The sequence below is a fragment of the Manacus vitellinus genome, unplaced genomic scaffold (genome assembly GCF_001715985.3).
Source record: "Manacus vitellinus isolate BGI_N305 unplaced genomic scaffold, ASM171598v3 scaffold_11_pilon, whole genome shotgun sequence".
Lineage (NCBI taxonomy): Eukaryota > Metazoa > Chordata > Aves > Passeriformes > Pipridae > Manacus > Manacus vitellinus.
The window spans coordinates 14,471,474-14,543,562 of record NW_021938895.1 but is presented as its reverse complement, the minus strand read 5'-3'; positions in this window follow the sequence as shown (position 1 = coordinate 14,543,562).

Here is a 72,089-nt window from a genome sequence, read left to right as displayed (position 1 = left end):
ACATGTAAGCTAGTGGACAGCATGTAGCAGACATTATTCTCTGCCCCTAAGATTAAGCATTGTGGTGAGGCTTACACTTACATGGTTAAAATCTTTTCCTTCCCAGAATAGGGTGAATTAATCTATTCCATCTCTTGTGAATGGTTCTCTAATGAGCCCTTTCCCCTGCTGTTTCACAAGCTATTCCTTAGTGCCGGGCATGTCATGTGCCACAGCTATATGAGGAAGCCTGCTAACAATTGAACAGTATGGATGATGGCAAAATAAGGCTCAAATCTATGACTTAGCACTGTTCACTACACTACAGATGTCCTAGAGATTTTCAACATCCAACTCTTTTGAATTAGAGAGACAGAGCTGCTGGTAGAGCTCTGCCAGGAAGGGGCCCTGCTAACCCCTGTGCTGTGCATTATCCCATCACCCTGCCCAGTAAGGGGCTTCCAGCTGATCTGGGCAGCTGACACAGCAATGCAGTTTGCAGGGCTAAAAAACCTGCAAGATTGCTGTGTTATGCTGGCTGTGCAATTGAATGGGGTTTTACCACTTCTGAGCAGAGTCTTAGCAACAATGTATTGTCTCCTCCAGCCCGAGCACTAAACTCTACCATTGGAAAGTCTCTGTACCTTGAATAAAAAATGTGGTGAATGACAGAATGCACAACAATTGAAAAAGAATTAAGATATTGACACTGATACAGTGTAACTTTAATAGAGGAATTATTTCTGTAAAGTGATTAACTTCTAATTAGAATATCTGAACATATTTAAAAAGAATCAAACTTGAATTTCTGTGTATTTTTTTTTTAATAACTAAAAGAACAGTCACATAGGGAAGAAAATCAACAGACGGAACCTAAGCCATAGCATCAAAAAGATAACTAAATCTGTTGCTCCGTTCAGTACATCCCTTTGAGTGTTCAAGATGTTGATTCAGGTATTAAACACATTGAGTATTTAAAATCCCCCTAACATAAGTGAAGCGTAATTTATAGTTTGAAAATCTTTTATTTCTATGCCATTTCACATAAATGTACATGTCTCCTACATACCCTAGATCAATGTAGTGGGTTTCTGTGGCTAGGTTTTGGTCGTGGGCGGGGAAGGCTACAGGGTTGGCTTCTGTTAGAAGCTGCTAGAAGCTTCCCTTGTCCCATGGAGCCAATACCAGTTGCCTCCAGGACGGACTTCTTACCTCTGGCCAAGGCCAAGCAAAGCAGGAGTAATAGCAATGCCTCTGTGATAACATATTTAAGAACAGAAGGTTGTGGCACAGAAAGAATTCCAACCAGGGAAGAGCACAGTGAGAACATGGGAACAACAAGGTAGACACCAAGGTCAGTGCAGAAGGAGGGGCAGGAGGTGCTCCAGGCACCGGAGCTGAGGCTCCTGCAGCCCGTGGTGCAGACCATGGTGGAGCAGCTGTGCCCCTGCAGCCCATGGAGGACCATCGGGGTGCAGAGACCCACCTGCAGCCCATGGAGGAGCCCTTGCTGGAGCAGGTGGATGCCTGAAGGAGGCTGTGAACCCATAGGAGGCCCAAGATGGAGCAGGGTCCTGCTGGAGGCCTGCAGCCCATGGAGAGGGAAGCCCACACTGGAGCAGGTTTTTCCTGGGTAGGACTTGTGGCCCCTGTGGGGGACTCACGCTGGTACAGCTCATTGGTGAAGGACTGCACCCCATGGAGAAGTGACCCATGGGACAGCAGTTTGGGAAGAACTGTTGCCCTTGGGATGGGCTCACACTGGTGAGAGGTCTGTGAAGGACTGTCTCCCATGGGAGGGACCCCATCGGAGCAGGGTAAGGACTCCTTTCTCTGAGCAGCAGCAGAAACAACTGACCATAAAAGCCATTCCCCGTCCGCCTGCACCACTGAGGGGGCAGGAGGGAGAACATGGAAGGAAGGAGGGATGGAGGAAAGGTGTTTTTAAGATTGTTTTATTTCTCAGTCTTTGGCTCCTATCCTGGTAGTAATAAATTTAAATAATATCCCCACTTTGAGTCTGTTTTGCCCGTGAAGGTAATCAGTAGCTGACGTCTCCCAGCTCTTATCTCAGCTCATGAATCCTTAGCTGTTTTTTTTTCTCTCCTCTGTTCAGTTGCAGAGGGAGAGTGAGAGTGGCTTTAGTGGGCATCTGACCAGGGTCAATCCACTACGGTCTTGCATCCTCACCAGTATTTCTTCCAGATATTTCATTTATATTTGATTATTATGCATAAAAATGTAGCAATTTCTTGTTGAGTCTGCCTTCTGAGTTCTCCTCACTCTTCTATAGATTTACTTTTCTTTTTACTTTAAAGAAGATCTATTTCTGTGCAGTTCAGATGTTATTCTGAACTGTTCCCTTTGTGTTTTAAAGATGTGTTTTCGAGATGTTTTAAAGATGTTTTAAAGACTGACACTGACTCAGTCCTATTTATTATCTTTTAGCAGAAAATTAATTAGAAACAATGAAGAAAAGCTTCTAGTTTTCTGCAGTGAAATAAAGGTGTCCCTTTACCACTAAAGGAAAAAATGCTGGTACAAGCTGGGAAATAGGAAAGCCTGTGTCCACACTGTCAAATTCTTTGTTGGTCCAAAGCAGGTTACCTGCACTGAGACTATCTTTGGAGAATGGTCCCTGGCTGGGAATAGTCCCTGGCCCACACTATCAAACTGTGTCCAAGAACTCTTTGGGTGTGCACGTCAACCTGGGCCAAAAATCTGGCAGCAGCAGTTTAACTGTAAAGAAAATCAAATTACAGTGACTGGGATGGCTCTTCAGTACTGTTTAATTTGGATGTAACCAAAAGTTACCATTCCTTTCCACATGCTCATGCAATCACAGTAAACAGGGTGTCAGTAGTTTTATCATGTTAGAAAGTGGTTAAAGTTCTGACAAGTGCTCTTTTGTCTTCTTATGCAAGAGAAAAGGTGTGCCATCTTACATGCACACAGGTAATCATGTGGACTGACGTGTCCGTAGTGGGATTCTTTTTCCATCACATCTCTGTGCTCTGGTGAATCTCTTTCACGTTTGCAACACAGTGATCTAAAACGTCATTCTTCTTGACAATACATACTGTGATTTTTAATGCCTTTTTAAAATGCCTTTTTAATGCCTTTTTAAAAACTGTATCTATTTTCTGATATGTGTAGGACCTATATTTCATAAAGGTCTGAGTTTTCATTTCCTTCATGCTCTCTGAAGCTTTATTTCAAGAACATTGAATTTTTATAATATTCTTTCTGAAATACCTGTACTTTACCAGATTCTTTTGTTTCTGAAACACTCAGCTGAAATTGCATTTCTTTGTTTTATTTTCTTCAATTCATATTGGCAACCTCTAATCTTTCAGCCTTTTGTAGATTTAATAAGTCTGTAATGGGTAATTAATGAAAGAGAAGTGCTGCTGTACCATAAGTTTATCTAGAAAAGTTTAGGGAGAAATGCTACTATGCTACCTAGACTGAAAATCCTTTTACCTTGATTTTGTTGAACAATTTTCTTCTGTATAACGTGCAAAATATTTAGGTAGGTACACCTCTTGGACAGTACTAATCACTGTAGTTCTTCTTGCTGGCTCTCCAAATGTGCAATAGAATTCACTAGTCCTCACACAAGCAGCATCCTAACATGATTAGAGACTCTAAATCATTTTAGCATGCTGCTACACCCAGTATTGCTGTGCTCTGCCATACTAAGAGGGTTCTGATTTGATGACATTAGGAGACAGAAAATTCATTACCTCTCTTGACGTTTTGTTCCATTCCTTAACCACCTTCATTTCTAAAAGATGTATGTTTCTAATTTAAATTAATCTGCTCTGACTTTCAGTCACTACCATTTTTTCTTTGCTTAAGTATTTCAATATCTGAAATTCTTCTTGTACTTCAATGCTACAATCACGTCTCCTTTCACTTTCTTTTGTTGTTGTTGTTGTTGTTTGTTTTTTAATAATGCACGGTATTAATAATTATTAATTTAATAATTCTGGTTTTGTGAGACATATTCTTAAACCTCAAATAATTTTGAAGCCATTTAAAAAACATTTCTAAATCTTTTATGCATGAGAACTTGAAAACTTTAGAGATGTATTTGGACATAAAATGACTTATTTTGTTATCCTTTTTCTTGTTTATAACTTGATTAAATCTCTTGTATAGGAAATATGCCTATTTTGGAGATAGTACAGTACTCACCATCAAAAGTCAATGTCAGTTTATGAGAAGAAAGATCTATTTTACATACCAGATTTAGTCATACTTCTGTGGCTAGGACTAGATGGTTTCTAGACTAGAGCATTGAAGAAGGTTGCATGTAAAACTGCTTATTTGCTATCAAGAATATCTATTGTACTATCTGTAGAATTGGAAGTGGTCTGTATGACTGGAAAATAAGAAATGTAGCATGTATATGTGTATACATTTAATAAAACAAAAAAAATTATTTACTAGCTACAGATTGTTAATATAACCTTAGTAATACAGAACATTTTGGAACAGTTACAGAAGTGAAGAAGAGCTTGAGATGAGGAAGCAAATAAAAATGAGGTAAGATACAACATAGTTTTAACAAATGCAGAATGAGTGAGGCTAATGTCACACTTTACTAAGAGAAGATAACTGATTTTCCAGACAAGTGAGCTGCAACAGATCTCATCTATCTAGAGTACAATGCAGCCTTTGAATATAGTGCTCATGAAAGGTTATTAGTTCAACAGCAGTTCAATGTGTGTAAAGATCTCGATAAAAAAAAGACTGTGCTGGATGAAGTCGAAAGGGGAACTGTTGGGTTGAAAGGAAGTCATTACACAGAAATCTCTCAAAGATCCATCTTCAGAGCATTTTGTTTAATATTGTCATAAATAAAATGAGCAGAAGTAGACACATGCTAGAAAAATTACTAAGGTCACAAAGTAACCTTAACAAAGAAGCAGGAAGAGAATATAACTTGTTAGGGAAATTGAATGACCATGAGAACTGAGTAGTATTACTATAAGAGAGTATTAATAGACAGAGAATGTAGTCATGAGTTAGAGACTGAAAGTTGCCAAGGTAATGGCTCTTTATCTGTACAAGACAGAGAATAAAAAATGTGGACATATGTGAACATGAAAAGAGCAAATGCTACCTGAGCACATTTTGAGCAAAGTATTTCTAGTGAAGGTGGAGAGTTACATTTCTCATAAGACCTCTGAGCCTTGGTGTTCAGGACTGAGAAAGATATATTTATAAAATTAGGAACAGGTGGAAAGAAAGATTGTCAAATGCCAGGAAGATATTCTTTGAGGAGAGGCTGGAAAGGAGGCTTTCTTGCTTAGTCTTACAAAATGGAGATTGAAAAAGGTGTGATTAATCACCAGTGGGGGGAAGAGAAAAGATGTATTTGAGTTAAATTAGTGTTGGCACAAGGACATAAATTAATTTAAATGGGAAATTAGGAGAAACCTGGGGTTTTCATGAACTGTGAATGGTGTAAAAATTTGGAACAACCTTCTAGAAGAAAGAAGGCAAAATCTTGATCTGTTTCAGTGTAACTGTAGCAATTTATAAAAAAGACTATGTTGTAGGTTGTCTTCGTGAACAGACGAGTAGAGTTGATAATTCAGGTGATATCTTGAGCATGGTGTCATGATCACCACCTTCCATTTTGGTGCTTATTGACCTCATTTTCAGAAGAGCATAACATCCCACAGGCTTTGCAGTGTGTTCTCTGAAAATGTTGCAGCTCTCATAATGACTCCAGTGGTCTTAATAAAATTAAGCTCAAAGTTAGTGGCTCAGGCTCACACAGGAGGCATGCTGCAGAGCTGGGTTTTAAATGTAAACTTTCAGAGTCCTAGATACATGTCTTAAGTATACAACTATCCTTTTGCTTACATCTTTGCTTTACATTTCAGTCATAATTTATCTATCATACAACTTTTCTGGCAATAATCTAAGTAGAAGATCAAGAGAGCTTGTTTTTTGTCTGCTGTTGTGCTTTAATGAAATTTGCAGTACAGAAATTACACAAAATTCATACCTGGTTATTGAAACACAAGTGGATATTTGTTTACAGTATGTTCAGGAATTGTCTGTTGTTGCAATGGGTGTTTGATTTTCAATGCTTTTAATGGAGATAAACTCGCATCCCATTTGTGTGAACCTATATTCTGCTTGAAGAATAATTGGTTATCTCAGGAGTATGAAAATGACTTGAGATTTCTTAAGTATGTTGAAACTTCACAATACCTTCAAGAAGGGTGACTTCATTACTTTCAAACTTCTTGTCTCCTTGGCTCTTAGGACATTTGGAGAAATGTCCTTGCACATTATTATTATTAGTAGTACTCAATAGTTTTTCCATGATATATGCATCTATTGTCTTTTTTATTTTGTTGAAAAGTAGAGAATATTTCTAGTAGGAGCAGTACTGCTTCAGCAAGCAGGTTTGAGGGAAAACTCCGCTTTTTTGTGGAAATTTCTTTTGGAGAAATGTTTTTCCACTTTGCGCCATGCAAATCTATTCTGGTGTAAAGCAGGGAGATGAAAAATTAACATGTTTCTGAAAATCTTTTACAGTAGTGTACTGATTACCTAGAAGGCTTGTAGAGTGAAATCTGACACCTCAAGCAATGATAGAATTAATTAATGTACTCATAAAGAGCATTAGGAGCATAATTTCTATCCTTTTAAATATTTCACAAATTTTTTGTGCAAGCAGGCAGTCCTAAAAATTAATTTGTAAGAATTTTCATTAATTTAGGGGACTGATATGTTTTAAAAAGCATATTGGATTCTTGTAGCCAAATGATAAAAACGGCTGTCTCTCAAAAAGAAATGGTGTAAAATTGATTTGTTTTTCTTAAAGGGTGGAGAGCAAAAATATTTAAGGTCCAATTGGTTTGAAAGATGAAAGTGAAAAAATGGCTGTAGATTATTGATTTGAATCTAGAAAGAAATTAAATGCCTACTCCTTATGTTGACTTTGATTTGCAAATTGTAAACTATTATAAAATGATATTAAAGGATTTTAATTTATTTTTGAGGTAATTTTGAATAACTGCTTCTCAGTTGCCCTTTAATATTTTTTAAATTTTATTTATTACTTTTGTGCGTTTGACTTTTCTAGACTACAAAGATTCATTCAAAATGATGAGGGAAAATCCCTCTAAGTTGCATTTAGTTACTAATTTAATATGGTTTTTTTATGCATTAAAGTCCAGTGGCTTGAGAGTACCCAAAGTGTAACTTTCCCTGGTGGACAAGTCTTCAAGATAGATATGTAGGGTAGATTAGACTTCTCATGCAATTTAGATTTCATAGACTTCTGCAAAAGGCTGACAGATGTACAGCACATTTTTAATGTGATAGCTGAAGGTCAGGAAGGATGCCTCGAAGACCTTAAATTTTTTTATGAACATAACTGATGCCAAAAATTTGCATGTGAGAAGAACATGCTTCTGAAATTTACTTTATAATCTCAAATTTATAAATTAATAAATTTTTGCATTTACCAATCAATACATTACCAAAGCTTCTCAGGTGTATTATATTTAAATAAAACTGAAAATTCAATTTTTACTTGAATATGTCTTTAAGTTTTTTAAGACATTACCATGTATAGGAAACAATGTCTTTGATCTCTCAAGGAAAAGAACAAAAAAATTTTTAAGCATATATTTTCCATAGCTATTTTCACTCTGAGAAATAGTGAACAAATTTCATTTATAGTTTTCACATAAACACAAAAAATTGTCCAGGTCTATGATTTGTATTAATTTATATTCAATCATATGCATCTAAATGCTCACATTCTGAGCCCTATAAAATTCTGACTTCTTTTGAAGCACATTGATATTGAAAAGAAGCACAGGTGTCTACTAATGCACTGTCTATTAAAATTTTACAATTTATTCTTGTAAATGAATACAGTGCATTTTATTTGCATACATATTGCCCACACAGAAACCATTTATATCTCATAACACTATATTGTTAGTTGAAATGAAATTTTCTTGCAAATCTGGCAGAATTTATCTTCTCAGAGACATCTAGAATTATCTTCAAATGCTTCCATTACAGGGAAATTCCTGTCTTTCTGTAAGGCTCAAAGGATGAAACTTCAAGGCCTCATATGCAAGTCTCTGAGCCCCACAAAATCAGTTTACTCCTGATGAAGAGCAAGCCAGAAGGTGGGCTGCTGTATGCAAGTGAGTTGTGTCTGTACTCTTTTCAGACACATGTTCCTGGGACAGCATCCATTAGCTCCCATTGTAAGCCCTTCTTAAAGCAGCTAAGAATTTGTAAGATTTATGCCCTCATTGCTAGCAAAAATATATAATGAAAAACACAACAGATTCAAACCATTTCTCATAAGGCTGCAGTCCAGTCTTATGTTGTAGCCTGAAATGTCACTTGGCATTAACAAAATAAACACAATTAAAACCTGACAGATGTTTATCTGTGCTGGAAAGGAAAACAAGGCCAGGATCTGTTTTCTGGCCATGAGTCTGATGGGCACAGCTTACCTTGTGTCTATACAGCTAAATCCTACTCCCATTCCTCCTTTCCAAACCAGTAGCCCCCTAAATCAGCAGCTGTGGGAATAGTCACTGGCCTATGTGGCCCTAAACTTGCTCTTAAACTCTGTGTGGCTGCTGACTGGGCCACACCAATGCCATTTGGCCTGTACCAAAATCATGCCCAGGAGTGGCTCTAACAATTTAGCAAAGACAACTGTGAGCCTTGTTCACAGTTGAGTCCTGACTATGTTTATTTTGCTTTTAAAGACAACTGGGGTAAGGACAGAGAAGGGTAGCTTATCCTGGAAGCACCTGGGGTTTCCTCTTTCACCTGTGAGCTGTGTGTCAGGTCAGACCCTCATCCTTGATCTTCACCTATGCTACAGTGCCCCTAGACCACGTCTGTGCCCACAGTCCTTGCCGGTGTAGATGTCTGTGCCTGTACCCGTGGACCTGACCGGTCCTGGCCATGAGTTGACTCATTGACTGGACCTTGGACTTTCCTCATCACCATGAACTTATTTGGAGATCACTGGGCTCTTGGTTGACTGGGGTGACCATCGCTGACCTGCTCTGCTCACCTCATTTTGGGGCTGTGGAACGGGACCTGATGAGTGTTGCAGGCTTTCAAATGCAGGAGACCACATCTGTAAAAGGGAAAACTGTAGTCATATTCCCACTGATGTCACCACTTGCAAAGTAGTTGCTGGAGCCATTGGAACTCTACAGACCATCCCAATTTTTGTGCTACAAGTGTAATACTGCAACATGTCAGAAGCACATTTCAAATCACAGCTTAGGTCATTTGTGTGCAATTGTGCACAAGTAGTCAAAAAAGAAGTATTTCCTAAGCCTGAATCTTATAATTTCGTCTGCTAATGACAATATATAATAATAAATATATAATATATAATAAAGGTATAATATAAATATAATAATAATAATATATAATTAAAAATATTTGTATTGTTACATTATAACACTTAGACCTATGTGACCTAAAAACATTAATTGAAACTCTGATCTCGTGTATATATATATATATACATATATACATATATATATGCCCATTTGCCAGCCCCCCACAGTTTACAAGCTTGTAATTTCTGCATCCATTTAGAGCATGTACATGCTCTTCAGTGTAACATCCTCTAACTTTTACTCTATCCCCTATTTTACCCCAGGGAAAATAATGCTGTACATCTCCATCTCTACAAACTGAGAATACCATTTCTCTTTCCTCACAAAATATAGGAACAACCATCCTACCTTTGTGGTGGTATTCTCAGGAAGTGCTTTCTTATCTTCAGCTCTGAATCATAGCTTGAACACTTTCATCAGTTGTATAAGAAAGTAATAATGGCTGTAATGGATCATCTTTCTCATTACAGGGCAAGATAAGAATCCTTCAGATAAGGAGTGGTCAATTTATAGGGTTTCTTAAAGACAAACCCCATAATTATAAACTATTCTCGAATATGTACAGATAGTCACTTCAGTGAACAGGTTGCAGGAATGATGCTGAAGTGTTATAACTTTTAACGTACTTGTAGCAAACATGTAAACATAGTACTGTCATATGGGACATGGACTTTCAGCCCAGCCTGCTATCTTAAGAGCATTTTGGCAGCACCTAATTACTTACTACAATAATATCTCTTTTAAATTAATGTTTTAAGTTTAGGGATAAACCATGAAATTCTGCTTGAATATAATAAATTTTTGTACATGTATACTTGAAAAGGAAAACTTATGTTTGTCATATGCCTTGCTGTGCTTAAATTTAGTTCGTTAGCACCAAGTTTCCACAAAAAACAAAACAAAACAAACCAACAACAAAAAACCACAACATCCAAATACACATCGTTTGTAGTCTTAAGACATCGTTTTTCCAAGTGTATTATTTGAAAATCAGTACAAGTACGTATTTCATACAATTGTGTTTTCAGGAAAAATATAAAGAGAGGGGACAGAAAGAAAGCTTTACTGTGACTCCATCCAGTAACTCTTTAGGCAATCAATGGCAAAAGTCAGAGATTGTTTTATTGGCCTTTAAAGTCAATTGAGTAACGAAACTGCTGTAAAAGTATCCAGAGTTGAGAAGTCAAATATTTATTAACACTGAAGGAAAGACTGAGCTGATTACTTGGCTTTCAATAGGATTTTAGATTCTTCTTTCAAATAAAATACGATCAATATAATCTGTCAGAGCAGTCCTCAGTTTATTAGATTCTTCTGCTTAGGAGGTCTTTTCAGAGTTTAATTTGTCCTATTGGTTTGTGTTGCAATACTAAGGGTAGAATCTTTTAGAACTATATTTAAGGAGTGATTACTACTCTTCTTCCACCTCAAATAGTAATCCCTAGTGAAATAAATAGGTGGTATTACGTTATTTTCATATCGGACTCCCATAGTTCAATTCTGGACTTCTAAAAATGATTATTAGTCTTGACCAAACTCTATTTATAACACTGAAATTAATGTACGCTTGGTGATACAACACCGAGAGGGAAGGCTAAGGTAGGAAACTTTAAACTCTGTTTATAGGGGGTTTTTTCGTATTTTTTTTTCCTGCAGGTTCATGGAGACTTTTAGGATGACATTAAACATAATTGCATTAACACCGCAACTACACTTTCTAATAAAGTATTGCAATTATGTAAATATATGTGCTCTAATTATGTGATTAGACCAACAGTAATTATGTATATGCATTGCCAATTATAAGTTAAAATTACATTAAAACCGATGTCACTCAATGCAAAGAACACAAAGAAATTTAGAGATGTGGAAATGTAAAATATGGAAATGCATGTCAAAGGTTATTGCAAGCCACTTTCTCATATAAATGAACGCTGCTCCACCTTATCCACATCTTTCTTATGTTTCCCAACCGTTGCAGTACCTAGGACTACTTTTGTTGTACTCTTTTTTCACCCGTTCAAAGATACTGACAGGGAAGTAATGCAAGGTGAGACAATACAACCATGTTTCTCCTAAGAACTCTCTGTTAGTTACAAATTCTTCTTTAAAGAAAACCAAAACCCCTTATGGGTTGTTTTGCAATATGGTTTAAAAGTATGTTGTTGGCAATTAATGGGCTAGAAGTGCTCTCAAGGCTAAAGCTGCCTTAGGTATTGAGGGCTGGGAAATTCAGATCTTGCTGGCTAGCACTGAGAGTAGAAAATTGCAGGGATTGACTTGTTGCCATCAACATTGAACATGGCCTAAACACATTTTTTCACCTGTTCACAGAGTTGATTTGTTTTTTATTGACAAATTTCTGTGATACCAAATATTTTCAAGCAAAATACATAGGAGTTTGACTGTTTCCTGTGACATGCCTGTTTTAAGTACCATGAACTTATGAACTCTGATTGTAAAGCTATATATGCCTTGCCAGCTTGTCTGCTGAAAGCATGAGAGGACTCTTGATTTATATAGATACTCACTTTATTTAACTAAATGAGATAGTGTTATTTATTTTTTGATCTATAACAACACAAAAATCTTTGAAGTAATATATCTTGCTTTTCAAGGAGTCATGACATGTAGACAGAGGTGGCTTAAGCGGTTCATTCAGATTTAGAAGCTGTAATTTATCAAATGCAACATACATAGAGAAATTAGCTTGGTGCAGCTAATGCAGTGAACTGAATGTTATCCTCTCCCATTCAGACTCCTTTTAACTAAGGGCATATACAGCTGCAGATTTACAATATTTGGGAGCATCAGCAATTTTTTCATCTTTAGTTTGTCACTTTTAGATGAAAAGAGAAACTAGCACATACACAGAGGATTTTCCCATTTAAGACACTGCAGTAGGCACGGCAGAGGGGAAAAGTTTATTTTCTTCATAAACCTAATCCTACTTTACAGAACTGTAATGCCAGGTTGAGGGTGAAGAAATACTAGCCACATGTAAAAGCCTTTTTCACAGTTTATTAAGCCTTATAATAAAGCATTATTTTTATTTTCTGTAAGAAATCAATTGTATCAAATGCAATTCGTTATGCTTTGTTCTGCATAACCTTTGTGTAACACATCTGTTCATAGAAGATTATTTTCGTGTGAAAGTGATGCGTATATAACCAAATTTATTGTTTTAGATCTTCTTTCATTCTGGATGGGATTCAGAAGGCTGCAGAGGAGAATTAGCATAAATTTGGTAGAACAGTGATTATTCTGGGCAGAGGGGATATTCCACAGATAGAAGAATATGCCTTGTTGATTATCCGTGGTGCAGAAAGAAGTAATGGCAATGTGGTGTGGAAAGAAGTTTGGTATTACCTAAGGTTTACATAACCAGCTTTTTAGTGGATGAAATTCTGGTTAAAGCTATTTGACTGCATATGATGATATGAAGAAGCCCATTTTTGGTCATGCAGAGAAACACTGAGTTTAGAGGTATCAGAATGGTGCAAAACAAATGAATATGGTCCAGATAGACACTGAAATGTTAGGCTGAAAAAGACCAGCTTAGGGCGAAGTAACAGATGTTTTAAAATGTACTAATAGTCAGAGTGAAGTAAAAAAAAAAAAAGAGTTTCTTTAAAAATATCTTGAAAAGCTTGTGAAAATTTCACAAATAATGACATATTTTATTCATTCTCAGGAAACCCTTGTAGAACCAACAATAGTTTGCTATGTTAAATGGAAGTATTGATTATAAGAATATTCAAACTGCATTTATAAAAGTTTTCTAGCTGCATTTATATAATTTTAAATTTGTCATTGTATAAGAATGCTTGCTAAGTCTGTTTATATATAAGGAGAGCCTAGATATACTTTATGGATTTGTATGAAGTAGAATTTTGATATATGAAAGCTACAGCTTCTATTAGAAGAAAGCATCATCTTATTTGTATGGTGCTTGAGGGGTCAGAAACATGAGGCTACATTTCATGTGCCTTTTAACTAGGCTGCTTACCAGCCAACATTATTGTTTGATAAATTACCTATATCCATCATTATCAAGCTCTGCCTTAAATTTGGAGGTCAGTGGCCTTTTGCATCATGATTCACAAGACCTGACATTCCCTCATTGCTTGAGGAAATTTCCCTTCTATTATGTTGCTGACCCAATCCATGCTTCCATTTTTGCTTGCAGTTCTGCCTCACACTATTGTTTTTACTGATCGATCTCCATCTCTCCTTGGTATGTCCCTGAAATATTTCAACTTGCTCTCCTTGGTGTTTTGGGAGCAGTAAATGGTTCTTTCTGCACTGCTGCAGTATATGCTCATTTGTCTTCTCTGCTGCTCTGATGTCTTCAATGTATATCAGCCACACAGAATCTCAAAGGACTCTGATAACTTCACGTTTGCTGCCTGGAGGATCCAGCTTTCACAGTTATACCTAGCAATAGATCAAGTTGTCAGTGATTACACCAGCTTGACCTTTATGAACAGGTCTCCAACCTGCCCTTTTCTCTCAGAATACCTTTTAATTTAACATCTGCTGAATATGGCACAGCCAATCTTATCCAGATGTCACTTTGTTCAGATGTTGCTATCTTTATGCATAATGAAGACTAGGTGGTTCCTATATTTTTCCACTTCTCTCATACTTCTTTTTAATTTAAATTACCTAATGTCTTCCTTTCTTATCCTTTATGTCTGTGCTTCAGTGAAAGAGTCAGATTTGTATTTTTTAATGTGGATCATCTCATTTCTATGGTAGTACTCTAGAATTATTGTAAATTCAACTTGAATTTTAAATAGAGTAAAATTTTGGACCTAGATTAAAAAGTCTTCTATGACAACCTTTTTTTTACCCAAGTATACTTCTGAAGTCTCTAGTTTAGAGAGATCAGAAGATTAAACTCATTCTTCCCCATTTGGGAATTTCCAATTTTTTGTAAATTACTTATATTTTCTTTCAGAAACAGTTTTTTTTTTTCCATAAAAATTAATGAAATAATTTCAAAACATTATTTCAGTAAAGTCTATTGGTTAATGGATCACACTTTTCCAGAAGAATGATAAAAAAGAAGGCTCCATAGTGATATATGGCAGGAACTTGTTTATGTCATATCTCTATCCATGACTTGGAGGAACTGATGGAGTGCTTGTTCATCCAGTTTGGGGATGATCTCAACTAGCAGTGGGACAACTGATGTACTGAAGTCTGCCTGCCATTCAGAGAGAAGTGGAGAGACTGGAGGAATGGGCTGATAGGAACCTCACACAATTCAATAAGGACAAGGGCCAAGTTGTACATGTTGGAAAGAAGAGACCTTGGCAATGATACAGGTGGAGCCTGCCTGCACAAGGCACAGCTCTGTTGAAGAAGAACTGGGGGTCCTGGTGGGCAGTGAACTGAACCTGAGGCAGCACTGAGATCTGGCAACAGAGAAGCCAAAAGTGCCCTGCACTGCTTTAGCAGGAACACAACCAGGAGATCAGGACCAAGTGATTAGCTCCCTCTGCTCAGCACTTTTTAAACCATATCTAGAGAACCACATGCAATATTGGATACACACTTCAATAAAGTCCTTGAAAAACTGGAGTGAGTTCAGCGAAGGGCTACTGAGATGGTCAGGGGGTCTGCAGCACTTTCCTCTGAGAAGAGGCTGAGGTAGCTGGGCTTAGGCAGAAGGGAGCAGAGAGGGCTTTGGGGGAGCCTGGCAGCACCCTCAGTGCCTGGGGGGATGTGACTGAGCAGATGGAGGCAGGCTGTTCACACAGCAGTACCTGGCAGGAGACGAGTCATCAGGCCTAAGATGAAACAAGAGAGGTTCAGGCTGGAGAAAAGGAGAAACTTTTTCACCATGAGGACAGCCAAACAGAGGGCATGTTGCCCACAGAGGTTGTGCTGTTTCCATCCTTGGAGATTTTCCAAGACAAACTTGGATAAAGCTCTGAGCAATCACATCTGATCACAGAGCTAACTTTGGTTTGAGTATGAGGCTGGGCTAGAGACCTTCTTAGATCCCTTCCAGACAGAATTACTCTGCAATTCAGTGATGTCTATAATTTGAAGCCACTGTCAAAGATTCACTTGCTAATACTGCAGCAGAGTATCAAAAGGAAACAATTGAAAAGACTAAAAACTATATGAGCAGAGCTCTGAGGCACCCATTATCTGTCTGGAAATGTTAACACTGTGTATCAGCACATAGAGCTGCAATTTGTAGATCACTTCTTAAGGTATGTAAGGTATTACTCATGATCTCTCTATCTCTTCAGTTTTGGCATCTATCCCCTAAGGGATACTGTCCTCTGAGAGTGCTTTTTCTATTAACAGACGCTTTTGATAACCCTTTTCTTTACCTGAAGTGTAAGATTTAAAGATTGCAATCACACATCCACAGAGCACAATTTTGAATTATTTGAAAAGAATTGGCATGGAGGTTTTTTCCATTTTTGTACTTTCTCAGAAATATTTGCTTGTGTTCCTTATTTCTTGAAACTTACTGTCTCCTGTAGTATTCTTTTCCACTCTTTTCTTGTGTTAACCTGCATTCCACATCCTGACTGCTTGAAGAAGATAGTCACAGCCCCTTTATCTGTCTAGACTCAAGGAGCCAAGCTCTTTTAGCCCATCTTTAATGACAGACAATACATTCTGTGTTTATCTCAAAAGCCCTTTTTCTATAACTTTTATTTGTACAAATGGTTCTTCAACATTAATGATCAAATGTGTACAACAACACTTACTAGACCACTTTTTATCCACTCATTGTACACTAGTAATAGTGTTGGTAAGACTAAAAATACGTCTCCTGATGCAGCATAGCAAAAACTGTCTTTTTTAATGGGTGCTTTCAGCAATTAATTTATGCACTCAGGTCTGCTTTCCTTTCTTCCTTTGCATCTGACTGAATTCCCTACTTAACACAGAAGTTTTATCTCTGTTCCCTAATGCACAACAGTGCATTTCTCATGTTTTTATTATATTAGTTCTCAGCATCAGTTTTATCTCAGAATGATATTTAACTGTCTTCTCTAGTTGCATTGTAGGTTACCAATGCATTTCATAAATACATTTTCCTTTTTCTGCAAAGATAAATACTGATAAAAATAAGTATACTAAGTCCTTTAAGACTTTACCTGACAACTGTTTCATTTCAGTTCTTATAAATAGTTTTCCTCTATCCTACTCTTCACTCACTACATTTCTTTCACAGAATTTGTGTTCAATTCAATTTGTTTCTTGCACTTCCATGTTTATCTAATGATTTTAAGTCCCATATGATGTTTTAGGAAAATCCAAACAGGTGAGATCTACCTTTTTGACATCTAAATTTGTACAAAGGTCAATTATATTCTGAAAGAAAGATATGCATCTGCTCAAAGATACTTTGCTGCTTTTTTTGGAAGTTAGCTCTTTTGGATTGTTAATATTGATTAACTTCATGTGTGAACTATAGAATGCCTGACTTTAGTAGCTGAACTAGACAGTGTATAAATGTGCAAGGGCACATGCACTAACGCTGGACAACCATCAAGTAAAAATTTTCAATGGGCTTTTTAGACTTTTGTTTTGATCAATTTAACATCTGTTTTACCTTGGCTGTAGTAGACTCTTGGAAAATGTGGGTTAGCAAGTACTAGCTTCAGTATTTGTTAGCTTAATTTTCTGATCTTGAAAAGTCACAAGAGCTAGTTTGTTCTTGGCCTTTTATTGCTGAGCATGTCAGAAAACAGTAAAAAAGCAATACAATATCAGGGAAAATTGTAATACCTGTACATTTTGGACAAAAATATTCTTTTCTGTATTTCACCTAGGCACGAAGGTACTAGGCTTGAAGGTGGTGCAGGTGGAAATGTTGAAGTATTTTTTGCTAGGACCTGGATTTTTCCCAAGTACTCCTGGAGGCACAAATCTTGTCGGTCCCATGCTGACTTAGAAACAGGATTCAGAGCCTAGTCTGATTTTGGTCAAAGCAACATTATCTTCTGGCGATGGATGTAATTTCTCAAATGCAAAAATGTTCACTGTTTAAGGTAGGTTTTAATGTGGGAAAGCTTTTTCCAGGCCTCATAAGCTAAATTAATCTATTAAAGGATTTTGCAAATTCTCCATGAAATGAGTAATAAAAGACCTACAGAATTAAAAGATTTGCAGAGAATCAGATCTATCATAGAGGAAATTAAGGAGTTAACAGATGCCACATTCCTTCTGAGAGCAACTGTGCAAACTTAGTGTTTGCACTCAGTGTCTGCTCAACACTTAACTCATCATTCATCTCTCTGACTCACTTTTTTCCAGCTATTTACTTTGATACAGCAATAATGGAGCCCTTTGTGGTATTGATGTGCACTCACCCATACATGCCAAATTAACAGAGGATCTTTCTTCTTAGGAGTGAGGTTCAATTAGCCCACTTAGAATCTTGGAATGAGTGTCCTTCCTGACCTTCAGGCCAAGTTGTTTCTAGAAAATGATTTAACTAGATTGGACATTAGACAGAGATGGTAGAGTCTTGTTTACTGTCCAGCTGGTAGCCTAAGCCTATGATAATTAAAAAAAAAAAAAAAAAAAAGTGGTACTAATTGGTGACTCAGAGCCCATTGTACCATCAATTATATACTATACTTGAAGCCTTTTTTCTTTTTTTCCAAAGGCAATTTAGCCCCAATTTTCTCTAATACTATCAAAACAAAGTGTTTCATCCAACATAAATGAATTTATGAATAGAACATATTACTGTGAAAATTCAGCTGGTTTTGTATTATTTGTTTCTTCATTAATTATATTTATTATTATATTTATATTGTTATACTATTATATTTCCAATATATTATTATTTATATTTATTATTTTCAGGATAAAAAAGGAAAAAACAAAAAGAGAAATTTTGATAGATGTATTCTGACTGTTCAAATTAAAAAAATATAAGCAAAATCAATCTTAATGTTTTAAACTTGAAATAATTTTTTTCAAGAATGTGCTCTGATGACTGCTCAAATTCCTATTTATGAAACTTAACAACAATATTTATGTTATTTTAACACATTTATCTACAGTTGTTAAAAAAAAGCAGCTTAGAAGTAAAAACAACAGAATATACTTTGTTAAACTGCAGATATTGTGCACAGAATCAATTAATGAACTAGGATTTGGTTTGTGTTTCCATGTGTATATTTTGAATGTTAACCAAGGAAAAGACGTTCTCTTTAGCCCAATTATTTTTAGAAAGATTAATTAAAACCCATTCAGTCAGTTGAAAAGGAAGTTAGCACAGGAAAATAACTTTTGATTTTGCCTTTAGTCTACATCATGTGGTACAGTATGACAACACAGAATAGAAGACAGTATTGATATAAGTGTTTGTACGTTGCACTTTTCTGGCTCAAAACCATAGTTCATAGTGTTCATAGTGGGAGGTTCCATTGCTGTGTTTGACTTGCAATCTGTAATATGATAATTATATGAAAAGACTGAGTTAACAAGCAAAAATAAGATGATACACAGATCTCTGTGTCTATACATCTTCCCACAGTCATCGGTTGTTTTACCACAGTTTGGCATTTACTATCAAAGCAAAAATATCTGAAATCTTCCATCTAGCAGTCAACAGCGCATCAAAGAAGAGATTTTCACTGAACCCACTGGCAATTTTTAAATTTGTGATTGTACATTTCATGTATGCACTTGACCAGTCTCAATGAAAAATTGTCTCCTGACATTGAATGAGTCTCCTGTTCCATTTGCAGAAAACAGTGGTGGTAATAGTCATTATACTGTCTTAGACACGGAGTATGGACACCAAAGAGACCTGTCTCTCCTGACTGATGACAGGTGAAGCCAAATGGATTTCTTAGTTTAATTTCCTCAAATTAGGTGAGGTGGAATTCACATTTCAAGGCTGAGTCTGCCATTTCACTATTCTCTGGGCATTGAACTGTGGTCGTCCAAAGTGACATAAAAGATTTTAGACTTAACAATGAGATTAATATAGTTTGTGTTTGAATGTGGAAATTGATGTGTAGCACTGTATAGACATCAGGTTACATAAGGAAAAATTAAAATAAAATATGAAGATGCATGAAATTGAAAAACATACATAACTACTGTGGATTAATTAATTAAAGAATAAATCCAAATGTTTTCAGTAGCTTCCTAATAAGTATGTGCTTAAACCCTACCAAGACCCACAACCTTGTCTTTCTACTACCCCTATTTACAAGAGTAATATTGTAGAGGTTAATGTAAGGATTTCCAGTGTTCGGAACTGGATTCTGCTCAAACAAAATTGCACATAGAAATGTTGCTGCCCTTCAGAAACAAGTGTAGGAAGGAATCTCATCTAATTGTTTCCTTTGCCCACAGAGTTGCTGCCTAGTTAATACAGTCAGTCCTAGGAATGGGAGATGTCGCATCATCTATGTTTATGACTGCTTGGACTTGCTCAGGGAGAAAATTCTGATTTTTGCCACATGATGTGGGGCTTCTGGCTTCCCAGAGAAGAAGCAGAGAGCAGAACTTGCTGTAGGAAGCATTTAACAGTAGTACAGAAGGTATAATTTCAAGTTTTATTGAGCTAGGCTATTCTGCTTGCAAAACAGCTTTGTCTTTGACCCAAGGAAAGACCAACTCTGTATAAACCAGGCTTTGCTCTTAATGATTGAGACAATATGCACAGGCATTCTATTCCAGAACTTCACCATCCTCACTTGAAGAATTTTTCTTACACCAGGGTTCATCTTGCATCTCACATGTTCATTTAAGTATACACAAAGGAGACATCTGCATGTGAGCAGCTGTTATACTCTGAAAATCTAATCAATAGAGTCAAAGTGTCAAGTTTTGGCTAAAATGAACAGCAGTCTAAGTTCCACTGTATGTGATGATAGCCTAGCTACCTAGCTGACTTGTGGATGCCAGTGTTCTCACTGAAATATAAGTATGTGAAGCTGATTATTGTCCCTTCATATTTCGTGAAAGTCCACATTTCTAAAATTTCGGAACCACATGTTCTATCTAGAGTAAATACAGGGAACTTTATTTCTGATATTTCTCACATATTTGTAACTACTGCATTTTTTAGTTTACTTTTTTTGTGACCTAAATAATCTCCTCATATGTTCTAAGGTTCTAATTGTTCCCATTACTCTCTTCTGGGTTCTTTCCAACATCTTCTCACCTTTCTTGAAGTGCGTTGACTGAACCAGATAAATTATTTCATCTGAAGCTTAACTGTGGAAAGAGTCTTAAGTGAATGTCAGTTTTCTTTTTCAACCTAGTATGACAAATCAAAAACTTTGAAATTAGTTCCATGAACACTTTATTCTCCATTAAGTAAAATTACTTTAGTAGAAGTATCTTACTGCTGAAGTGCATTTCAATATACCTTATAATTTCATTACTTACCTTTAATAGTGCTGATTCAAGTTGTAAGTACTTGAGTGCAACCAGAAATTTGGGCTAGATATTGAAAGGTATTGAACAGGAGAAAAGCATACAGGAGAAAAACAAGCTTATTTTCTGGCCATGTTGATATAGAAAGCATATGCTCTTCCTCCTATGGTTTGAGCTGAATATCTTGATCAGAGGAAGAACTTATAATTCAGCTAAATAAAACACATAATCTGAAGATCCATGTGAAAGTGAAGACATACTCCCAGAATTAATTGTTTCCTATTATCTGAGGCAGCCCTCTGCAGAGTCAGGACGATGTGAACTTCACTGGCACCTAATGAGTAAGCACTATAGTGAGAAATATCAGGGCATATGAATCTAAACGGTGTGTAATGGCTTTGTATCTCTTGCTGACTCAAATATTTTCCTTTAATATTATAGAGTTCTTAGGTATTTTAGTAGTCAAGGGAAAAATCAACCAAGAAAGAGTTGGCCTGCTCTCATGCTGGCAAAGTCTTCTGTCCGAAAATTATGACTACTACAAAATCTGTTTTCAGCAGCTGATATACCATGCCTTGGATGTGTTGACCATGCTCTTCTCAGTGTATCTCTAGCCAAATCTTTCAGGCTGTAACACTGACATCTATCTACCTGGAAATACCCATTTGGTCTCCCATTTTGGTTCTACTTGGTGCCTTATGTTGTCTTTGCAAGAGCTGAGAAAGAAATAAAGAGTCAAACAGAGGCTATTTGCAAAGTTAACATTAGAATGAGAAATACATAATAGACAAAATTCAGGCTGGCAGAAATGCTCTGTCTATATATCAGCTTTATATGTCATACATAGCAAGTGTTTTTTTCTTGGATGACATTGTACATCCTGTGAGATACAGAGACATAATGTTTACTTTGAAAAGTGAATACCTTTATTGTAGAGGAAGTTTCATAAAACCTTTGAAAGTCTTTCATGGTTATAATGGAATTGAGAATGTATTTAGTGTAACCAACGACAAGCAATTTAGCAATTAAAATGCAGCTTCAACAAATGGAATGATACAATGCTAACAAGATTAGAAAGCCTGAGCTATTTTTTATATGCAGAAACATGTGGAAAATAATTTTCTAATCCACAAAATGCTCGAAGGCTGTATTTATAGAAAAATGAGGAATGATGTGTGAGTATTTGCAAATATATATCTAATCTCTTACAGCCCAGACTCCACAGTCTTGCTAGCACACTTTTGATCCTGAATATGAAGAGGTTTTCTTCATATTCTTTATTGGAAAGATATATGCATATGTATAATTGTCTATATGTACATAGCAGATATAAAACAACTTATCTACATCCCATTTTCAATATTGTGGTCAACATGCATTTGATTAGTATGTTTTGGGCTTTCACTCTTTGTGGTTTAAATGCCATATTCATTAGCAAGAGAATAATCAGCATAGAACTGTTTTTCTCTAGACTTGCACAGAGATTTTAGGTGTTAAAGGGGTTTTACTGAATTCTTCTGAGAAATAGTGGCAGAAGAAGTGGATGTTGAAAGGTTGTATTTACAAAGTGGATAGTTTTGACCCATCATACAAGTGTCAGTGTCAACAGAGCTCACAATGGGGAAAATCATGCATGTTGTTTCTGTGGGAATTGCAGTAGGAAGGAAGAAAGCAGGTGGTCTAAAAGGAAGAAAATAAGGAAAGTGGATGGAATTTTTAGAGGTCCGTCTGGTACTATTGCTTGTGATATTTAAGCCACTGAACAACAACCATCTTATTTTTTCCCCCATCCCATCAGAGGCTCATAGTAACCTGGTCTAGTGGAAGGTTCCCTGTCCATAGCAGGTGGCTCGGAGCTTGTTGATGTTTAAGATTCCTTCCAATCCTAACCATTCTATGGTTCTGTGATTATACTCCTATAGCACCATGCCTAGAGATCTTCCCCAGGGAAGAAAACATAGTAAGAAAACTTAATAATGTGTATTGATGATAGCTTGTTGACGTAAAACTAGATTCCTGTCAAATATTTCTGCTACATGTACATTAGCATTAAATTTCTCCTAAATAGAAAATGAAAAACATTCTCTTCTCTTTTAATAGGTTAGAGTACTGAAACTTGCTTATGCTTAGGACATATTTATTGTATTTGAACTCTTGTGAATAGTTCTTTTTTGTAGTGTGCTTTAATTATTTCAAACCATTAAGAGCTGTGCTTGCTCATTTCTAGTTTCCCATGGGTAAAAGAAAATCCATAGTTGCGTTGAAATGCACTTAAATTTAGTATTTTTGCTGAAATTCATAAATCAGATATAAGTCAGTGTAAAGGTTGTTAATTATGAAGATTGATAGTGTAGTTGCTGGTAGTCTTCACACAGTTATATACCACTCCTAGGAAAGTGAAAGGAGGAGCTGTACAAGTATCTGAAAACAGAAATGAGTATTAAAGGACTCAATATTGTAATGTAAATAAGGATAGGTAATTTACCAAAGATTTATTTCTGATCTTCCTGATTTTAGGAACCAGTTCAAAAACTCCCAGTTTACTATCATGGTTTTATAAATAAGTATATAGCTGCTTCTCTATCACACTTTGTCATTTAAGTTTTGTTGCATAGTAGTAACCTCTTCTGTTTGCAGGTGTTTCTGGATACAACTAGACTTCATAGCATATCAGATTTTCACTCAGATCCTAATTCATGGTTCTGCATATCAGATATGAAATTGGGATTCACCATGGTTTCTTTCTAATGTTTAATTTCTATGGAAATCAGTGCATGGAGTAATGAAGGGTGTGTGAGTGTGTATTTTAGATTTTCTCCTATTACAAATTGGGATGAAGCCAACATGCATACTGGGATTCAGGAGCAGAGTCTCAGTTTTTACTAGTTTAAATGTAACTCTTCTCACATGTGCAGATTCTGTTACTGCTGTCTTTTGTAGTTTTATGATTAAAACCCACCCCTTTCTCATCAGTATTAGATTAGTTTTTAAACTCTCCCACCCCCATCTAGAGATGTTTTATTATTTGTACAAGGCAAAAGTTTTTCAGCCCTTATGACTGAAGACCTTAGTTATTAAGCAGCATCTGTTTTAGCAGCATCAGTGTAGTTCCAGCATAAATTTATTTTCTTCACTATCACTGGGCAACATTTTGCATATTTATTGAATTATGTGCAAAATAAAACTAAGCATGCTTAAAAAAGATCATAAAACCAACCAGAAACAAAGATTTCTAATAATGAAATGGATTGCATTCAATGAATTAGAAAATTAAAAGGGTCTTATGCTCCAAAAACCACCAGAAGCATGTTATGGCTCTAATCCAACAAATATTTGTGCACATATGTAACTTTTCTCATGTGAATAGGATTAATAACATAACTAATTAGGATTTGTAATTCAGGAATCTCTGGGAAAGAACTCTTAAGAGACAAGGCAGACATAGCTGACAGTAATGTTTTCTGGAAGATCATGGTCTTTTTCTCCTTTATATTTATCTTCACCTAACCAGAGAGGCTATGGAGATTATATTTTGCTTAAAATTTTACTGAAAGACTGTCTTGCTCAATAAAACAACTTTTTTCTTCCTCATCCTTTCCATTTTCAGATCTGACTTTTCTGTTTTCGTCACAGAGAACATTTATTTTAATATCTGTGCAAAATACTTGCATAATTTAATTATATGTACATTTTTCATTATATTTGATAACTCCACAAAATGGAATTTTGTGTTCTTATTTAAAGTATTGCAGAGAAAAAGATATTAGAAATTATGGTGTCAGAGTTCAAAGCTTATATTTACATTTTAAAATTTTAATTCAAGTTAAACCTGAATACTCTATTGAAAGATATACTTTTGCAAACAGAAAGTATTATGTTCAATATAAGAATTGCTGGATAAAATTTGATCTTTGTGCCATATAAAAGAGTCAGACCAGATGATCGAATGGTCCATTAAATTTTAAGAATTTACATTTATTTATTTATTCATCAAATATCTGTATTTTTATTCTAGTTGGTCAAGGCTGATAAGCAGAGTCACAGCAATTGGTGTTCCTATTTTGATAAAGAATCACAGTCCAATCTGAAAGGAATATTTTTGACTGTTTCTGTGAAGGGTACCATGGAGTGAACAGGATGGTGCATTTTCAATCATCTTTATGTCATTCAATTAGTTGAAAATGATGATTTGTTTTGAAGGTCTCACAGCCTGTTTCAGGCACTTCAGCTCAGAGATCACAGCTGAAAATTTCTCTTAAAGGATTCAGGTAATGTATGAAATTTATCCATAATGAATAATTGCAGTAATGGAGTTATACTAATTAGCAGCAAATTGTATATATGACCACTAAAAATATGTAGAGATTTATTCTTGTCAAGAATATAGCTTTTTTTTGTCGTGTACACATGAAGAATGCTTTCTAAGAAAATTTAGGGTGCTCTGCATGAAATATAGGGCTATGAATAATCAGAATACAATCTCAGAAAAAAAATCAAAATACAAGTCATGTTTCTAAAATCAGACCCTTAAAATGGAAACCTGACATACCAACCAGCTAATAGAAATCACAGACTGTGTCACTGCACATCCGACTGCCACGATGTATGTGTAATTTTTGCTTGCATTGTATGAATAACTTCATTGTCTTTAGACTTTTCCTAACATGCCAGCTTCCTGAAAAGCCAAGCAAAGAGGACTTTCTTCAAGGTATGTATAGTTTAACTGGAATCAGTTGCTGACAAAGCATCATAGAACACAAATGGCTGATGCTAATGACTTCACTTTTGCAGGAGAGATCATTTGAGAATATAAACTGATATGATTTCTGCCTATCAAGAATTGTTATGAATACGATAGTCTGCAAACTTGTATTTATATGGAGGAAGCTGTCTGTATTCAGAAAACATAGTGGGTACACACTGAAATGAGGGATGGGAAGAGAAAAGCTGTCTTTCACCCCAGCTAAGAAAGGGAAGTATTAGATTTTTTGCTTAATAATCACCTGTTTTCTGTGTTTGATCCTTAGCCTGTGTGAAGTTATTTAGTCCTGTTGACTTAAATGGAGTTATGCCAACCTAATCTAGTTGACAATCTGGCCTCCCTGTGTGCTTTTCTGGGTAGGTAAGGTAGTTGGTGTGACACCTACTTCACTCTGAGGGTTTAAACGGGTCAATGCATGTGTTGGGTTACTGTAACATATATATGTATTAAAATAATCTCTCTCGATATATGTTGCATCGTTGTTTGGGCTCTTTCAAAGTTTGGTTTTGAATAAAAAACCCATTGTACTCAAAACTAATTTTGAAATATAACATGAAAATCTTGATTTCAGGTTCCTGATATTTATTATAACAGTCTGTGTTCATATAAGTTCAACCATCTATGAAGACAATAAAAAAGGGACAATAATTTTGTGTAATAATCTTGGGTTTATGTACTATTAGTGATTCATCATATTTAGTGTCAAGTCATCTAACAGAAGATTGAAGATGCAACATATCTAATTTAAGGAAATGTCTAGTTGGAAATACCGTACTGTGTTACTGAACATTATTTTCATCTGACTGGTTAAGGTGCAGCTTGATAATTTGTCAGTGACACTTTAATTTCTGTATCAGTATACTTTAGAATAATTTTTAACCAGTATAACACATTTATTCTGCATTTAATGGGATCATTAGTATTTTTCAGCAGATATAATTTTAAATTACGTACAATCACAGGAGGACCAAATCACAACACATCTTGTCTTTCTTCATATGTGAGAATTTCAGTAGAAATACTCACTGTGATGTTTAGATATTTTATAATAACAAATTACAACATTGGTTCCCAGACATTTAACATCAATAACAATTTTTTAAATTTTATGGTTTGCATTATGATACTATTTTTAATGTAAATAATTTGATTTTTGCTTGCATTAGGATGTGAGATGATTTAGAGAAGCACACAGAAGTGTCTAGTATCACATTATTATCCATTTATCACCTAAAGAGCAGCATCTTTCCTATTTTTTTTAATAATGATATGGCAGCAGTTAATTTAAATAAAGGATGGTTCATGAAATCCTAGATAATTTATGTAAAACCGGTATGTATCAATGGGCATTTAATTAATTTTAAGGAGGATGCTGGAATGCAGGTTTTCTGTATGGAGTTCATTATTCTTCTTGTATGTTTACTATAAGATATAATTTTTAATTATGCAATAATTAGGAATTCTTAAGAATTATTCCTTACACAATTATCATGAAAAAACCCCACATAAGGAAATTAAGTTGTGAATCTGTTAGTAGTCTATACTGTATTATCTGCTAATAACCCTCCTCTGATACAACATAGACTAATTTTTTTCTTTGCAATATGTGTGCACACACACACACACACATATAATTCATACACACATGCAGAATTGTGCAATATAAAATTCACGTTATAGGAGTCTGATTGGAGAAAATGGTTGAAATTACAAAATAAAAAAACAGATATAAGATTTCTTTATCTGATATGCTGTGGAGAGAAAATGGAATCATAAAATTTTAAGCAACTGCAATCAAGGTCTTCTGATTAGATATATCAAATCTGAAGTCATGCATATATTCTGTTACCTCACCACTGATTTACAAAAGCATCTTTCAATAGGGAGTACAATATACTCAAAATTGTATCATTTCACTATTTTAAATTGCTTCAAAAGAACTGAGAAGAAAAGTCTAGAAAATACATCCTGGTAATAAAAAGATACCTCAGTTTCACAATTTTTTGAACAAAATGCTAATACATTTTTTTGCAGAATAGCTTTCCTAAATGTTGTGTCACATAGTAGCATATGTACTTAAAATACCAAATTATGTTTTTTGCATTTTATCATTTGTAATTTTTTCCCCCTTCGTTTTGCATAAGGAACTGATTTTCAAACAGAACTATGGAACATTGAGGTCTCATTTAATTTTGAGCAAAGCAATCAATCATAAAATGGTGTCTTGTTTTCTATGAAACAATGAGTTCATGTAAAATTAAATAGTGGTAATAATGACTTGAAAATACATTGCTGGTTGATAAAGGCCAAATTCTGGGGCCCCAACATAAGAAGGGTGTGGATCTGTTGGAAAGAGCCCAGAGGAGGCCACAAAGATGATCAGAGGGCTGGAGCAGCTCTCCTGTGAAGGCAACTGAGAGAGCTGGGATTGTTCGTCCTAGAGAAGACAAGGCTCTGGGGAGACCTTTAAGCTCCCAAAGGGCCTACAAGAGAGATGCAGAGGGACTATTTGCCAGGGCACGTAGTGAGAGGACAAGGGAGAATGGCTTCAAACTGAGAATAGGTTTAGATTAGATATTAGGAAGAAATTCTTCACCATGAGGGTAGTGGGACACTGGAACAGATTGCCCAGAGAAGCTGTGGATGCCCCATCCCTGGCAGTGTTCAAAGCCAGGTTGGATGGGTCCTTGAGCAATCTGGTCTAGTGGAAAGTGTCCCTGCCTATGCCATGGGAGTTGGAACTTGATGATCTTTTAGGTCCCTTCTAACCCAACCCATTCTATGATTCTGTGAAATTCACTTTGTGTATTGTGAAACCAGAAGTAGATTTAAAGATTTCAGAAAACTTTATTTGTATTTATGAAAATATATGCGCAAGTATTTTTCTGAGACTGCTGAAAACCTTGGGAGACTGACGAGGAACTGAATGATGGTAGGATTTGGTGAATTCTCTGAAAAGCTTATTTTACCATGCAGACACTTGGAAGAGGGAGCAGGTTTAACAGAGGAAAATAAGTATGAAGATTTCTGTGGCAGGAGAAGGTACCAAATAAGACAACTAGCATGTTCTGTTGTTAAAAAAAAACAAAACAAAACAGTTCTGCAGAAATGTCATATTGAGATCAATGTGATCAGTATAATGTCAGCATTTTTGTATACTTAGCACATTATAAATAATTGCATATGGTAATCTTTGCTTCTCTTTGTACCTCAGTGCTGTAGTAGTGCCACTGCAATATCTCCCAAGTCAGACTTTCAACAGCAACAAAAAAATGCTTCCAAGAATGATGAATTTGGCCCTAGTCCAGCTGATTCTGTGGCTAGTGCTCAAATAGTCTCTTGGCTTTTATGGCAACATAATCAAGTTAAGAAAATCTGGACAAGATATTTGGAGTCAATCAAGTGCTTTATTTTACTTTAAAATGCTGAACAGGTGCAAGTGGGATACATTCAAAATGGTCATTAGGCAAAACTTGCTTTGAGGAAGGTGGAGCCAACATCTGTGCTTATTTTCACAGATACAAAAGAGCAGGTCTCCCAAGGAAATGTGCATAGGATCCAAATGGATGAAGCAGCTAGACTGAATAAAGCATTCTGATTTAAGACTTTCTCTGCTTATAGTAATTAGCATTTGAAAAAAAGCATGATCAATCTTTTTCTTCTCTTGGAGTAGGGAAGGAGGAGTCTGACTTAATTAATAAGGACATTAACTCCAGCACCTACTTAATCAAATATTAACTATATTCAGAACAAGCAAATTATAATTGTTTTATAGTAATTTAAATATTTCCTTCTATAGCTGCATGGATCTTTTTCACAGTGCTTCTTGTTTTTACTAAAAACATGGTCTTAGTTTACGCTTCAGATATTCTATGTTTTAATGACTGGTTGATAGGACTCTCCTCTAATAGATCTTTATAACATCATTTTATATTTTATATCCTAGAAAATGAAAAAGGATTTTATGTAACTGAAGTAGAACCAGGTTCTTAAATCATAACTTGACAGTTTATACTACCAGTGAAATATCTAGAAGATAGCTGAAGTTTGCATTTTTGACTCTTTTGTTGACTCTGAGAACAAAATTTTATTTTATGTATTGCAATTGTGTTTTCTTATAACCTTCTTCATTTTGCATTTTGTATGGGATCTTATACTGAGTTTATCCATCACCTTCTTTAAAAAAAATTATTCATTCATTATGGTGTTGTTTTTGGTGTGTTGCTAACACCTGCCATTATGTTTCTGTCCTGGCACTGCTATGAATGCTGCAGTTGTGTGAGGACACAGAGAAGAGCCAAGCATAGATGGAACTATGTCTGAGTCTGCTTCTGTTAGTGTCTTTCCATGCAATATAAAAGCATATTATTTCTAGCTGATATGTTAGTGTTGCATGTTGTAACATGGTCTTGCAGAAAGAGTAATATCAGCCCTTTTTCTGTCCTTGGTAGGCCAGAACTTCACATTGGTTTATATGGAACTTCACTATCATAAAATCCATCCTTTCAGCACTCAGGAGACTTTGTGCAGTGCAGTCTAAGACTGCTGACACTCAAAGTCACTCTCAAATTTGCTCATAGTTTTGTCAAATTGTTCATTCATGCTGCCAAGATTTTACTTGAACTGTACTTGTCAGTAAGGTTTGCACTACTTTTAACATAGTATTCTACTTTTAATTGTATTTTTGGCTTGGTTCTTTAACATTAGATGTAGGTAAAAATTCCATTTCCAAGTGTCTTCATATTACTAGCTGAGGACAACATCAGTATTATTGAGTTAGCACTCTATGTAAGTTTTACACCCTAGACAGCTACATAAACTTTTATATCACTTCTCTTTTAGATTAGATATACCCTCATTCTTCTATATGGTTTTGGTAAAAAAGGTAGCTTTATACATTTAACACTTGTCTCTAGGAAAGAGCCATATTGTCACAGGTCTAAAAGTGAGAAGCATTTGAGCAGAATTTTTCATACTAGAAGTCTTAAATCCAGAAATGTATTTTCCTCAGTAGTCAAAATAGCCCAGATATGGCATTTGGGATGGACTACAAAGTTCATCTACTTGTATGTTGGTAAAAAAATATATGATGAAGGCTGTAATTTCAGAACTATTATTCACTATTTTTGCTTTTAAAACTCTAGAGATATCAAATAAGACACTTCCCGTTATGGTAGACAAATGAATTAAAAGATCCTAACATTCAAATAGGCCAAGGATATAAGGTAAGAAAATGTAATTTTATTCATCTCACATTATTAGAGAGGATCTGAGGGAGAGAGTTGCAAGGTGATCTTTGAATTACATTATACCTCCTCACACTTTAGAAACTATATTGACTTATATGTCAAGAGCAATCATTTCCTGTTCAAAGACATATGTGACCTTTTGTGCATCTTTGCAGGCAAGAATGTAGTAAACACAAGAATAAGAACACATGGTCTATTTTTCTTTTTTTTCCATTTTAACCGTGTCACCCGTTTTCTGATAAATAGTACATCTTGGTAATCACTTACAAAGTTAAAACTTCATCTTCTGTCTGTTTTATTTCTTTATTTTTGCAAGAGTTCCAGACTTGCAATGGAACAAAATGGTGGCAATCCCAGATATAGAGCACGGAAATTTTTTTCTGGATGCTAGTGATGTTTAATTGGAGGTGGAGTTTAAAAATAATGAAAAATCATACTTAAACACAAACTGGAATAATTTTCCTTTCCTCCTTCTCAGTTCTTTGGGCAAAGAATTGACTCCTGGTTTTGGAATGATGAAAGGAGATTTTTTTCTTTTCACTGACTAAAAAACAGTACCACAGTCCTTATGTCAATATAAATCTGCGGGTTTTTTTCTGTGACTTCTTCCCAAATCAACTCTTTCTAAATCCTTTCCTTACTGGAGGGTCATCATCTCCTCACCTTTTATGAGATGATCCCAGATTTCTTTAAAGGATGAGTCCTCAAACTCATCTATAAATTGTTGGAGAAATAGGCTGACAGGAACCTCCTGCACTTCAAAGGGAAGTGCAAAGTCCTGTAATGGGTGAAACAATCCTGGGCACCAGCACATGTTGGGAACCAAGCAGCTAGAAAACAGCTTAGCAAAAAAATGACCTGGGGATCCAGGCTCTTTTCAGTGGTGCTCAGTGACAGGATCAGAGGCACTGGGCACAGACTGAAACATCTGAAGGTGCTGCCTGAACATCAGGAAACAGTGTTACCATGAGGGTGATGCAGCACTGGCACAGGTTGCCTGGGGAGGTTACTGAGTCTCCATCCTTGGAGATATTCAAAGGCCAACTGGATGTGGGTCTGGGAAACCAGTTCTGGGTGGTCCTACCTGAGCAGGTAGATAGATGGATAGATGACCTCCAGAGGCCCTTGCCAACCTCAACCAGGCTGTGATAATGCAATAGATGTCTCTGACTCTAGTCTTGCAGAAAATACAGGGGCTTTCTTGTTCACACATATGTCAGTGCAAGCCTAGGTCTCGAGTACAAGACCTACCTTTAAATGATCAGATTTGGAAATGTTAGTATTGGGGCCAATTTTTTAAAATCTGTTTCAATGGTTTATTCTAATGAAGAATGCACAATCCCCAGTAAAAATCTGGCTATTATTTACTCCATTTAATTTGTACTTTTTTTACACAACCCAATATTCTTTGCAAATGGACAATGTAATATGTATTTTCTGTTTCATTTAGAGCCTTTAAATCCATTAATTTCCTCTTATGAGAATAGGAATTTTTTTTCCTGAATAATAATTAGTTTTAAATAAGATTTTTCACTGAAACTGGAAAAGCACCAGTATAAAGTTAAGGGAACTGAGCAAATACTTCGTTCCTTGAGCGTGTATTTCTGTGGTGTAGACTAAACTGCATGCTTAAGATGAAACTAGTGTGCTGCTACTCAGTGAAATGTAATCATCTCTCTTCAAAGCTGGTTTCACCCTCTCAGTCATATATATATTTGTTTTCTCTGCTCATGAAGCAAACTCTCTGCCTCTGAGGGTGATTGATTGCCCAGAAGAATGAACCTCTTTATCCACAGGCCACCTATGCTGCTTGTCTCTTTCGACTTTTGTGCCTCCCTATCTAAACTCTGACCTACCTAGATAACAACCAGCTGAAATCCTCTCTTTAGACTTGCATACATTCATCACTGAGCTGTACTGGTTTGTGTTCAGCATAAGAGGAGACTGTGTATCTTGTATGTGATAATGAGAATGCGACTTGATATGAATGAATGACTGCAAAAATGCTCTTACAGTTAATTCTTTTTGTACTTCAGCAACAGCAGAAGAAGGACTATAATTGACAGTCTACTCTTTTGAAACCTTAAATTTGTAACTTGCTCATAAGAGTGCAGGATCAGACTATTGATATTTCACTTTGTTTCCTCATGACTTTTTGAATTACATGTATCAGCATTAAAAACTACTAAAAGTTTCATTTTGCTAGGAAGAGTGAGTTAAGTGTGTGAAGACATATTTGTATGAACTGCGGAATGTTTGTACAGATGTATATGTACATATTTATAAATATACACATATATCTGTGGACTTTAAGGAATGAGAATGATCTTGGTATTGCTGAATTTGTCATGAAATAATTGAAATTACTTTATTGAAGCCAGTTTTCAGAAAGTGTTAGTACAGATTCTGAAAAAACAAAGACACTTCAGAGCTACTTAATTCTGGAAAGGGTAGTGTGTTAGGGGGAGTTGAAACATAGCTATAAAGGGATATAGACAGTTATACAAAGGAACTTGGGAACCTTGACATTTAGTATCATCACACATAACATTCAAACATCTAGATAGCTCCTTGTCTAGGTTTCTCTGACCCTAAAATGCAAATTATTTCTCTAAATTCTTTGCATATCTAGACCATAGAGCAAACTAGAAACATTCAAAGGGAATTCAGCCAGCACTTGAAAAGGTGGAGATGCCAAAGATATACCTAAACTGTCCACAGGAGGTGCCAGAAGAAAAGAGAAGTGACTGTAACCCTTCTCTTTTGAGACTTGGACTGAGATTTGCAGCCTGAAAACCTCTCTTGTAATTATATACCTATAACATCCTAACAAACAAAGTAGTTATCTTGAATGCAAACCTCCAGGCTCTAATCCTCCTTCACAATTGGAGATCCAGTTCTCTAGTTTGTACTTTAAGGTAACAGATCTACAGCTTTAAACTTCTCCTACTAAGACTCTGTAAATGTGCATAAAACAACTTAAGAAACAGGAGTCAGACTAAGAAAAAGAAAGAGCAGAAGTAATCCTACTATTCTGTCCTGTCAAACTCAGAAACAATCAACCCAGTGTTCATAATATGGATCTGAGTTACTACTGCTAGACTGTTTTTTGCCCCAGTATAATCCTATCATCCTATGTGAGTTTTAAAAAGCTTTTCTATTCTGCAATGTATAAGGCTGCAATTCAAAATTACTTCAGGCTTAGTGGAACAAGAATTATGACCACCATCTCTATCTTTTTCACTATAAACAAGCATCTAATCTAGAAAGACACATTATTTTTTTCTGTTAAATTTAATACAGACTGATAGATATCAACTGGACAAGATCTTAATGACCTGCAGCACAAAGGGACTCTTCTGTTGCTTTTTTCATTCAACTTCACAACAGGAAAACAAAAGGCAAAATTAATAAAGCTGTGCAGAGTGGAAGATGAACACATCATTGATTCTGTAATTAACAGTATTTAAATAATATAATGAACAGGTGTTCCTCAGGAAGCTATAGGACATAATGGTGTTTCTAAGGCTCAACAGGCATGGATGCTTTCACTGTATTGTTGAAGTATTTTTATATGATTTTACAAAATAATCTTCTTTCTCAGCAGTCATGTGAAAACCGTATTTTCCATAACAAATGTGAATCCTATGTCATTAAAACCTGGCCAATTACTACAGTTATGGAACACTAGTTTGCACAAATTGAACTAGAGCAACAAAAAGCCACAAATAATGTACCCATAAACTTAAAGTCACTTCCATGGAACTGAGTGTGTACAAGCCATATAAGTCTTAAATGAACTTCAGTCTCAAGTAAGGAGTTGGAGGTGATTTGACACCCATTTACAGTGCATTTGTATACAGTTTATCTCTACAAATAAGATTTATGAACCCGGCCTTCAATATATTGCCCAAGAATACCTTTAAGAAGGATAGTTTAAAATACTGTTCTACATCCTAAATACATAATGAAAAGCTAGGAACACAGCTGAAATATTTGTACAATGTAAAGAAATTTTGTTTATATTTAAACTTCTCAGATTTACAGTTTAGACAGCTTTGCATTTAGGCTGGGTATAACAAAGTTGATTTCCTTATAATATACATGGATAAAGGAATCCTAACAGGATAATTAAAGTATGGCAACAGCTATGTTGCTATCAGATTCTGATGGCTATCAAGAGGGAGAGGAAAATACAAAGAGTGGAAATTAATTCACACACTAATGATTTTTTTAATTAGTATTTAAAAACCCAAACTTAAGCAGTATATTTCCCTGTAGGGAACAGTATAGAATCATCCAGGTAATTAGACCAACTGAAGATAATAAAACAAACTTATGAACATAGTGTGATAAAAGATGTTTGAAGGTCAGCAGCAGCAATTAAAGCAAGGACAGAAAATCACTAGAATAAGACAAGGTCTCAGAACCACTACATCCTTTCCCTTCCGTTTTCTAAAAATTCTGCAAGGGTTCCGAATTCAAGTTAAATAATTGAAAATTTAAATATATGTTGTTTAACATTTCAAATCAGTCTTCAAACTCATCTGGGCATTTATAATTATTTAAACTTTTATTCCTCTTATCATTGGTCAACAAAGAAAATTATTCAAATAGCCTGAACCACACATTCCTTTATTCCTCAATCATGCTGTTTATGTTTGACTGTTGTCACTAAGTGTATACTGCTCACCCAGAATATGCCATCATATGCTGGCATACTATTGCTGTGCTGGGAGTGAGGAGAGTCAGAAAAAATGAAATAACCTAAGGACGTGTTTACCTGTGTATCCTACTGATGTGGTTTGGGTAGTACCTTTTCTTGGATCTTGACACTCTCAGTGTATTTCTTACCACAGTCAAGTTGACGGGAAAGAGGCAGAGAAAAATGGGGTAGTCTTTGTTCCCATCCATAGCCCCCCTGTTCCCTGGCCAAAGAAGTAGGGTGACTTTCAGCCTTTGAAGTGCAAATAGTAACTTATTGCCTCCCTGGAGCTAGACAAAAGCAAGGAAGGAGCAAGTCTCAGATGTTGTGCCACCCTTAGCTTCTGGCTTAGCCTCTAGGCATGCATTAAACTAAAATAAATTAGTCACAATTAAGTTTTTCTGGCACTAAATTAACCTTTATTTTAAGTGCTTAAATTTTTTAGGCCTAAGGCTCATGTCCCTGGTTGCTTTGAATTTGGGCATGTTAGATTTCATCCTGGTTTACAGCAATGATAGTGGTTTTATATAAAGGAGCTTCTTATGGAAGCTCCAGGGTGTAACAGCGATAAAATGTGTTTACAGCACTGAAGCTACTCCTCAGTACACATATAGACTAAGTAGGACTGAGACAGAAAGGAAAGCTAGCCAATACGTGCTTATGGCTATGTAAAGCAAAGCCATTCTGTTGAATTGCAGCCCTGAAATTCACCTATTCCCAGTCCCTGGCCTCAGTCTGACAGTTCACTGCATGTGAAACAGCCCCCAAAGACAGTGAGTTATAAGATGACAGGCCTTTGCCTTCAAATAGAATTACGTTATTGTACTGTGATCTCATCTGTTATATCCACAGCTTGTCCTGGTTTCAGAAGCAGACTGAGCAGAAAACTCCCCAACAACCTAAAATGAAATGCACACTATTTTGGCCACCCCATCTGGGGTTTTGATGAGATTTAAAGCAAATTCTCCCCTCCAGTTACTTGGACAATTTCTTTTCCCTAGAGAAACAGTTCTAGAACTATATCTTTTGAATTTTCTTGGCACCCAGTATTATTCTTGTCACATACTCATTATGTCTTACATCAGTGCCTTGTTTCATCCTAAGAATATCTGTAGTTGCCATCTGTCTAGAAAACGTGGGTTGATGGCAAGACAGTGACCTCAGCTCTCAAATCAATCACCAACAATTTAGTAAGAAAGCAATGACCGTCTTGGTTTCCAGATACTAGAACTGCTTGGTTATAGTAACAAACTATCTTCTAATAAATCTATCCAGAAGTATGTTTAGAGTACTTGGAATGCTATTAAAAATAGGAAAATTTGGTTTTCACAGTTTATGAATAAATAAATTTAGGCAAATGATTTTCAAGTTTAATTTCTTTCACTAATTTTTATCTTGCACAAGTAGCTGTTATTTATTTATCTGAACATATTCTTAAGTATGATCCATTTCAGCTAACAATAAAAACCTTTTTTATCAAGAAAAAAACGAAAATTCTAACCTTCAATATTTCAGAAAAGAAAGCTTAAATTGAGACTTTTGAACATTTTCTTACTAAAAATTATCAAACCTTTTCCTAGTTTGGTGTCAAAATTTAAAGTAAATTTAAAAGGGATGGAATTCTGTGACATTAAGTGTGACTTTTAACTTGAATGTAATTTTGCCTAGGCTTTAAAATTAGATGTAATGTTCATAATGAAAGGAAAATGCCCAGTGCTTTCAACTTTTTGTCGTTAGGGCCACAGTCTATCAGTTCATTATGAGCTATTTTTGATGTACTTGTCTGTAGCCAGGTCATATGCAAATAAAACAAGTGAACAAGTATATATTATTATGAAAATATAATGTATTTGCTCCCCTATGTCAGTGTCCACTATTTCCTCTTGACAGGGTTGCAGTTGTCAAACAGATTATTCTCTATTAATGTGAAATACATCCTGCTAAGGAAGAGTGGGAAGGTTGCTTCTGAGATGCTACTGTGATTTGGCACGAGCTGCTATAAAACTCAGGAATTCTCAGCACATGCCTCTCAGCCTGGAATAGACTTTTAAAAGATTTTTGCAAGATACACAAATCTTGGTTCTATTTTTATTCTGAATTTGGGAGAGTGTCAAATTTCCTTACAGCAAATTTGAAAGGACAACTTGGCTCAATAGCACTTTTTTTGTATTTGAAGCAAGTTATATCTGGAAAGAGAAACCAGCGAAAAGCTTAACTCCTATAATGCGTGAGTAATGAATATTGACTTCATGACACAAAAAGAACAAACAAAAATAGAAAGCAAAATGAGTTGTAAAGACCATTATTTGACAAGCTGGTTTCTGAAAGCTGATCTGTAGCTGTGCCTTGAAATACCATATGAAGTACCAGTCAGTACTGGTACTTTGAGACCAAGAGATTTGATTTTTCTGGCTACCTGTCTAAGGGAAATAATAGTTCTGTGTCTTGGCTTCTGTGATCACTGTGTGTAATCAAAATATGCAGGTGTGGAATGTACAATGAATAACAAAATCTGCAAACTCATCAATATCTGCAACAGCAGTGTGGTTTTGTGGGACTAAGCTAGCAGCTTCTCAGTGGCTGAGGCTGACCCAACAGTGCACATCCATGACAGGAAGGACTTCCTTGCTAGAGGATCTGTGTGCAACTCTGCTGCAGAGAGTTGTGTGGTTCCTGTGGCACAGAAGAGCCTCACTGCCTTTTTCACCTCTCTTTGACTTTCTGTACTAGATGCCACCAGCTAAGGAGTGGCCAGTCAGTTGCCTCTGTCACAAGGATAATGGAGCTGGAGGGAAGCACGGTGCCATACAACCAGGCTGGAGGCATATATGAGGGACTGAAAGGAGTGGGCTGACAGAAAGAGCATCCTGCATATGTGAGACTTGGCAGATCTCTGTAGACAGCAAAACCAGCAGTTTTTCAATGCATCTTGTATGGGAATAAATGCAAAAGGGCAATGGTTGAAACCTGAGGTGGATGTTTGTCCATAGTTATAAACCATAATAGATTGCACTGGATATATTTTATAATTCTTCCACATTGATATTAAAAACATTAAGATGGTGAGGTTAATCCTGTGATTATGCCATAACTCTCTATTCTTATACTGCATCTTTCCTTCTAAAAGGTTCCAAATTTTTTAGGTTTTATTGACCTCAGTGCTGTGAAATGGACTTCACAAATAAACATTCCTGTTGCTTGGGGACAGATGCTATCTTCACCCCCGTGGAAACGGTTTCTTATGTCCTTGAAGTCACCCACTGGTGGAAAGTAGCCTAAAGCACAGTATCATTTACCTATTACAGGCTAGGAAATGATAGGCAAAATTCAGGCATATAAAATTATATTACTCAGATTATACTTCTTCAAGCTAACTGTATACATAATTATAGAAGTGTTGCATAATCACCACAAGATGCTGCATTTCAAAAGATATCCTTACATTTTCACAATTTTTTAATCTGTTTTGCTACTACTTAATAGTTCTTTTGATGTCAGGTGTCAATATGTCTGCCTTATAGGCTGATTTAAACTGTACAGCTATCAAAGCACTCCTTTACCAACTTACTTTAGGTCTTCACTTAACTGAACTGTATTGGCTTAGTATTATTTAAGACATTAATACTAATAATCACTCTTTTAGGAAATGCTATTACGAAGTTATCTTCAATCTTGTTAACTGTTGCTGAATAATAGTACCCCATCAGTGAGTAATAGCAGTAATAAATATAGTAAAATATTTTAAAGCCATAAGGTAAGTGTCCATTATATCTTTTGCAATAGTAGCAATATTCATGAATTAAATAAGATATGTGTTCCTGTTGTCTGTAGGATTTTTCATTAGGATGATGGCTCAATGTATTTTGTGAATGGGTTGTCAGTGAGATGTCAAAAAAACCCCCAACACAAGTCAAAGCACTATTAGTGCAACTAACCTATTAAAATCATTATACAAAAATAGTGCTATTCTATATGTTTTGATGGGTTTAATCAGTTACGTAATGTACTGTGCATTCTTACTTACCACAGGAACTTAGATAATATTGAGGTATTTGGGCATAATAATAAATCAATCAAAATAAAGCAGACTGTGAAAAAAAATCTCTCTTAAAATGTATATTTTCTTCACTTCAGGTATGACTCTTTCAATTTTCCAATACTTTTTACATTTCTGTGTAGAACATTTTTTATGTTATTGGATATAACATGGTTTTATTAGATAGTTTATTGCCAATTAATCAGTTGAAGCTGCATATTTCTGCCAAGATACCTTTTTCTATATTCAGTCTCTGCTTTATAGTTCTGTTAAATTGTTAGTGTCTTTTAAAAAATCACTAGTTACTGGATAATGAGAAAATATAAAGCCAATTATATGATTTGATAAAGCTGGAATTAGTTTGGGAGGGATTTTAAGTTAATTTAAAACACTTGTTTAGAAAAGTAATAGCATTTTACCTTTCCCTGAAGAACTCTGTACCTCACATTACTGCCTTATACATAAATATAAATATTACATGAAAGCCCACTGTATGTTCTCTGACACATGATGGAATTAGTGGTGGAATTGCAATGCTGATGCACAGCTGCAGCCAGCAGATGTCAGCCAATCATGAGACTTTATCCAAACTGGTGTCTTTTGCCTGGAGTGCTCTGGAATCCATCTGGCTGCAGTAGTCAACTAAAGGACACGGCAGACCTCTATAATTTAGTCAGTGAAAACCTGCCAAAATTTTAGTAAAGCATAATTCTTGTTTCCTACAGACGATTATTTCTTACCATCCTCCTTGTTCAAAATCTTTTGAGGGGAAACTGTACCAGACAAATGCTGTGTGTTCTCTACATCACATGGCTTTCTGTAAAATCTGGAGAAAGACCCATTCAGATCCAGAGGACATACCAGCCAAGGGGGATGTCCTTTGCCAAAATACAAGATAACTTTGGAAGAGGGATGGAATCTTTATCACTTGAATATATTTGGGTATCTATTTGGGCTGAAGTCAAGTTACCAGAGGTGCCTAATTCCTTTGAAGTCTGGCCTTGGTTTCAGCTTTGCTGCTTTACTTACCAGCCTCTCCTTGCATGCTGCTATTGAGATAAAACATACGTAGCAAGCCAAACAAACAACCCAACAACACAGTAGTACACTTTACAGAATCATAGAATATTCTGAATTGGAAGAGACCCACAAGGATCATCAAGTCCAACTCTTAAGTGAATGGCCCATACAGGAAACAAACCCACAACCTTGGCATTATTAGCACCATGCTCTAACCATCTGAGCTAATCTTGGTGCCCACTATCAGGTTTGGCAGCAGCTCCTTTGGGAGGAGCTGGTAAGCCCCCTCCTTTGGGGATTCTTCTGAGAGGCCACCTGGAAAACAGTAAATGGTCCAGATAATGCTGTATCTGTAAACATCACAGATTTGTAACACCCTGAATATACCCTCACTTCATCCATTCCTTGAACTCCTGATGACAAAATCCTGATTGGCATTTAGGACCACTGCACTAGAAGGAATAACAGATGTCTCTGTAACAGACATTTAGCTTAGATGGAGCCACAGTGTCCCTATTATGAGTACCATTACAACACACTAATAGTCACAAAAGTTATCCCAACACTTACATTGAATTCACAACTGGATACCCAAAAGCCATAATTACAATTTGTCAGAGGAAGTGAACAGAGATCAGCGGTCTTGCTGGAGGCTTATGTTCCTACATTAATGTAACTACAGTATGTGAGAAGGGCAAAAGGTCTCCATCTTGTTCTTCACTCTAGAATAACGTTGACATCTCGACTTCATGGTCAATTGCAAGGCAAGGGACTTGATCTTGCATGTCACTTACCAGCTTCTCATTTAAATCTGTTCCCTGAAGAATAACTATTTGTTATATTCCTTTCTTAAGACTAGACCAACCCTTAGATGTTGTCTAACATTTTAACATGGATTTTTAATCTCTCCAAGTATAGCTGCTGCTGAACGGTATTTTTTTTTTTCTGTGTAAGATCAGAGCAGTGAAAAATGGTGAGCCCATAGCAGGCATGTTGTTTTGACACACCACAGCTGGTACACTCAGTTTGCTGTGACACTGAAGGGGACCAACTCACTGTTTTCTGGCAGGCACTATCCTGCTCTTTGAAGCTGGCAGACAGCTCAGTGCCCACGAGTTACCTCAATTTTCACGTACAGGCTTCTCATTGCACATTAACACCAGGTCACTATCATCTTAGAAAATAACCCTGGTATTCTGTGTTTGATAAGAGAAATATTTGAACCAGGTGACATTTGGGCATTTTTACTAAGTAATGCTTTGAATAAGGCAGCTCTCACCATTTCTGGGTTTCTAGCAATTGATTTCTTGTCATGCAAATGGAATGTTATCTACAGCTGTGAAAATTCAGATTTTGTGGTTGTGCTGGAAATTATTTCAGACATACAGATTTTGCATATATCTTAAAAGATATATACTATTTTTTTCCATAAATAGGTGAAAATACTTAGATTTGACTATAGTCAATATATATGCTTTGCTTAAGTATGTTGATTTTGAGTTTGTACTTTGAAAAACTGGAAATATAATATAGATTTTCTTGGTTTGAATTTGAGTTTACTTGTACACTCTGAGATTACACCTTTGGCTTGGCTAAGAGTAGATTGAGACCTAACTTTTTAATCTGCAGACTTCTCAATTTCTGCTCGTCTCTGACTTTTCTTCTGTTTCAAGTGTTCTTCTGTTTGCTTTGGTTTTAGTAGAGTTTTGTCTGTCCACTACCAGTACCTAGTTATTTTTTTTTTTTTTTGATAACTTTGGATATTTCTAAAACTGTAAATACCATCACTTTTTCACACAGCTGCCAACCATTTGCTCTCATCTGTGGTTTGTTGCACAGTGTAACTTATGGATATTTATAAAGAGTGCTATAAGTACCTATATATATCAGAAGTGAGCAATCTAATTATACAGCTATGTCACTTTAAAGATATGGTGACGTGTGTGAAACTGGTCAGATTTACTACCACTTCATGAGTTATCATATATTAGATGACTTACTGTGCCCCTTGTCCCACATGGCTGTGAAGTAGTGTGTTATGTTAAATTTATTCAACTCTAAGAGTTGGATCATTTTGAAATGCAAGGACTTAAATCCGTTTAGTTAAACAAGTATAACAATGTTATTGTTGATATATTAGATAGAAACTGGTATAACTATTCCCAGGTGGGAAGTAAGATAAATTATGCTCATATAACCTTATAAAATTCCCTCTTTCTATCATCTATACCAATTTAACTGTTTCAATTCAAGTGTTCAAACTGATGATCAAAATAGATATAAGTTCTTAAAAAAAAAAAAAATCTGTCTGTCCCTTGGAAGGGATGGGGACTTTCCTCTATGACTCTGTTTCTATAACATCTAAGTCCACCTCCTCTTTCAGGCTCCTGTTCCCTCCAGGCTTCACTTCCCATGCCTACTGCACTTGAAGTACTATGAGCAAAGCACTGATATCATATCAACCTGTAATCCTAGAACTACTCCCTCCATTGCTCTCATTCTTTTTTCCTTTCAGTTAGCATGAAGAAACTAGACTATCTAATTAAAACTCCTATTTTACTGAAAATTCAGTATGACCTTCTTGCACAAAAGAAAGGACAGCAAAAGATATTGGTCACATCTCTCTTCCCAGTCCAGCACACAGATTTAGTTCCCCATGGTACAGGACCTTTTAGTTCCAAAGCCTAATGTGTTTAGCCTAATGCATGTCAATACACTAAAGAAAACAGAAGTTTCAATGCTCTAGGCACTCTGCAGCGTCAAATTTGAAGGTGATACTGGTAGTCCCTTAATAAAACATACCATTGATAGTCATCGTGTAGAGTTGGACAGCTGGTGCTACATATTAAGACAGACAAGAAGTCTATTTCTGAAATGACATGAGTAGGTGAAATAAAACAGTTCCACAACTGTCCTGACTGATGGGGAAAGAAAGCATGGCATTTGGGAGTTAGTGACTTCAGTGCTCAATACTATTACATCTAGTTTCTCTGAGACAAAGTTTCAAGAGTACATTTTTTTTAGTACAAGAAGATGCTTTCAGAAGAGCATTTTGCAAGATCATGAGTAGGATAAAAAGCAATATCAGTTTTCTCGCTGTTTTCATCTGAAATGTAACTAAAAATCTTTTTAAGAAAGCTTACAATAAAAAATTTCTGAAAATGTCATGAATTTAGCATATTAATTAGCATCTAAACATTTATAATAACATCTCAATTATACGACACTAATAAAAGCAGATCTGGTATTAAGAAAATAAGGTTAGGTTTAAAAAGTCATCACAGGTTCCCATGAGACTGTGATTTTATCAACTTTGCTGTGACTGCTGCACTGGGTGCAAACTGTTCTGGTTTGGGCTTGGTGCAAGCTCCTTACTGTAGCAAAGCACAAATCATGGTTCCTGCTACACTCAGGTTCCCTCTGCTGAAGTCCATGCACATGGGCCTTGCAATGCACATGAAATATAATAAAATCTCTCAGGTGTGAACTGCTGTTCTTTACTGCTACAATATTTTTGGCCAGATTACAGTTGTTCCTCGTGGCTACTTCTACTCGCATTTGATAATTCAGAAGAGAGCATTGTAAAGATAACACTAGATTTAATGAAACTCCATCCTCAGGGTAGATTTCCACACAAAATTCCATGCTCATGCTTTTACTCATACTTCTGGTGTTATTCTGTGTTTAATGAAAATTAAAGATATGTCCAAGTATATTCATCCTATATGTATTCTGAGAAATGAGGTTTAATTCATGTTTACCTAAGGCAAATAAGACATCTCGGTCAATGTCCTTGTATTCTGTGCAGTAATAACTGAATTCAATACATTGAATTAGTGTACTGACTAGAAATATTTTCTTTGCAGGTGGTTGTAAAGGCAGATAATATCTCACTTTAAAAATGAACCTTTATCTTAATGAAAGCTTTTGGAGTCAAAATATCAAGATGGAGTTATGGAAAACCATGAGTTAAATCTTCTAGTCAATATTGCACTCTGAATATAGTAATTTTTTTTTTCTGAGAAGATTGTAGTAGTGGAGTGATCCAGTCATACTAGTTTTCATTCAGTTTTGGGTATTAAAGTCATATTCCATTGGTACTGTATTTTTTCTAAATACCACTTGTATTTGTTGTATTTGTTAGGACATATTTGAGAAGTCCTAACATTTTCTCTTTCTCAAAAAAAAAAATCCAATTACTTTATCTACAGAACAAGACAAAACAAAACCAATATGGAATATTTGTGTTTTCTCTGCCTGCATTGACATGGCTGCCTTTCTTTGCAGAGTATTTAGAGATCTAATTAACAATGATCAAGAAGATGCTCAGTGTTTGCATATATGGAATTAAACAGAGTTAAACACTTGGAAATCCATCAAGTAATTCAGATTCTCCTATTCCTTTAAATTGACCTTCATTTGTTGCTGTTCTTTTTAACACCTGTACGCAAAGTGAAACAAAAAGTTATACATTAAAAATGTCCCTTTAACCTCAGTAAATATGGACTATTTGAGGATTAAAGAGCTAAAGACACCCACAGTATTGAAGAATGCTATCAATTGCTTGTTGTCCTCTCCTGTAGACATAATTATAGGAGGAAAACTGAACTTTTAACATCTGCTATAAGAGTTGGAGGCATGAAGCATTCTGCTACCACAGTTTCTTGGCAAAACAGCACCCAATTTCAGGCAAAGGAGTCAATTCTTCATCTGTTGGTAAGGGAAGAACATTGAATGGTGACTTAAGTTCAGTGGATGGAATCAGGGATGAATGGCTGTATCTCAAGTGTGCAGATATCTGTGAAAAAAGAAGCATGTTATTTATCTTCTACTTCAGTGTAGCACCACAGAAATTGTTGTGCTTGTCTGAGTTTTATTACAGACTTTTTTATGTATCGTCATGGATCCAAACTATTTCATGGCTCACAATAGACCCGATGATCTCCTCTACCTAGAGTTGTACATTTTCATAGTTCTCATGTTAGCATCTGAAAGCATTAGATGTTTCAATTTAAGACAAAAACTTAATATAACAGTTGATTTTCCTCTGTATGAAACTCAACGACACACAAGCTTTTAGTTTAACCAGGAGAACTGTACTGAATTAGATCAAACATATGAGAGAGAAAAAAAGGTAAGCCAGGTTTTAATGGTCCTTTAGGAAAAAATAATTAAAAAAAGATAGATGAAAACTTACCAAAAAAATCAGAAATATAGCTAAATCTGTGTGCATTTATAAGACAGCCATGTATTTCAGTAACTGTGTGGCTTTGCCATTACAGGGACACCTGGTAATTTAATTCCATGACAGGCAACTACAACTGGGAAAAGAATATGCAGATACTTAAAAAAGGTTATATAAGGAAGTAAAATAATATCACTGTCTGTGCACCTACATCTCTTATGTTGCATCTTCTCCTCTCTTTGTTTCACCATTACTGGCTTAGTGCTGTTTTAAAGAAAAAGAACACAGAAAATTAATTTTTTTGAAGTATCAGTAGACTTACCTATGATACAGAAAATTAATCTTTGTTTCATAATAATTTTCAAAACCCATTTACTAGTATTGTACAGAACAAGCCATATTCTTATATGCATGTTGTTACCCACCAAATTGAATATATCACTTAAGCTACCTGGTATACACAGAAATATTTTCAGGATAAAGAAATATCATTATATTTACCTACATTTGGATTTTTTATGCTTGATTTTGGTTTTAAATTCCTTATCTCCATTCTGCTTTGTGTGATTTCATTTAATAAATAGAAAACCTTTGAATGAAACATATCTATTCAGGTAATATGCCACTCATTTCTTCTCCTGATGTAATTAATAATTATGTCCCTGATTCCGTCTTACTCTCAAACAAATTCTTTATGTTTTACACAAGTGTTCCTTCTGAACCAAAGGGTCTATTTGATACAACTGAACACTTCAGTAAAATGCATTTTGTTCTAAACTAGGGACTAGATTAATTAAGTTTTAGTTCTGTACTGTTTCCTGTTGTTCCTGGTGAGACTGATGTATAAGCAAACCCACTCCTCTGGAGAACTTAGAAACTTTAGGGGCCAAAGGTGTATTTACTCGCGTTTGCTGTAAAAGACAAATTTAATTTGATTTCAAAAGGGCAAGATAGAGGCAAAATTAAACATTAGGCTATGGTTAGGCTTTATGTTTACATTTATCCATATAATATTACACTCAACTTTAACATGTGATAATGCATTCCTTACTAATTACCTTTCTGGGCAGTTTTGTAACCCTCGTCAGAGTCGTATCTGGGCACCTTATAATCATTAATGGGTTTTATCTTTACTAAGCACCTGAAAGGTTGGGACATAATGAGCTCTAAAACAATAAGAATGGAGATAGAGGAGATCCTGATTTACAAGATTAAATAACTTCTGTCACTCAGAAGTGAACTGTAATTTGAAAATATATATCTGGAGTAAAATCCTCTATCCTATCACTAATTTACACTTCTTTTATTGATTATTTAATTTGATCAAAGAAGTTATTGGATAACAACATTTATTCTTTTGTTTAGTGATTAGTTTAATTACTGGTTTTGGTGTCAGTACATTTTTCTCTCTTAAAAGCAGATGATTTATTTTACTGGGATTTTCAGCTGAAGCATTTAGATAGCAATACCTTGTATCTGGTTTGTATTCTTCAAATATCATTACTGCAATTTTTCCCAACATCTCCTTAACCCTTCATGAATTTCCCATAATAATTTCTAGCAGTTTTATAAATGTATTTTAAGTAATTTCCTTAACAGTATGGCAAGATAAGTGGACATATGTATGTTTCCCCAAATACATTCTTTTTTCATTAAAAAGTTTATTGAAATTATACCCTACCTACTTATATCACTTTACTTATGCTAGAAAACTGGCTATATGTGAAGAAATATTAAATATTTTTATGTTTCAACAGCTTTCAGGAAAACAAGGTCACTAAAGAGCAGACCTAAACAACTCTATCTAATCTTGCCTTTCTTAAAACTTAAATAATGATTAATCAAGGAAGTGATTGAACTCTAAAACACTTGCACTGGTTAATAGCAAAGGACAGCACTTCTAAATACCGTAGTGAAAATTAATCAAAATACTAAGATATACATTCTCCCTGAAGATGTGGTTATTTGCTCTTTCAGGAGACCAGCCTAGTGAGCAATCCCTACAGCTACATTCTAAATTTCAGAGCTAAATTCTGAATAAAATAAGTTTAAATAAACAGATAAGGGAGAGAATGGGGGAAAAAAGGTATGTTTTCAGATATATATTTTGGATAGTGTGTGAAATTCCCACCTCTACTAACTTTCCGGAAGAGCCAACTGTGTCCTCCAAGCCTGATAAAGATTCTTCGTGTTTTCTTTCCATTTCAATTAGAAGCCCTCATGAAATTTCCCACTCAGGCTTTACCCAGGACTTTGGAACTGCCTGACACCTGCCAGGCTACCTTGGGAAAATAATCTAAGAAATAGGTGACTTCAATCATAAAGTGACAAGAATCTCTATCAGTAACTGGCACTGGGGAGGATACATGTATTTCCAAATTCTAAAGTGGTCTAAATTTTGGAGACTCTATTTCAGTATTTCCGGCATGGTATTCATCTTGAATGGAACTATAACTGCATCTTTCCCTCAGTTGGCTAGGATTCGTGCCTGTTGTTTTGACTCATCCCTTAATATTTTTTTTTTTTGAGCTGTGTTCTGTTCTGTAGTGGCCCCTTTCATTTTATGTGCAGCAAGATCACTTTGAGGTCAAGTTTTGTCTTGCAGAGTTGAGCTGAAAACAAGTTGGTTTGAACCACATATTACTCTTTCTGTCCTTTTTTACATTTTATATATCTGTATAGATCTCTGTATATATATTCAAATTCTAACATAAGCTATCAGGTTGCATAAAATTCAACAGATTAATCATAGAATTTTGGTTTTTGATTTGTTTCTTTCAAAGTACAAGCACTGTCATGTTCAAATTTTAGGAGCTATGGAGTAAAACAAAAGAAATACAATACAACTGGTAGCTTCTGCAGGCTGCACTGCCAATAAAAATATTTAACTGCAAATTAGTTAATATTTTAATTTTGTATTTTTATGTGACACTTGTGCTTGATTTATATATAATGCTCACAAACTATTTGCACAACTGCTATGTTACATTGGGTGTCTTTATTCTCATCTCACCTATACTATACCTATATATCATGTAGCACAAAGTTAGTAGCCTTATTGGGTAAAAATTAACAAGAAACTAAGTGAAAGGAAAGAACCTCCACATAACAAAAACCGAAGAAACAGGCTGTCATTTTTATTAAAACACTACTAAATTTGAGCTAGTGTAATTTATACTATGATGTTTGTACATAGTAGAGAAATGTGGTCCTAATCTTCCAACAAAGAAGTTTAATTTTTCTGGCACTGCATTGCACTGTAGTTCATTTGAAAAGCTTATCTTTTTTTGTAGTTCATTTGAAAAGCATGTCTTTTGGTAAATTTAGGTGTTCTCCCTGGTCAATTAATTCAAACTCAGTGAATAAAAGAAAATAATTGAAAAAGTTTTAATGAAGTGTCCTTGGATCTCTAAGAGTAACATCATATGTTTACATGTCAATATCTACTGAGAGTTATTTTGTCTCTTAAGCTGAAAAGATGTTTCTCTGTGGGTGAATTCTTACAGAAGAAATAGGGTTACCCCAGGAGCCTAAAATAAGCTTTTAATTTCATAGAAACACAGCGGGGAAAAAAAGTAGAAAAAGCGACAGATTACAAAAATAGTTGTATAAGCCTCGTATAACTGGTGAGGATAAAATCAAATTCACTGACATGTTCTGTTTGCTACTATAAGATAATCAGACCTTGTGAAATTGTAGAAATATATAGGTAAATAAGTGTCAGTTTTTATGGTGGGTTTTATTTTTGTTCTGGTTTGGTTTGGTTTGGTTTTTTTTACTGCCAATTAAAATACCTAGAATCCTAGAATCCTAGAAAATCCTGAATTGGAGGACGCTCACAAGGATCACCAAAGTCCAACTCCCGGCCCTGTACAGGACATCCCCGAAATCACATTATGTGCCTGAGAGTGTTGTCCAAGCACTTCTTAACTCTGTCAGGCTGGGTGCTGTGACCACTTCCATGGGAAGCCTGTTCCAGTGCCCCCTGGGTGAAGAACCTATTTCTAATATCCAACCTAAACCTCCCCTGACACAGCTTCATACCACTGTACTTAGTATGAGCCTCCAGTTCTGAGTAGGTCACTTCTTGGTAGTATAAACATTGAGAATAAACCAAACACTATCTCACTGTGGGAAATTCTTTCAGACAAACAGATTAGCACAGACCAAGGTATGTTATACAAACAGTGGTGACACTAGAGAGCTCACAGGTCATAAGATAAAGTTGGGATAAAATATACAGGAAAAGCTTAGTGTCCTTCCAACCTGCAGATGCCAGAACATACAGTGAGATTGAAATGGACCTATACTAAATAAAACTGAAAAACTCAATACTAAATACAACTTAAAACTTGCAGTACACAGTTTGCACTACTCAATTCTACTTAGATCGATTTAACTGAAAAATATTAGTCTCCTTTTACATGTAAGCAGTGAGGACTATAGATTCCTGTACTTGACCTACTTCTTTTGCCATTTGTTAATGCCAGGTATTCCCATCAGCAATTCACTGTCTTTCCAAATCGTCCAAGATTCATTTATACTAGATACTTTTCTCATTTACACAGAAAGTTTGCTTCTTGGTGCTCATATGCTCGATCATGTATGCCAAAAAGGAACTCTTCAAGACATCCTAACAATTCTCCTTTGCTAGTTTCACTACGAGTGTAATAACAGAAAAAAAAAATTAGACTGTTGCCTCTTGGTTGTCTTGATTTTCTTATAATAAGTATAAAGAAATGGGTATTCAAATCCATAATTTATCTAAAAAACATCTAATCCAAATCAGATACTTCCACTCTAAAAATACGTATTTCTCTGATTTATTTTAATAAGGCAAACTTATAGTGAGTTGTTCAGATGTGTGCATATGCTTGGTAGTTATGTACAGGTGACTGAAGGGAATCAGTACTTTTAATGTGGATATAACTTTCTGTTGCACTGTCAGACTGCCTGAATTTTATTTGTTTGTTTGTTTGTTTGTTTGTTTGTTTGTTTTAAAAATGCTAATCGGTTTGTATTGGAAACTCTTCACAGAAAGGATGACCTTTTTAATTTGTGCAGGGTTAGTACTATGGTCATTAATTGAAAATTTGAGGTCCAACACTGAAATAATGATCAGGGACAAATTCTTGGTGAAGGGCATACCATATCTTGGTGAAGATTACATACCAATAACTCTAAATTTCACCATCAGAGACCTTTGCTTTTACTGGCTGCAACAGGCTTTAATTTTAAAAAATTGTTGCATGATAGATCTAGAGTTTCTGTCAGAGACATAATAATCTGTAAAGTTAATGTCAAACACCATGGATTTTATTCATGGTTCAAATAATTCCACAATTTACTGACTCAATTTCCTTATAGTTTCACATAGTTTGTAATTCTGTATTTGCAAAATGTGTAAGAGACCATTACTTTAGCAAAGTAGGTTTTAAAACATGCAGTGAATAACAATATAATTTTCACTCATACTAAACTCTAATTCACTTTTAAAAGATGTGCAGTATTGAGGCTAGTCTGTTTTTAATTTAACATTTTCTTTTTGAGAGGAACACAAAGACACGATATTTGGATGCATTATTATAAACATAATAAATAAAGAAAATATTTCTTAGCCTAAATTAAAGATTGTACAAATGAACTCCCACAAGCTACACAGGAAAATATAACAAAGATGTCATTCCTCCTTGTGCTTACAGATTTATTTTCTCTCCTTTGTGACAAAAGCTGTACAACGGGTACTTGGTAATGAAAAGTATTTTGAAAACCATTATATGAGTTGGTTTGAAAACCAAAATATGAGTAAATTCAATGGTATAATTCTACTTTCCACTGAATTTGTGTTGCTGTTTTTCAATAAAAAATATACATGAGAATTTGTTGGCATATTCACTTCTGAATAACATCTAGGAAAGTTTTATAGGGAGTGGTGGAGACACGCAATAGATGTACATATAAACCAGATCTTAGCAAGTAAAGCAGTAGAATTAAAATTAGGAGAAGTTTGGTTTTGATAAGGTTTGGATGCCTATGGACATTATTGATGTTTTCTTTTGTTAATGGAAGCAGCAATACTGGATTGCCGGTTATGCATTTCCTGCTCAGCTTTTCCCCATCTTAATCTTCACAACTGCTTCAGAAGGAAACAGGACCATAAATTTCAGTTACTGTAGTTTGAGAGATGTTCTGCAAGTCAACATTTCTGATCACATGAAGTATCGCTATGAGTGCTACTTCTATTCAAAGTAGTTGTGTTGGACATATTCTTGCTCATGTGGCCTACAGAGGCACAATTCTTCAAGCAAAGAAAGCATTCATTCTCCTGCTCAGTATTCATAGCCAATCATACAATTGTTTTAACAATAATTTGTTATGAAGCTTTGGAGGACACACAGAGTAGAAATGCTGCAATGTGAATTTGTGGTTATTCCATCCTTTTCTCTGGTTTAGTTCATTTAGCAGGATATTTCAGATACAGTTCTGGGAGGAAGACTGTGACATTTTCTTTATGATTACTACTTTAGCTTCAACTTCCTCCTCTTTGGAAGTTTTCCACATTACATGCAGTTACTGCCTTGCATCTGTATTACATAAGAGTTACCCAATTCAATACAATTATTTAAATGTAATGCATTTTTATTAGGAAAATTTGAAGCAGGAAAAAAGAAACTAAATAAGGTTCTTTCCAAGAGCAAACTTTTACCATTTAATGAATGTCAAAAATCTCTTAATATTTCACTAAGCCAAGCAAGAGATTCTGTATAGAATACATCAGCAAAGGGTGATGTTCTGTATTTTTATAACCTTCCATTTGGCTAAGGGGCTCATTATGATGAAATTATAATTAAATGATTTCATTTTAGACAAAACATTTGCAGTGAAAATATTCTTTATTCTTGAACCAATAGATCAATAGGTAGAGGGAGAGGATGTCAGATATTTTCAGAAGAGAGAGAAACAGTATATTTGAAAAAATAAAAAGGTTTGAGGAAGATAATTTCAAAATATCTCATGACTCACAGCTAAATACAACATTTTATTCCCCTTTTGTCTTTTGTAGAAGATTTTATTATTTTTATTCAACTGCAAAATGCTACTGCTTGGATTTTAGGGAATGGATTCAAAAGGGACCATATCTACTGCTTTGTCTAAATACAATCCAGTGCGAAGGGGATGAGAAATACATTCAACCATAATACATAAAAGTATGTAGAAACATAACAAATCATCAGATTAAATTAGAACATTATGAAGGCTACTCCAAATCAGGCTGATTAGTGGAGGATCCAAAAGAGCTCATTGCCAGCTCTGAGACTGTAGAAAGTTTCTTAACCTGACAGTATCTTTCTAAGATCAGTTATACAAATCAGTGCCCAGAATATTTTAGCACCATGGAGCAAAGCAACTTCCAAGTAGCCAAAAATCTGGCCTGGAGATTTAACAGTAAAGAAACATGCATTCTTTTCTATTTCTCAGGATTCAGTTAAAAACCAGATTGATTGAATTTACTTTTATCCAGTTTTACTGAAAATACCCTTGATTATTTTAGTGGATTTGTTTAGAGAGCTAAATATGCAATATATGGGGAAACAAAATACATCTGTAACTCCTCTGTATGACTTTTTCAGTTTATGCCCATATAATGCAACTTCCTTCCTTCCTTTCTTCCTCACTCTCTCCTCCCTTCCCCTCTCCACCACTTTACACTGCCTTTAGTGGAAAATCATGTTAACTAAATTCTGTTAATCTGATACTGGAATAAAAGTACAGTCAAAACTCAAGAGACTAATTCTGAACTATTGAATTTGATAAAAGTCTTGTAGAGAGTTTTGAGGAGGCCATAAATAATTCCATCAATATTTGTTAGACTGAATACTTACAAGGCAGTCTTCTATTAATTTGTATAGGTATTTATTTAATTATTTTTCTGCTTTGGTATGTTAAAAAAAAGAGAAGTTGGCATATGTTTCAAGAAGAAAACTTAATTTTTTTGGTGTTATATACATTCCAGTTGTTTACAGAATTTTTGGGCATTTTTTTGATGGTTCCTCTAATGTTAAGAAGTAAAAAAAAAAACCTTAAATGTAATTCTGTGCTGTTTTGCTACATTATTGCTTCCTACGTCAGTAAGCCACTCAAAAACGAGTTTATCTACATTTCCCATTGCTGGTTAGAGAGATCAAGGTTTTAGTAAATCTCTGACTGTACAGTAAAGTGCAACTGAATGCTAACTCTGCATTTACTTTCCCTACTCAACACCAGTTAAATATTAGAGACTTAGAACACACATTCAAGTGAAGATAGGAGTTAGGCAATGGTAACTGTGTAAGAGCTCCTTCAGAATTACAGTATTGATCAGTTAACCTAGGGTGATCTTGCTGTTATATCTTGTACAGAAAATTTTCAAATTTCAAGAATTTCCATAGGGAAGGAAAGAAAGATCCCATGACTTAGGACACTGTTCCCTCTTATCAGATCAATGGAACTCAAATATTTTACTGAGACTGTTTGAGAAATGAGTTAGTTTTCCTATTTCACCTTTACTTTTCAAACCTTTTCCAAGGTGAAAAAGTGTTAAACAGATTACACATTGAAGTTCCTTGAGTTCCTGTTACATGTTGTTAGACCGTGAAAAAATGTGAAGGACTGGTTAGTATAGTGAATGAAAATAAAAATTCAGATTTCATTCTCTTCTTTGCTTTCAAGTCCCTCTGCAAGCTTTCCTTTCAAAATGTAAGTGAGAACTAAAAGTTCTTGAGATAACAAAGTGTGACTATCACTGGTGAGTCACTATCACACAGTTCTCTCTCTTCTGCCATGGTAATTCATTCCTTTGCAAATAGAAGGGGGGTGGGGAGGTGGAGTAAAAAAACAAATGGCATAATGTTTGCTAATTTGATAAGCAGTTATGTAATTTATGGACAGACTAATGGATTACAGGGTTAGAGGGATAGACAAGGTATCAAACATGAGTACTCTGTTTCTGAGTCCTTGAAAAGGCTGTATTATCTGTTGTTCTTAGAGCTGAACAGTTTGCTAATTGTCTTTTTAAATCTTTTATTTTTTTCCTGAAACGTAACTTCAATTAATTCCTTGAGTAAACTTCTCAATAAAACAGACTGTTTTAAACATAGAAAAACAAATGTTTAAGCTTTTATTAAGCACATTAAAAAATTTAATTTGCTCTCAGGTAGGAACTAATAAGAAGACAACCATTGCAGTTACTATACCTCATTTAGCTATAGGAAAATGAAATAAATTCTAGATACCAAAGAACCTATCCCAATGGAACATACACATCCATGCATGCTCATATCTATCAAAATTGATATTAATCTTATTGTACCTGACATACCATGCATCTTGGAATGCTATTGATTTCCTCTATCTGACTCTCAAAGAGAGGTGGGGAAATTCATAGCCATGGTAAGACTGATTCAAAAGAAACTACTGCATGTAGTCAGCTTTGTTTGTGTACACCAAATTAGAACATATCTTTAATATTCCGGGCACAAATTTCGACTTGAATAAAACAAAACCTTGAGAAGCAGCAGCATGTAAATCATTCATGAATAGAGCTTCTATTTTCTTGTAACTTGTTGCTATTTACTGTAAATAGGGAAAGATAATCTCTCATGTAATGTGATCATTGCCTAATTGCAATACAAAATGGGTATCTTTCACCGTATTGGGGAATATATTGTTGAAATTCTGTAAAGCAAAACTGAGCTAAACTAAAATATCCCTCAGAGCAAATTGCTTGAAATGAAACATGGTTTAAGTGGGTATTTAGTTCTTAACAATATGAATGATCTGGAAGAAAAAATATTACTGAAAGTTTTTTCTTCTTGGTGATGAAAAATTCACTAGTTAGTGATAAATAATAATGACAGGCAAATTACACAGTTTGAATGAATAAATCAGATCAGTATCTCTATTTTTAGTAACAAATAAATGATTAAATGTTTCTCACAAAACTAAATTTGACTTACATTTGGCTTGGGGCTGAAAAGTACTTTAGTATGCAATGGTACCGAATGTCGTAGTACGAACAGTGTTAACATTGCCTCACTTAAGCTGTGTGATGCAACCTGAAAGACTGTCTTGAAATCAGAGCTCTTGGGAATTATTTGGGAGATAACAGGGGATATCAGGTAGGATTTAACAGAGGATATCACTGCTTTACATGACATAACGTTATAAAAATGGATGTGTCCTAAGGGAACCATAAGAACAATTCAGGGTCTAATAAATTAACCCTCATGTCTTAAGGCTATAGACATCCCATTTGGCAAAATGGAAATAAAAGATAATGTAACATCCTGTAGATGAAATGTGACCACAGCCCATTCAGATTTAAAGCAAGGAAAACTTTTGTGCAGAGAGACCTCAACAAATTAGAGGACTGGACAATCATCAACTATAGGAAGTTCAACAAAGGAAAGTGCCGGATTCTGCACGTGGCATGGGGTAACCCTGGATGTTTGTACAGACTGGGGAATGAGAGTCTGGAAAGCAGTGCCTTGGAAAGGGTCTTGTGGATCTTGGTCAATGGCAATTCGAATATGAGTCAGCAGTGCCCTGGCAGCCAGGAGGGCCAACTGTGTCCTGGGGGGCATCGGGCACAGCATCACCAGCCAATCGAGGGAGGGAATTTTCCTGCTCTGCTCTGCTCTGGGGCAGCCTCACCTTGAATATTGTGTGCAGTTTTGGACACTGCAATATAAGAAAGATTCTGAGCTATTAGTGTCCAAAGGAGGGCAACAAAGATGGTGAAGAGCCTTGAGGAAAAGCCGTATGAGGAGTGGCTGCAGTTGCTTGATGTGTTCAGACTGGAGAAAAGGAGACTGAGGGGAGACCTCATTGCGGTCTACACTTCCTCATGAGGGGAAGAGGAGGGGCAAACACGGATCTCTTCTCTGTAGCGACCCATGACAAGACCTGAGGGAATGGCCTAAAGTTGTGTCAGGGGAGGTTTAGGTTGGATATTAGAAAAAGGTTCTTCAACCAGACAGTGGGTGGGTGCCCTTAGGCTGCTCAGGGAAGTGGTCATGGCACCAAGCCTGACAGAGTTCATGAAGTGTTTAGACAATACTCTCAGGCACATATTGTGACTCTTGGGGATGGCCCTGTACAGGGCTAAGAATTGGACTCCATGATCCTTGTGGGTCCCTTCCAACTCAGCATGTTCTATGATTCTGTAAGATAGATTACTGTGACTGTGTCCTGTCTCTATCTCATATAGAAATAGCCTGAGTGTAGAGGCCTATTCCCAGCCTTCTTGCAGGCTGTGCTTAAAAATATGTCTGTGACATGTTTGTGTGGCCTTGTAGTGACTGTTCTGTGACTTCCCAACAACGGTTCTTCACACAGACACTTCTGTTCCCAGACTGAGCAGACAGTCTGGCCCAGGCATCTCTCTAGTGAAGAGAGTCTGTGGAACACAATTGTGAGGGATGTGGTTTTCAGTGTGGATGGCTCCTGAGATCTGTCACTGGATCAGGTCTAGCTTTGGCTTGCTGTTGGAAGTGAATGAGTCAGGAAACAAGCTGATGTTACAGAATGTAAAGAGACATCCTGAATATATGAACAAATCCACAGTATTTTGAGAATGAGGAAATATAGGCATTGCCCTACAAGGCAGTACTGAGAAGGAAGAAAGTGGGACTGCAAACTGAAAATGAACCAAATGTAACAGACCAGACACAATATTAACCACCTGGCAAAACTAAGTGAACTTTTAAGTTCACCTCAACTGAAATGAATCCCTCAACTGTTTTTTCAGTAATATGTTGGGCCGATATTCTGCCTGTTCAGCACTCTGTGTCATGTGGCTAAGAGACTCTTTATGCCCTGAAACCATTATCCTGAAACTGCAGCCTGAGTCACAATGCAATAGTGTCTTAAGAAAATTAGCACATACCGATCATATCATCACTCTTCATTTCAACTTTCAGTGGTTAGAAGTTCGTTTACCTTTTTTCATGTATTTGAAAAGGATTTTAAAATCTGCAATAGTTTTTACATCCACTAAGTGAAGTGATCTGGGATTTGCTTTCATTTCTTTGTAAAATCCATCAAAAATGTTTTTGTTTGCCTCATCATGTTTGTCTTCAATAGAGTGAGCTGTGTTTAAACAGAATATTAGCTTGGTAACTTCTTGGACTGTTGTTTTATGGTTGGTTGTGACTATATGGTCAGTTTCTTTATTTTAGCCTCATGCTAAAACGTATGTAAAAACTTTAGACAATGTTTCAGATTTTTTTAAATTATTTTTCTTGTTAAGAATAATAAAATTTTATAATTATACTGCAAAAAGTGTTTCCAACTTTTTTTTTCCCTGTGTATCCTATATATGTATAATGTGTTATATAAGAATACATGCTATGGCTTGTGGAATCTTAAAGTTATGAACACATTAAACCCAACTTTAAAGCACCAGGCATGCAGATAGGGAAGAATATACAATCAGTCTTGAAAGAATGGACCCTGATTACTCAAAGTTACACCATAGGCATGAAACATGGGTGTAAGAGCACAGGTTATTAGGAATTTCTAAGAGACAGTTCAAAGATTTTCATAAATGCGCTTTTTTCAAGACAGAAGTAGCTATACATAGCAATATTATCACTGAGGTAACTTTTGTTTAAGAGTATAGAAAAATTAGGTTATTCTAATAGACATTTTCTAATAGACATTTTCTAATTAACTAATTATTTTTACTGAGGAAAACTAGTTTTTGGTCACAGAAGTCTTGCTCGCAGTCTGGTGTTACCGAAACAGTATCTGCATTTGTACATGGGTGTTCTTTTTTATAGGTGCATTGGTTTGTTTAACAAAATATATTATCTATCCTTACAGACCTTACCTCTACATAAATGTATGTCAGTATTCTTGGCCTAGGAATCTAAAAAGGATATTACTCTTACCCACAAACTTGATATGATAAAACATAATATATTCATATGCAAAGCAAAAACATTTGTGTATAGAGATACTTACACAATCTTTTTGCTGTAGATAAACCATGAAGACATTGATTCATAGATTTTTTTAAAAGATTTTTACCTTCCATTTTTTCTTATATATTTAACTTCTTGTCTCAAAAGACAGTGTTAAAGCTACTACCTTACATACCTTACATCTATGTTCCTTACTGATAAGTTTGAATGTCTTTTGTGTGCAATTATGCTGAATTTCCTGGTTTTAAAAAGCTTTTCATAACAATTGCAACACTATTGGGATTTTACTCTTAAAGCTAGAAATATAGAATCATTATTTTAATTCCAGTTGTTTAATTATGTCCTTAAATGTAAAAATACCCCATAAAATGACTGAACAAGAACCCCAGAGACAAAGCCATCATGCAATATTTCTAATAAACTGAAGGTAATGACTTTAGAAAAGTTAAATTCCCATTTCTCAGGAAACTTATTCCATGTGAAAAGAGTATATGGCACAAATTTTATATTGAGAATGAAAGATAAGTTTTTATTTTTCATGTTACACAAAAAGACTGAATTTGTAATTGAATGCAAAAGCAATTCAATCTTACCCAAAAAAGCACGAACAGCCATCAAACAGCCTTGTATTGTTTAAAATTTCTTGCCCATTCTCTTTAACTCTCTGCCTAGTGTTCTGCTTTAATTGATCTACATTTCCATTACTTTTGTCAGAGGACCAGTAAACTGCATTTTCAGCAATCAGCAATCTATTCAGGCTAGGAAAGTTTGCGATTGTTTTAAAATACTGCATAGACTAAGTATTTCCGGTTAAGTGAAAGGCTATTTTCCCTTTCTGTATAAATCTATGACTATTGACCATCTCATAAAGACTTCTACCATATTAAATACAACCATGACAGTGCACCGAGTAATTCATTATTTTGTAACACCAATCTAGGCTCTAGGGATGAATTTATTGAACTTTAAAACAGAATGTAATCAACAATCCATTTCATCTGGCTGCATAACACCCTTCTACCAATCAACCAGCAAAACTGTCCTATTTCACTTATCCTGTCTCATTCAATGAACTGTAAGTACATCTTTGCCTAATGATAAGGGCACTGGGGGCTATATATAATTCAGAGGCTGCTTGAAATGCATCAACCAACTGTCCTGATATGTTAATCCACTCACTGGGGGCTTTCATTTGATGTCTAATGTAAATCCATGTTTGTAAGCTTCAGCATTATTATCGTTATTGTAAAAGAAGATACAAATGAAGCAGCAGCACTGGTACTAATGACACCTGAAAACTGGTGTTGCATACTATGAAAGCTGGTTTATATAGTTCCCAAGTGCAAAAGAAGTGAATGAACTTTTGCATAACATTTCAAAACCACAAAGGAATACCCTGTTAAGCTTTTCTTTAACCTAACTATCTACCTTTAAAAAATTAATTGTCTAGTTACTAGAAATTCAGGCCATCTTTAGCAAAGAAGACTCTTGCAGTGGGTCATATTCAGTCATTTTACATGGTATATTAACAGAAAGCATGATATATTTGCAGAAAACTTAATTTAATTATAAGCTACTATTCAGTCTGTCAAATGAGAAATTCTCCAATGCCTTTTGCACATAAAAATAGGAAAGAATGAAAAATGTATCTTGCAAGAAATTTAGGTCAATCAATTTCTTAGTCTTTTCCTAAGCTAACCAAGAGCTTAGTCACTAATGACATCAGTAAACAGACTACCATGTTACTAAAATAAATTGAAAATCTCAGATGTTGGTTAAGTTAAATCTATCTGTTGATATTCAGTGATCAGTACAAATTTGTACAAAGTGCTGTATGAGGTAAAATGGTAGAATAATTAAAAGCAGAGCCAAAATTAGCTAAAAACATTGTTTCCCTCTCCACCCCAGACTCAAATTCTGTGATTTATTTAGTCCGGCTGATGTCATCCATCTATCAGAGCTTTCTTTGGCCTCCAGGTAGTTGCAGGAGTTTGCTGATCAGAATAATTGCAAACTGGAGAGCTCAGATGTATTTGGAGAGCTCAGATGTATTATCCTTGCAAAAGGTCAAACAGGCTTATGTGTCCTTTAAACTCTGCGGCAGTCCAGTCTAGTTTTTGTTCTGAAGGTATTGCTTTTCTTGGGATCCTCACAGAGCTAAATCTCTCAAAGGAGTTTAAAAGTGTGTAGGTTGGCAGTGGAACCCCTTCCCAAGGTTGTATGCTTCCATGGATAAGGCATCTTGGAATGCTCCATGCCATATGCGAGGTGTTGGGACAGCTGGTGCAAGCTTCCAACAAAATTCAGGCTAAATCAACTAAGATTTTTGGGATGATGATATTTTTGATGCAGGGCAAGGAAAATACCAATTTCTTTTGCTACTGGGTGATTTTTAAAATCTCCATAAAGAATACAAAACACTGATCGCAACCAGGGCTAAATTTGTGGTTGCTCAGAATATTTTTCTTACAAACATTACATAATAGTAAAGTTATTCTTCCTTGAAAAATTCTGTTCATATGTAGTTGAATTTCAGAAACTACCTCAGAGTAGAATAAGACTCATTAAAATTATGTCATAATTTAAAAAAAGCAAGTAGAATTATTCATAAGGCTACAGGATATAAATTGGAATTTGGATTAAAATGACTGATTATTGAATGGCCAACTGAAAATTGTCTTCAAGGAAAACTTAAAATTGCTGTATGTCACATTATATCTTTGAAGTCTCCAGCATGTGCTAGAGTGAAATGCTCAGCAAGATTCTCCCACTGATAGCCAGAGAAGAAAAATCTCCAGTTTCCAGCAGAGGACGTGAGTTAGAGAATGTGGAGGTGTGGGAGTGTGAGGAAGGAGAAAGGAAAGAAGGGCAAAAAGACACTTATGATGACAGCAGGCCAAAACTTCATCAGCCTTTCCTGGGTAGTAGTTTTACTCTCTTAGCTGACCTTAATACTACTGGGTTTGGAGTGCATGCAGGCCATGAGGGATGCCAAAAAGGCAGATTAAAGGAGGGATAGCATGACAGTAGAGTGTTTGAGCTTTCTGATTGAGATCCACAGATGTGAATGAGGACTTCATAGTGAAATAGTGCTGTAAATCCCACTACCTGAGCTGATCCAGCTGTAAATGAACACTTATCTGGGCTAGGGACTTAAAGCTAGCTGTATGTGTTGCTAACTTTACTGCTCCTGTTTTGCTGTTGGCTATTGAAGTTTATATGTCTTAGTCATGCATGCTAGGTGAGGAGCAGCCGGTGGAATTTTGATCCCACCATTCCCAATCCACTTCACATTTAGCGTTTGGATCGAGAGATGTGTTGAAAAGATATTTCTTAATGATTTCAAAGAATCAGAACATCCTTTCTTGTCTATGTACAGAAAAAACATAAAGGTAAGTTCTTTCCTGAACAGGGAACCCAAGGTTCTATGACTGGTTATTCAATTCTGTAAGCAAAAGTAATTCATCATAAACAGATATGTTCAAAATCTCTATTGATCCAGTTCTAACTAAATGTAATAGGTACCTTTCTTCTGAATTAAATGGATCTTGGATTAAATTTCTGGGAATGGATGCTCATCTGATCAGGAAGCTTAAAAAAAGTTTGGTCTCCAGTCACAGCTACCAAAACAATTTAAGATATTGAGGATCACATACAAAATATTCATGTATGTGCTAGGTACATTTGAGTTAGAAGCACATATGAAAACAAAATTGCAAACTGCTTAAAGTTTTACACTGCAGCAAAAGGAGGTTAACTTCATCAAGTATGTTATTTGCTTTGAATTATTCACTCTGCAATGTTACCATGGTTACAGCTGTGTTACTTGTCATCACATCATTATTATTTTCTTTTTAGTCATTATGCTTACACTGTAAATAGTATTTTTTTCAGAACATGCCATTTGCAACATAAATAAGGAACAAGGTTCACAGGAACATCAATATTGATATTATATGCAGTGTGACTTTGGCATTGACATTAATATTCCTCTGCATAAGTACAACATGACATTCATATAAAGCATCCAATCAACATTGTTTTGCTGCTTTTGATTTCCATACTGATGTCAATGGATAAGGTAACTAATGAAGGCATCATAAAAATAAAATCAACTCTTGTACTACCACCATTGCAGTGTACATTATCAGTCATATAAAGTATTGTTTTGAGGTATAATCACAACCAACTGTATTAGGATAAATGTATCTCATGAGAATATTAGTGAGTTTAAAAACCCCACCAGCACAGTAACAAAGAAAACCCCAAAATATCTATAGTAAATATTATGGGCTTTTTCAGTTAATTCCACCTTCCTGATATTCCTTTTCTGACTGTTTGCTAGCATCATGACCTCTCAAAGGCTGATAAATTAGCTTATTCTTCAATAGTGAATAACTAGTCAGCCAGAGGTTTTTCAGCTCTTTGGAAGACAAAGAAAACTAATATTCCATGTACATTTTCTCAACTGAAAAGTTCGCTTTCTCTGGGGAAAAAAAAAAAAGTCAGTATCCACCTCTTTATACTCATCTCTGAACTGAGACAATAAAAGTCTTAACGCAAAATCCACTAAGATGATAAAATCACTACCAAAATTGCTAAAAATGTTTTGAGTGTTGCATATTTCATAATCTCTTTGAGAATTTTTTATACTCAATGTGTAAGTTAAGATCTTTCTGACTTCTTTAACTACCTACATTTAATGAAATAAAGTTTGATTGGTGACGTGAATGTTAAATATCTAGATAGTTTAGACTTTATCAGCAGTGAAGGAGAAGGATCACATTTGGGTATGCATTTATGTATCCTAAAGTAGATGTCTAAGAAGTGTCAGCTTAATTGTATGTCAGAAATATTTATCTCCATCAAATAAAAAGCTAAGATATAAATGCCTGAAGTAAAGTGAGATTAATACTACCTACAAAATCTGTCTGTTCATCATGAAGCTGTTATTCTGTTTTATTTTTGTCAAGTTTGCCTCAGATCAAACAAAGCTTTGAAATCACCATTTCATTATTAATCTCATACACTTGTTTTTTACTGATTAGACATCAACACTTTTCTTAAAGTCCACGTCTGTCTTTTTTATTTACTCAATTTGTTAAGTCTTCAAAGATATTAATCCATTTGATGATTACAATTAACCAAGAGCAAATTTGATGTCTGTGTAGCAGGTCCATGCTACTCAATCTTACTTCTGAAATTCTGACTTGCTGAAGTTTCAGAGGAAATGTTGAATACAACATTCAGTAGCACAGTCACACAAATACGGCTTAGATGAGATACTATAAAAGTCTTACTACAACCGCGAAAGTCCTCCCTTTGATAAACTTTACATTGATCTTTTTTTCCCTGTAGATTCAGGAAGTAGATCCAGGACCAAAAAAATGAGGGAACTGGGGAAAAAAGTGATTATGGCAGTAACATGCCTCAAACTTCTTCACACTCATACCTTAACCTTTGGGTGGACACAGTTTGCTCTTTGTGCTTTCAAGTAGGCTAAAGGAGTAAGAGAAGGATCTAAGAAGACAGATGAATTTCACTGAACACAATGTTTCGCTGTTAGCTCAGAACATGGAAGGTGGGGCTTAAGGTGACTCAACAAAATTATAGTTTTAGACCTTCACTTTAAAGGTTGCAGAAAAATGTTTAAAGTTTTTTCTAAGTATTATTCATATCCCACACCGGGAAGAGGCTTTATTCTGTATAAAACTCTGATTAAGTTTCAAACAGGTTCTTTACTTCGAGAAATCAGGAGTAGAAACTAGATATGGCTCAGAAAACAAAAATAAATTAAAAAATTATGTTAATCCTTACTGCCATTACTTGTTTTGTAGAAAAAATAAAGTACTCTGGAAAGAAGAAATCTCATATGGTGTTTTTGGTTTTTTAGGGTTTTGTTTGTTTGTTTGTCAGTTTGTTCAGTTTTTTGTCAGCACTACTCACTGATCAAAATGTTTTCCTCCTTGCCAATATTGATGTGGATTTTCACACTGTTGTCCCCTCTGGTGATGTATTGGTCTTCCTGTCAAGAGTTCTTCTGCATGTGTGCACCAGATCTTTGGTTCCTTGTAGGCCAGTAGAAACAGACTAATATAGCTTGATTTCTGAGAGTCTGTACAGTAAATTTAGCTGTACAGCCAACTTAGTTATCAGTAATGACATTCCATGGGTAGCTTGCCTTCCTTTCTTCACAGGTCCTTACATAGGTATTTTAGGGATTAAGGGATATATGTGCTGTGGCCCTGAGCAGCTGTCCTCTGCAATGTTCAGAAACACAGGTGGTGACAAGGATTTGTCTTAACCTGTCCATAGCTCAGTGGAGTATAAGTAGATCAAACTACCAAGCTACTGGATGTGGTGACCAGTCACAATCACCAGCAGTCTCCTGTATGGGATATTCGGTGCATACACGTGCACATGATTTGCTGCAGTCGTTGTCACTTTTCTTGATACATCCACATAGATACAAAACTTATCCTTTAATTTCCGTGTTTTTCTCATGATAGAATAAAATGCGACTGTGGCGACTTCTGTTCTGGAAATTAAAGCAATCTGCTCTCTCTGTGTTCCAACTCAAGAGTAAAGGATCAGAGAGATAGACAGATGTTTGACAGAGCAAAGAACATTTTCCCTCTGGTTTCTTTGTTTTTCTAGTATAATTTGGAAAGCTACAGTCTAATATCAGATTCTAGATCTGATAAATGGTAACTTCTAGGCCTCCAAATAAAGTAATGTTTAGGTCATCTATAACTCAGATCTCTTAGGAGGTCATCCGCTCTTCTATGTGTAGAGTGGCCAGTATGATTTTGTATGTGAATATTTAGTGGGCATTCTCCTGTATCTTTCTTTTTAAATCTTTTTTAACTTCTGAGGGGCAAACATTAATGTCTATCTATTTTAAAATGTGTTTGACACTTCCAAATGAGGTGATGGTAACTCACAGTAGTGGTCTTTGGTCATCATCTTTGAAAATGATGTAAGGTTTGTAAACCTTAAGTCTCTGTCTCTTCTGGCAGATTAAACACTATCAGGGCATGCCTCAAGCTACTGGAACTTTCTCATTAAATTGTTAAATTATTCAAGTGGTTCAACTATTAAATGGTTAAATTATTTAAAAGGTTTTGGCATGAGTCAACTAGCACTCTTCAAATGCATCTCAAGCACAGTTTTGGAATTAACTCAGCCTGCAGACTCTTTTCAAAAGTACATCATGCAGTCATTCTCTGTTGGAAGCTAAGACAAAGTTTAGTAGAGGTTAAGTCACTGTATCTCTTGTAAACTCATAAACAAATTCATTTTCAGAATTATCTGTTTCCACAACTAAATAGTTTATTTTCTTTCTAATATTTTGAAATAGTATTTTTATATAAATTTATTGTTTTACTCAGAATTGAGCAATTAAATCCACTTCTAGAACATAAAGCTGTTATTAAATGCAGCATATTCCTTTAGAAATGCAAGAATTTGTGGCAACAGCTAGTAATTAAAGTTCTACTTATTTTAAGATTGTTACTTAGGAAGATAAATATGTAAGATACAACATAGAAAGGGACATAGACATGGTAGAACATATTTTAATAAGGAATATTCCTGGGAATTTTCTTTCGGCACCTGCTCGGTTGTGGTGACAACATAAATATATATTGCAAGTTTAAGGACAATGCAATCAGTATGATGAAAATACAGGATATGTTCTTGATTACTTGGTTTTAAAGAAGGGTTTTATTGTGGGATCTGAAACAGTACGTGAAACTATTTTTGGAGTTACTTGGTGTAATTACTGAATCATTTACAGGAACATGTAATTATTCTGCAGTACATCATCTTTAATAGCTAGGGTCTTTTTCCTTCACTCACCAGAGGTCTGGTTCTGTACTCTGAAATGAAAGGATGATTTGCCAAGGTCCTCAATGTCATTGGATCAGACCATAATATACCAATTTCAGTAAGTCATGGTAAGCATGAAAAGACTCTATGTACCATAACATTAAATGTAAAACAAAACAAAACAAAACAAAAACAAATAAAAATCCCCAAACCAACCAACCAACCAGCAAACAAACAAACAAAAAAGCTAACCAAAAAAACCTAACCAAAGTTCAGCATAACTTTTAAACATACTGATTTTGCTTTAATAGGTTCTAATTTTTTTTCCTGTGTCATTACACTTGCATAAACTATGTTATTAGCCAGTACTCCTGTTTTCTGTGCAGGAGAATAGACAAAGGAACATTGTCATTTATTGAAATCAGATGACTGTCTCAAGACAACAATTTTATTAATTATTTTGCTACTGGATATCCTAGATAGGTAGCTCATTCACATCTTGCTTCCATTTAACCATGTGCAGAACTAGTGTCATGGAGTTAGACTTCACAGGGTCTAATTTTTGTTGAAGGGATATTCTTTTGGGATATTTCAGTAAGTGATCATGGCACAGGACTATTGAGACACTAGTACTACACAGCTTATGTTTCAGACCTTACGTCTTCACCTTTAGTGCTGTTTTATAAATGCATGCTGCTTTGTACTCTAGTTAATGGCATACATTCACTTTTCAGTATAAGTGCAAAACTCTGTTGAGACCAGGAGTTTCAGGATACAGGCCTCTCTGGAAAATCTGCATTACTCAGAATGGCATTAATTGATGCTGATGTATTAATATGCAGATTCTATAGGTTACCCATACACAGCTCTAATTGCCTTCTTTACTTATGGTATGAACACTTTGAAGCTGCAGAAGCAAGGACCCATAACCATCACCCACAGTCATGTCGCTTTCCCAACGAAATGTGGAGGGGTGAAGTGGAAAGGGAATCATACATTTTGTGAAAAAAAAATGATATTGTGTGTCAGGAAGGTATTATAGGCAAGTGATGAATAATTGGCATAATTTGTAGCTTCTATAACAAAGGAACTTCTGGATACTGTTGTAAATGAGATAGTTTGTCACTGCAGCAAGTCTGTCCCATATAAACACTACTGTTAATAATACTGACACTGGTTGGCTGGAGGGAATAAGCTTTTCAATAAGACCAAACATAAATTTTATTGATGGAAATTTCAATACCAAAATAATGATTTTTATACTTTTAATGATGTATTTCTTTTTATGAAGTTCTTAGATCTAAAACTGCTCTGGACCTAGTCTTATATACACTTAATCATGCAAAAAATCTCCCCTTCTGGCTAGAGGGGTGCAGAACTCAGATGAGTGTTAGTAGGATTTTAATATTTGCACCAAATGAGAATACACCTTAAAATTAAAAGGTGAATTCAACATTCATATTTAAAAGGTCTAATGTGTACTTCCTCTTCCTTTCACTATGATTAACCAAAAAAAACCTACTCAGAAAAAAACTAAACCAGAATAAAGACTGACAAAAAAATTTTCCATCTCTATAGGGTCACCTGCAGGGGATTTCATTGTCAGTTGTTTAATTCCTGATTACATCTTCCACCTCAGGAAACCAGTCTTATCACAGTAAATTGAGAAAGAATACCTTTATGTGAATGAATTTAAATGTTTCAAATGAACCTTTCCTTTCAGTGGTCCTATCCATATAAAATTCTTTTAATCATGATTTTCACTACTACAAATAAACTAAAACAGAGGATAAGCAGAGCAAAATTCTGTTTTTAGGGACAACAGCGTAAATTCAGAGAAAAATGTATTGATAGTGGCATTGCTGTAGATTTATTTCTTCTCACTACAAGTGGAATATAGATATCTGTTATGGTCAGATCCTGTTTTAGCTTTGATAGTGGGAAAACTCCTTTGACATCAACTGTAATAGGTAGTGCTTTTAAATGCATGGGTAGTAGTACAGAGCTGCTTCTGTTTAGTCCCTTGTGCTAATACAGCATCAGAGCCATTTATATGGTGAAAAGACAAGTTTACTGGAGAACTGCTGCCAAACAAAGACAAATGACACCCTGACATAATCTGAAAATGCATGAATTACTCAATAGCTTTTAAATTGCTACAGAGAGTATGAAACTTCTGATATCTCACTTCCACATATTTTATTTCCTGGACTTTTTGAGTCACAGAGTAAAAGGCATGGATAAGAGGTATTTTATTATTCGGTGGAGCACTTCTTAAACCAGCTTTTTTTTCAGGTACCATAGAATTAGACTCATTAGTAACTGTGTAGTCTGTAATGCCTGTGGAGGTTCTCATATCGCAGTCTTAGTGCTATCTTGCACTGAATTGAACAGGACTAACAACTGTTTTGTGCTTGCTGTCTTGTCTTCTTGGGGAAAAATGAGCAGATTGCTGTGTTTCAGTTTGAAAGGTATCCAGAGAAGTAATAGGTTTGCCTAGCAGAGTTGAGAGAGCAGAACACAGAGTGCATCACGAGGTGGTGCTTAGTTTCACTGCGAGACCTTTCTGCAATGTTAGACGAAGCTTACATAAGTCTGCAACAATAGCTTTTTAATAAAGAGGTTTTGTTCTGGCTTTTTGTGTCCTTAAATCAGTGTTTTGGTCCCCTACATATGGGGATCAACTGAGATCTTGAAGATAAGGTCATGCCACTTCTGGAATTTTTTTCTTCAAGTGCTCTTTGTCAGAAACTGGGCTTTGCCCATAGGACCATGGTCAGTGAAGATGACATGTTGCCAATTTGGCACTGGCTGGAGTTTGGTATGTGCCAAGGACCACATACCCAGGTGAGCAACTTTACTCTAGATGAATAGTGATAGAAATGAAGTGATGAACACTAGATCACTTCTTCCTGGTGGAAACAACAACAGGACTTGGGAGTGTTGAAAAAATTCCTCAGAGGTAGTTGCCCAGACTTTACCATCAATGAAAAACTGAGGAACAATTGTGGAGGATACAGTGACCTGAACATTTGAAGATGTATGCTTCCCACTACAAATGATGATAAGCATGCCTTCCAAATCTCAAGCTATTTTGTCTGTCATCCACATAATTCAAGCCTTTTTTTCTTATTCTTAGTCAGATGATCCTCTCCAAGATTTGCTGATAGCAACAGTCTTCTGTGGTAAAATATAAGTTGCGATAATAAACAGGTGTAACATCAATAAAAGCTGCTACATGACCTAGGTTTTGAACAATGAAAAATTAACTGATATTCAGTGTTTTATGACAGAATGGCAGTTATGACAACAATGAGAATCTATGGAGATGTTCTTCTGTTACCTGGAGAATAAACTATTCTTTCTGTTGTATTCAACTGGATTAGCTATATTGATTTAATTCTTTCATTTCTGTTTATTTTTATCAAAATTTCCTCAAGATACTTGGTTATCTGAATAGTCAAATCTAAACAGTCATCTGACTATGTAAAGTGAATTTAAACACATGAAAATTTTCATTTAAATTTGCCTACCTGAAGATCTGCACCTGTTTAAACACCTTGCTGAAGCACATGTCTTTCAAGTACCAAGTATTGATATGGAATATCAAATACTTGTGGAGGACATAGGGACTGCTCTGCAGAGTTAAGGTATTCCCCAAAATAATTATATAAAATTATATATTTTCTGTAATCATGATTGCTCTCATATTCCCTGAGCATGAAAGGCTTAATCTGTCAGTTTTCATAATTAGTTGTGAATATATCAATCTTTTTTTTTTCTTTTATGAAACCTTGTCAGTTTGTAAGAAATAGCAAGCCGCATGACTCATGTGCATTAGGTAGCTCAGGGACTTGAGAGTGCTTCTCCCTCTACAAATAACACCTGAAAGAAAGTGTCAGGAATGAGATAATGATGAGTATTCTGGTGGCACTGATGCCTCGGGGTCCAGCCTAACCAATGAATAGGAGTCTTACACATGTGCAGCAGTACAAGAAACTGAGATATGTGCAAACAGTGTGTTTTTTAATGTCAGGTGAAGGCCAGAAGAGAGCATATCCTAAGGTGAAGGGACGAGAGAGAGGACAAAAAAAATACTTGGTGAACAAGCTAGAATAGTCTAGTTCTTGGCAGTGACACCCAGAGGCATTACTACCTCCACAGCAGTGATTTGAAGCAGGCATTTCTTAGATTTCTCTTTTGTTCAGATAAAACCAAATCTTTTTATATTTTTTTCTCCTAATATCACAACAGAAAGCGCAGACTAGGTGAATGTTCAACTCCTTGGCACATACAGACACACAGAAGTGTATGCATGTTAGTTGAGTCACCGCTGGTAAGAAATCTCATAGACCGTTTCACTTCTTAGAGGTCACACATATGATGCCTTTTAGATGACTCGAGGCATCCAACTGGAATTCAAATTGGTCACTTGGGGTCAGACATATATTTTTCTATTTAATAGGGTCCTCTGAATTGTTCTGAGAGATGGAATAAAATTATAGAAATGTTAATTGAGATGTAATCACTCTTTTTTAATGTATAGGAAGTGTGGAAAGTAATATTCAGTGAGTTTACTTGTACAAAATCAACTTTTCTGGTAAGACTAAGTTGATATATTACTGGGAACATATTGCAGAAATTTTGCTTCTTAGTATTAAATACAGCTCCATTTTATATTGCATAGAGGGCAAAACAAGTTGTAAATAATTTCTACTTTGTAATGAAAGTCATCTCTTTAAAATATTAAAGTAGCCTCTCCCATTTAATGAAACATATTCCTTTAAATAAAGTAGAAGTTGAATAATGTTTCTTTCAATACAAAGGTAAATAAAACTAACTGAAATAGTTTTCCAAATTTTTTAAACAAAATTTTAAAGGAGCATAGTTTTTCCACTTTATATAATCAGGTAAGAATCAGCTGCTTAGCTGCCAAGTGAAGGTAAAAGAAATGTATATAATTTAAACTATTTTATCTGTGATTAATAACTAGATATTGATTTAATAGTAGACCAACAAAGAGATTTATTGCTGATAGTAAGAGATTATTATTGAGGGAGGCAAAGCCTTTGTAAATATTAGACTGTTACAGTAAATAAATCTCAGTAGGAGTGGCCAATACTTCATATTATACATTAGTTCAACAAATTACTTCTGGGATATGATTAATATTAAAACTTTAAACCAAACTATTTGAGAGACTGTTGAATGGTCACACTTCTAGTCTTGTTCTATGAAACTTACGTGAGGAAGTCCTGAGCATATTCCTTTTCTGCCCATGGATATGTTTCTTCTCATATCATAGTGATTCAACACATTAACTTCAGGTTAAACAGAATCTTGTTCTTGAATAAGAGTGTAGGTGAACTAGAATTATAAAGAACTCCAGTATCAGTTAGCCAAGAATATAAAGTTGTCTGCTCAAAAATTCACCAAACCATTCTCTTCTCAGTCTGTACTGGAATGAATGCAGTGGATTAATGACAATACTTATATCCCACCTAAGATCACCTTAAGTTAAACCTGACTTCCTTTACCATCT